The following is a 72089-nucleotide window of genomic DNA, read 5'->3' as shown; positions in this document are numbered from 1 at the left end:
CGTACAGAAACCTTGTGGTGATTCCTTTCATAAACCACAGGCTCATGGGCTCTTGTGACAAACTGGGCATGTGACAATGAGGGCAGCAGGTGTGTTGTGGTTTTTTGTTTTTTATTTTATTTCAGCAGGGTAGAATGAGAGGTGAGGTTAGTTGCAATGTTGGCTGATGTCTGAGCCACATGCAGCAGCTCTGGAAAGAGTTAGCTTGTCTACAGAGATCAACCAAGGGCTGAGAAATCTTCCATCAGCTCCCTCCCATGGGGACTGCAGAAGGTGGAGTATGGGTCATGTGGGGAATAAGGTCAAAGACAGGCTCAAGAGAACCACAAAAGATGCTCCAAATATCCCGTGGGAAAGAGACAAGATGGCTTACCAAAGGTCTCATGGTGTCTATTATACCGGCTCTCTGCCGTGGACGAGTGTCATGGTCATTTTACTACTCGGCCCTGGGGAGGAGAGATAGGGTGGGGTCCTCGTGACAGGATTTTTGGGGCAGCTCACAGAACTCAAAACAGGCCCTTCAGCCACTTAGCAGAAGCTCCAGTTATAAGCTTTTTAGGACCAGGGACTTGACTGGTTAAACTGAGTTTTTAGTGTCTGTGTGAAGCAGCATGGCCAGAAGACTCCTTGGAGGCCAGGATGTTGAGACTTTGTCTGACATGCTTTGGCCATGAGATCAGGAGAGACCAGTCCCTGAAGAAGGACCTTGTGTTTGGTAAAGTGGAGGGGCAGCAAAAAAGAGAAAGGTGCTCAAGGAGATGCACTGACACGTGGCTGCAACAATGGGTGCCGGCACAGGAACACTTGTAAGGGTGACTCGGGGTTTCTTCTGTTGTGTCTAAGGCCGCTATAGATGGGAACCAACCCAATGGTCCCTTAGCAATAACCTGAGAACTTACAGGTTTGAAGGATGTCTAAGGGCAAGAGTCTGTATCAGAACAGTGAGCCTGGTCTTTTGAACTTTGTTCTACCTTTATCTGCATTCTAACCAGGACCTTCTGTGGTCTTGATCAGAGCAGTCTGTACCGATTAGCGGGCCACCATCTAGTTCTTCTGGTCTCAGGGTAGTAGAAGCTGTGGCTTGCATGGTCCAATGATCCTTTAAACTGTTTCCTTGAGTCTTTGAGTTTCTTCACATTTCTTTCCTCCAAATGTGAGGGACCAATATGTGTACCTTAGATTGCTATTTGTTGAGATCCCAGTTGCTACTCACCACAGTAGCGTGTACGACCTTGTCTTTGTAGACTATGTTATGGAATTGACTGAGCTGTCCCCGGAGACTGTGGTCCCAGGGATCCAAGCCCAGTGGCCCATTCCCACAAGTGTTGTTGTTGTTTTCGTTAGGTGCCATTGAGTCAGTTCTGACCCATCGCGACCCAGTGCACAACAGAACAAAGCACTGCCCGGGCCTGTGCCAGCCTCACAACTGTTCCTGTGCTGGAACCCATTGTCGCAGCCACGATGTCCATCCAGCTCCTTGAGGGCCTTCTTCTTTTCAGCTGCCCCTCTGCTCGACCAAGCTCGATGTCCTTCTCCAGGGACTGGTCTCTCCTGACAACATGTCCAAAGCATGTAAGATGAAGCCTGGCCCTCCTTGCCTCTAAAGAACACGTTAGTGTAGTTCTTCCAAGATCGATGTGTCTGTCTTTTTGGCAGTCCAGGGTACTTTCAACATTCTTCCCCAGCATCACAATTCAAATGCATCTATTTTTCTAAATAAAACTAAACAGAACTTAAGAAAAAATATCTATTGCCTAAAATATCACATACTTGAAATAGATTTAGACCTGTTTCCAATCCTATTCTCAAGTCACACACAACAGCCTTTAAGACAACTGCAGTGCTAAAGACAATCAAACCTCATTGAGCACATTTTGTGCCTCAAGGGTATGATCTCCCACCACGGAGCAGGTGGAGAATATAAACACCAGCTGAATACCATCCCAGCCCTGGTGAGTGTGAACTAAGAGCTACAAACCAGGGGATAACTGTTAAACAAAAGCAGGATTTCTCAACTTTGGCATTATGGACATATTGGGCCAGAAGTTGGCTTTTATTGTGGGACTATCAATGCTCACAGAAGCAGTGATCAAGAGATCAAAAGAACCATTGCCTTGGGTAAATCTGCTCTTTAGAGTCTTGGAAGAAGTACGGCCAGAGTGCTCCTTAGATGCAAGGAGGACAGACTTTGTCTCACATACTGTGGGCATGTTGTCAGGGGAGACCAGGCCCAAGAGACAGGCATCATGCTTGGTAAAGTGGAGGGGCAGTGAAAGAGAGAAAGGCCCTAAATCATATAAATTGACTGCAACAATGGGCTCAAGCATAAGAACAATTGAGAGCATGGCAGTGTTTTGTTCAGTTGTGCCAACTCAATGACTTGCATAGGGTCACTATGGGTTGGCACTGACTCAATAGTACCTAACACCAAACAACAACAACAACATCCTATTTGCCGAATGGTCCTGAATAGTGCAAATGGTTTGTACTCGATTCAAACCAACAGGGTCTGTGTTAGTCTAGGTAGACTAGAGAAACAAATCTAGAGAGACTCATGCATATACGAAAGAGCTTTATATACAAGAGCAATTGAATATTGAGAAAACATCCTGGCCCATTCCAGATCAAGTCCATAAGTCCAATATTAGCCCATTTGTCCGATACCAATCTATAAATTCCTTTTCAGACCCGTGAAACACATGCAATGACACCAAGTGCAGGGAGATCACAGGCCAGTGGATAGGAAGCCTTGTGGATCCAGTGGCATTGTAAGCATCTCAGTGCTGGCAGAGGTCTCCACGTGGCTTCTCCAGCTCCAAAGCTCACCTCCATGTGGCTTGTCAACAAGAATGTCTTGCAGGGACTGAACATTGTCCCACCTCCAGCGAGCTATTTATCTCTGTTGTGTCTCCAAATGAGGTCATCAAACTATGACCTGATTGACAGGCTAGACTCCACCCCTTCACTCTTAATACTCTCAAATTGATAACAGATTATGTAACCACCGCAGGGTCAGAATCAACTTGACAGTGACAGATTGGTTTCGGTTCAGGTCCTCGGCATTGTAGGATGTTCAGCAACATTCCTAGCATCTACTAACAAATGCCAAAAGCACTCGGCTCCTCCCTCAGAACAGGCCCCAAGTAGTTGAAGACATTGCCAGATGCCCCCTGGAGTGACAAGGGCCCTAGTTGAGAATGGTCTCTAGGCACATGCATGATGCAAACGGCTCGGGCTCAGGATTGGCTGGTGGCATAACTGAGTGCAGGAGAAACTCAAAAAGACATTTTTCTTAAAGTACTTTCATGTTTAGAATAGAATTCAGTGAATTATTCATTAATGGTTCTTTCCTACACAGGCTGTTGTGTGAAGGTGTCTGAGACAAAAGGGCCTCATGAAGCTCCCAGGTTGGAAACAAACCACTGTCTCCCTGTGCCTGGGGTTGCTAGGATGGCGCTCCTGAAGGGAAACACCTAGTCTTACAAAGATTAGCCAGCCTGTGAAGGATCTCCGACTTCTTATCAACCATCTATAAGGAGAGCAATGATGTTCCAGGACATTGTCTTCCTCTGTTCTTTATCCAACCTTGGCTACTTAAATCCACTGCTCTTTAGGGTCTGATTTGGGCTCTAATGCCTGCCTTGTGTTTGGTCCTGGAGACACTGTGTACTTGCCACAAGTTAGACCTTGCTGTATAACCTGAGTAACTCAGGACTTTGGAAATCACTCCCTGACGCTACTGCGAGACACCATTCCTAAGACTGAAATGGATTCTGGGAGGCCGGTCTATTCTGCCATTCTCCACCAAAATCACCAAGCTGACATGATACCAACATTCAATCCATTCTGAGAAAGACAGAAGATGACTCAAAAGACAGTAAGATGACGGGAAACAACGGGTAGAAGACCTGAGGTGGGGGACAGAGAACAAGGATGAATGGCAATGCACCTGTTAAGATTCAGCACCCACTCTGAAACAAACTACTCTGATAGTAGGTGTGACCTCAAATGTTTGCACCCATCAGTGTTCAAAAACACAGGCTCTAAGGCTCAATATTCTACTCAACAACTCCCTCCATGCCCTCTAGCCAAAGAGCCTGCAGAGGTTTATCTTGAGTTCTACAAAGACTTCACTCCTTGATCCCTAAACACCTTTCTCTCAGAGTTCTTAAAACATGCTTCTAGTTTGGGGAGCCCCTTACTCTCAGATGGGCGCACTATAGCTGTCTTGTGGGAAAACAGGGAAGGAGGCAGGAGGACTTGGGAGCAAACCCCTAGACCCTGAGGATTAGCTGACAGGCCAACCAGCAACTGTCTACACACGGTGCCAAAGTGCCTGGGGACATGCAGCATGGAAACCCTAGGGACAGACTTGACAATGCCAGCAAATGTCATGGTGATGTCTTATCCCTTATTCCCCATAAGGAACAAGGTCATGAGTGTGTGTTTGTTTTGTCCCAAGAAAACCCTGATCAGTACCATGAAGAAACATGACTTAAGACCAAGTTAAGGAAATGTGCATGCCAGACATGCAAAGGTGACTGTGATAGATAGGTTTATTGTGTCAACCTGGCCAATGAACACATGTGGGATTAATTGAAGGGCAGTTTAATTAAAAGATGGAGAGATAAATGACTTGGTAAGCCTCGCCTTCCTGTCTCTTGCTCTTTGATGATCAGACCAGTGTGTGGCTGCCTTAGCTGGTTCTCTGCCTCAACTTGTGAGTTACACTACCTGTGGGACACCCAACCCGGGGACTGTGTCACTGTAGTTTGAGGTTCCTTCAAGATGTTTCGCCATGCTACTGGAGTATACATCGCTTGAGCTGGGGACTGTCAGACCCTGTCATCTGGCTGATTATTGGTGACCTGTCTTGCTATTTGCTGTCTGTGGCTAGGTTGCCTGAATTGTTCTACAGAGGACTCAGCTGTCTGCTTCCTTGACTTGCACCTGGTGGCCCTCAACACTTGAAGGACTACCATTGTATTAGCTGTCTCACGGAAATGAGTTGCATTGAGCCATTTGTACTACTCTTTAGACTAATTAGCTGTTTATTTTGTATGTTTTATCTATCTATCTATCTATCTATAAAATCAGTGAGTTTGACCGGACCATGTTGTTGTTGTTATTGTTGCTAGGTGCTAGCCAGTAGATTCTGACCCATAGTGACCCCATGCACAACAGAACAAAACACTTCCCAGTCCTGCTCCATCCTCAGTTGTTCCCACGCTTGAGCCCATAATTGCAGCCACTGTGTCAATCCATCTTGGTGAGGGCCCCTTCTTTTTGGCTGCCCCTCCAGTTTATCAAACATGATGTCTTTCTCCAAGCAGGGCCATACTCCTTCCGAAGTCCTAGGTGTATTAGATTAGAACAATTTTCCGTAGGGTTTCTATGGCTGTTTTTGTTTGTTTGTTTGTTTGTTTGTTTGTTTTTCAGAAGCTCTCCAGCCCTCCAGGTGAACAGCCTGTTCACCTGGGTGAACTGAAATCTCCACTCTTCTCGTTAGCAGCCTAGCCTGTTAACTGTTTTCATGACCCAGGGATGCCCCAAAGTCTCAAGGGTGGGGGTGCGTTTGTCCTTGTCTCCTCCAGTTTCTGACAGCCCTGGGCTTAGAGCAGCAGAGAGAAGTCCCAGTCTCTATCTTCACGTGGCCATCTTTCCCCTGGGTCTGAGTCTCTTCTGAAAAGGATACCAGTCATGTGAGCCCATCTTCGTCCATTATGGCCTCATCTTACCTTGATTCCCCCTGCAAATACCCTATTTCTGAACAACAGTCACATTCAGGAGTTAAGCCTTCAACACATCACCTCAGGGGACACCATTCAATCCATTATCACCCTGCTACCTAGCAAGGAAATCTTACGAAAATCGTGTCTAGTCATTGGCCATTCCAAAATAATGCCATCAATTGTCGCATGAAATAGGGTCAATATGAATGATCTTCTATAATATCAAAGGAGTGATGGTGTAGGGCACTGTCCCTTGTCAATCTCCTTAGGCTCTAGCTCTGCACCAGCTTGAATGTCAAAGGCAGTGTCACCACTTATGTTCCCTCTGCTCTGGAAAGTCTACTTTGGTACTAGTCTGGATTCAGCTTTGCATATGTGGGATGGCGAAGGAGTGAGCTGTGTGCAATATCATCTGACGAATTGGTACCAAGCCCTAGTAGAGTTCCTACACCCGACACTCAGAGGAACGTTCCTCAACCACTCCAGTACTGCTTCCTTCCTTAGGAATAGGCAGATTTTCTACCACCTCACAAGTCACAGTACACCCATCGGCTTGGCATTTCATGCCCCCTCTTTAATTTCCTCCAGTCCTCTGCTTCAGTCGGATCACTGTACTGCGCTTCCCTCTACACCAGCGGTTCTCAACCTGTGGGCCAAGACCCCTTTGGGGGTGGAACAACACTTTCACAGGGGTTGCCAGATTCATAACAGTAGCAAAATGACAGTGATGAAGTAGCAACGAAAATGATTTTATGGTTGAGGGAGTCACCACCACATGAGGAACTGTAATACAGGGTCGCAGCATTGGGAAGGTTGAGAATCACTGCTCTACATGCATTTCTGATCACCTCCATGTGCCTTCGCTCTTGACATCTGTAGCAATCCCTCTGTCTAGCGCTTCTCTTAGGACTCCCCTCAAGAATTCTCTCGTAATGTCCTAAATCGCATTCATCCAGAGCCTGCCTCTCTTAGGACTCCCCTCAAGAATTCTCTCGTAATGTCCTAAATCGCATTCATCCAGAGCCTGCCAGCTATCTCACATGCTGTGATACTGGCAGCTTGACTAGGTTCTAAGTACCAGTTATTTAGTCAAATGCTAATTTGGGCTCATTTTTTGCTGCAAAGGTCTTTTTCGAGATTTGGTCTATTGCCATTTGACGTTAAAGGCGGCAGAGACTGAAGGGACACAGCCACTAGTTAAGCAATGTTCAGAGAGGAGTGCTCAGTATCATTGCTCAGAGGCGAGGCGAGGATCCCCGCTTCCCCCCACTGCAGGAGGATCCAACCCTACCAACACCTTGATTGCAGTCCAGTGATACTAGTTTGGCCCACTAGCTTTCAGAACCACGGGGGATAAGTGTGTTGTTTTAAACCACCAAGTTTGTAGTCATTTGCGACAGCAGCCACAGGAAACCAGTACAGGTGGCCTCGGAATCATTTGGAAATTATTCGATTAAATAGCTTTTGAACTCATTACTCATCATTCTCTCAACCATCCCAACTCACTTTCAACTCAAGGAAGTGTCCACAGCCTTACACCAAACTATCTCATCCCCAAATGGCTTCTCCAGACTCAGACCAAACTCCCCGCCATCAGGCCTGACTCATAGTGGCCCTGCTTGTGGCAAATAGCATAGCACTTCTCCTGTAACAGGAGGCCTATACTTTACAAGCAAAATGTCTTCATTGTGACTTAGGGGTGGGGGTGGGGGACGTTACATTTCCTATGATCAATTTGGATTCAACAGTTTGAAATAACTTATCAAAGCCACTCCACCCTCAGTCTACCCGACCCCCTCCCACTTCTTTTCTCCCTCTTCTCTTCCCCTTTGCCCAAGCGAGTATCTGTCCACCCTCTACTCTATTACTGCTTTTCTGCCCTTGGCCTTCAACCTTGGGGACCTCCAAAGTTGGTTCCCTTTGGTATGAAAGTCATTGTCTTGGCTTTTCACATATTGGGTTGCTGACTGAAAGGTCAGGAGTTCGAAACTACCAGCGGCTCTTTGGGAGAAAGATGAGGCTTTCTACTCCTAAAAACAATTACAATTAGTCTATGAACTGATTGTGGTAGCAATTGTACAATACTGCTTGATGTGACTGAACCATGGAATGATATATGTATTAATTCCCAATTAATAATAAATTTTAAAAACAACTAGTCTTGGAAACCGACAGAGGCAGTTCTACCCTGTTCGCTTACGAGTTGGAATCCACTTGATGGCTGCGAGTTTAGTTTTTTGGTTTTGGAGGTTTTTAAAATAAGGGCACCCCGGAGGGCAGAGATTCTGATGTAGGTCAGTTTTAGCTCTTTCTTGAGTCCACCAAGGAGCATGAGGGAAACACCCTACCTTCCTCTTAGACAAAACTCATTTACTGATGGAACCACAGAAACGTTAGGAAACAGATTGTGAGCGATTATTGTGGCTTCCAATTTCTGGTTTCCAATTTCAATCGTAGCCATCTTCTCTACCAAGACGCTAAATACGGGTTGGGAATTTTGTTTTGTTTTACAGTTGTTACTTTTCACTGTAAAAGTACTGGGCAGTGTTTCGTTCTGCTGTGCACAGGTCACTTGGGTTGGAACCGACTTGATGGCACCTAAAGACAACTTTCTGATCGTCTTGGTCGGTGCTCATTAGGAACTCTGAAATCAGTGCAAAACGAGTACCTCCGCTCCATGAACAAAGAAACCAACACTCAGGGAGTCTGGTGATTTCCTAGCACAATCCCACCGTGAGAAGTTGAACTAGATCTTAAACTCAAGTTTCCTGGCACCAAAGCCCAAGCTCTGTCCACCCCATGAGGCTGCCTTTGGAGGAAACAAAACTTTTTCAGGAACCAAGGTCTCCTCTGTCTTGTTCTAACTTCATAACAAAGCAGAGAAACAACACTCGTGTAACTTCCCTGCTTGTACAGGATGCTACCACACGGGCAGTCTCGTGTGTGTGTCAGGTCCCCCAGGCCCTAGGCAGATAAATGAACAACACGTTTCAGTTACATGTAAAGCATTTCTCAAAAACTGGGTCCATTTACCCGATGAAAACTAAAGGGGAGGGGAGGCCAAACATTACAATGAGTCATTCTTTGTATTTCTAGAAAAATTAAGCCTAATTAGTAGTCCTGTGTGGGTAGCAATATAGCCCCATTGGTAAAGAAGAATTGAGATTTACTTCAAAAATGAAGAGACAGTTCTGAAAATGTAAGGGGATCTCCAAGGGATCTCATTTAACAACCGCAAGCAGCAGCTTCTCTAAAATTCCATCAAAACATGGTTTCACAACAACAGTCACCCGAAGCAAGGCTTCTCTAATTTCGATTTTACTCTCTGCTCTGCTACTTATGACTCTGTCCAGATGGGTAAGAAATGCTACCGCTGAGGTTACAATGTTTTATGATGAGTGGAAAGCACAGAAATGAAATATATATTTCAATAACCAAAGAACAACACGATGTATGTAAAAACATTCCTTAAAGTGGAATTTCCCAGCCTATCTCAATTTTCTCTACCCTTGACTATTTCTGATCAAAATCCTTGAAAATTCAACTGGTAAGGGAGATTAACATGGAACTTTATAGCAAAATGATAATAGGCAAATTCAGTCTCAAAATAATGGTCTTTTTTCCTGCTTTTGAATTAAAAATATATCTGGGTACCTACAGACAGCTTAAGTTTTTTGGGGGGATGAGATGAGTTGTTGGCACCTGGATTGAAGCATTAACCTAAGACCTAGTAAAGTAAAACACAATGTGAATAACTATCGAATCCAGAGAGATGTACATGGTGTTCATCAGATGTATATTTTCCAGTATTTCTAAGCATGCATGAAATTTTTCACATTAAAAAGCTGAAAAAATTTTAAAACTCTGTTCATCCACGATCTACAGTAGAAAAGTGGGCTGGGGGAGCCACAAAGATGTTTGTATCATCTAATATTAAAACCAGATCAGTATTCACAACCTATTTAAAACAAAAACTCCGTAAAGAAAACTGCAAGGAAAAGATAACTGATATAAATTGTAAAAAAGGACATGAATCAAACTCTTCATCAGACTATTACATCTGTGGACAGAGACGATGGAGATCAATATAATCAGACCATCAACTACTCACATGCAAGTTCGGGTTGAAGCATGAAAAAATTAAAACAAGTCCAGGAGACTCAAACTAGAACCTTAAGCGTGTCCCACCTGGAATTAGAGATTCCTTGAAGAACAGCTCTAACACACGAAACACTATGACAGAGGCCTGACAAGCTGTGGGGTCGCATCATTAAAAAGGTGAGAAAGAAAGAACTCATCAAAGTTGGTGTCGGAAGAGACTCTGAAACTGCTCTTGAAAACAGAGTAACCAAAGCAAATGGACAAAACGATGGCATGAAAGAGCTGAACAGAGAATTCAAAGGACAGCTAGAGAAGACCAAGTATTATAATAACATCTGCAAAGACCTGGAGTTAGAAAGCCAAAAGGGGGAAACATGCTTGGCATATCTCAAATTGAAAGAACTAAGGAAAAAACTCAAGCCTCAAGTTGAAATGTTGAAGGATTCTATGAGGGGAAATATTGATGCAGGAAGCCCCAAAAGAAGCTGGAATGGATCAACAGAATCACGACCAAAAAGAACTGGTAGACATACAACCATTTCAAGAAGTATACGACCAAGAACTCATAGTACTGAAGGAAGAAGTCCAAGCTGCACTGAAGGTTTTAGCCAAAATATAAGGTTCTAAGAATTGACAGGAAACCAAATGAAGTATTTCAACCATCAAAGGAAGCATTGGAAGCACTCACTCCTCTCTGCCAAGAAATTTAGAAGACAGCTACCTGGCCACCCAACTGGAAGAGATCTGTATGTGTGCCCATTACAAACAAAAATGACCCAACTGAATGCACACACTACTGAACACTATCATTGACATCACGTACAAGTAAAATGCTGCTGAAAATAATGTTTACATGATCACAGCAGCACATCAACAAGGAGCTTCCAGAAATGCAACCAGATTCAGAAAACGATGTAGAATAAGGTTTATCATCTGATGTCAGATGGATCTTGACTGAAAGCAAGAAAATACCAGAAAGATGTTTACTTGGGTTTTATTGGTTGTGCAAAGGCAGACATGCAAACAGAACAAGGAAATCATGCCTGGCTTAAAATCATGAAGTATGTGTCTCCAGGTTGTATACTTTACCATACTTAATCAATCTGTTTGCTGAGCAGATATAAAAGCTGCTGTAATAGATGAAGAACACAACATCAGGATTGGCAGGCTTTTCCCCCTGCAGTATCCAGAGGACAAAATGTGGCTTGTTGAAAGCATGGAAGACTTGGAACCCTTGCTGATGAAGATCACAGACTACAGCTTTCAGTACTGAGTATATATAATTCCATTTTAAAAGACCCAACTCCTCACAACTGGACCAGTAAATATCATGATAAGCAAAGAAAGATTTACATAAGTTGTCAAGGATTTAATTTGCTTAGATCCACAATCAAAGTTAATGGGAGCTGCAGTCAAGAAATTAAAAGATATCTTATATTGGACAACTTTTCTGCCTAAGACCTCATTAAAGTGTTGAAGAGCAGTGCACTAAGCGGGTCCTGACTCTAGACTTAGTATTTTCAATCAACTCATAAGCATGTGAAAGCTGAACAATGAAGAAAGATGAAAGGATATTTGATGCATTTGAATTATGGTGTTGGCAAAGAATATTGAGTATATCAGGGCGTGCCAGAAGAACAGATCTGGACTGGAAACAACTACAGCCAGGATGCTCCTTGGAAGCAAGATGGCAAGACTTTGTCTCACACATTTTGGACATGTTATCTGGAAAAGGGCACCATGCTTGGTAAAATATAAGGTCAGCTGAGGAGAAGAAGACCCTTAACCACAGGGACTGACACAGGGGCTGCAGCAATGGGCATGTGACAACAGTGGTGATGATGGCACGGGACCAGTCAGTGGTTTGTTCTATTGTACATAAGGTTGATATGACTCCGAATCAAGTGGATAGCACCTAGCAACCAACATTCAATATCGTGCTGGAAATCTTAACCAAAGCTATAAACTAAGAAAGGGAAATTTAAAGTATGCAAATTAGCAAGGAAGAAGTTAAATTACTTTTGCAGTTGATAAGATCCTATACGGAGAAAATTCCAAAGACTCCGCAAAAAAAAAAAAAATTGCTGGAACTAATACATTCAACACAGTGACAAATACAAGATCAAGATACAATAGTTAGTCAGATTCATTTACACCAACAAAGAGAACTCTGAATTCAGGAAGGTGGTATCATTTACAGCAGCCACGCAAAATGTGAAATACTTAAAGATAAACCTAGCCAGAGAAACAAAAGATCTGTACAAAGAAAACTACAAAGCACTACAAGAAAATGAGACCTACATACTTACCGACATCAAATCAATAGGAAGACAACATTGTGAAACTGTCAACAGTGATACACACAGAATGCAACTGATAGAGCTTCTAACATCATTCTCTAATGAGATGAAAAACCTAATCACCATCACTGAAAAACAAAGGAGGCCTCATATTTCCTGATCGTAAAGCCTACTTTCCAGTCACCATAGTCCAAACAGCCTGGTACGAGTATAATGACAAGACACAGAAAAGTAGAACAAAATTGATAACTTAGAAGTAAAACCGCCGCCTATGTGCAGCTGATCAAAGGATTAAAACACATTTGACAAAGGGTCAAAACACACTAAATGGGTAACAGATAAGTTTTCTTTAACAAGTGGTACTGGAAAAACCGGACACCCACTTCCAGAAAAATGAAACAGAACCCCTAACGCACACCATACACAAAAACTACCTCCAAACGGATCAGAAACCTAAATGTAAAGTCTAAAAATATAAGACCATCAATGAGAAAAGAGGGGAAAACTTATTGTTAGATGCTGTAAAGTCAGTTTTAATTCACAACGACTAAGTATACAACAGAACGAAACGCTTCTTGGTCTTGTACCACCCTTGCAATTGCTGTTGTTTTAGCCCATTGTTACACCTTAAGGTCTTCCTCTTTTTCATTGACCCTCTACTTTACCAAGCATGCCATCTTTCTCCAGGGATTGGTCTCTCCTAATAACATGTCCAAAGTACATGTGACGTCTTGTGACTGTCACTTCTGAGAATTGTCTGTTCTTCCAAGTCAGATTTGCTTGTTCTTCTGGCAGCCTAAGGGCTTAATGCGTGGCATAAATAAACATAACTGAAAACACACCATAGAAGACCAACTAGGTAACTGAACCTCCTAAAATTAGACAATTATGTGCATCCAAATATATCATCAAGAGTAGAAAGAGAAATAACAAATAGGAAAAATAAATTTTAGCACTGACTAATCAGACAAGAGATTACTCTCTGAAATATATAGAAAACTCCAATACATCAACAAGAAACAAGTAACCCAATTAAGAAATGGGCAGAGGACCTGGAGAGGCATTTCACCATTTAGGCAGCCAATAAGCTTATAAAGAAATGCTAGCGGTTAGTAGTCATTATACATGCAAATCAAAACGATGAGGTCATGGCCTTGCCCTAGTATTAATAGCAAAGTTCAAACAGAAAACAAATGTTGGTGAGGAAAGACTAGGGCGCTGACATTGCTGGAAGGACTGTAAAATGGTGCCACCACAATGGAAAGCAGTATGGCGCTTCCTTTAAAAATTGGAAATAGAAATACAGTACGACTCAGTAACCCCTCTATTTAGCATCTACCATATATACTCGTGTATAAGCCAAGTTTTTCATCACATTAAAAAAAATTATTGGGGGCACTTACATCTCATCACAATCCATACATTCATCCAGTGTCAAGCACATTTGTCACCATGACTTTCAAAGCATTCTCTTCCCTCTTGAGCCGGATATCAGCACCCCATTTCTTCCCCCTTCCTCCCCATGAACAGATTTATTTCCATATCTTACATCGTCCTCCGTCGCCCCTCACCTACATTTCCATTATTTGTCCCCCTAGGAGGGGATTATAGGTTGATCCTTTTGATCGATTCTCCCTTTCTGCCCCCACCCTCCCCTAATCCTCCTGGTATCTCTACTTATTGTTGGCCCTGAGGGGTTTATCTATCCTGGATTCCCTCTTCTGCAGGCTCCTGTCCATAGCAGTGTGCATCCTCTGGTCTAATCTAATTTGTAAGGTAGAATTGAGGTCGATATTGGGGTAAAGGAAGCACCAACGAACTAGAGGAAAGTGTGTTTCATCGGTGCTATACTGCACCCTGACTGGCTCATCTCTTCCCTGTGACCCCTCTGTGATATATCCAATTGTCTACAGATGGGCATTGAATCTCCACTCCATTCTCCCCAAACCCCCTCACATTGGGTATGATTTTGATCTTAGATGCCTGACACCTGATCCCATCATGACCTCATGATCACACAGACTGGTGTGCTTCTTCCATGTGTGCTTCGTTGCTTCTGAGCCAGATAGCCACTTGTTTATCTTCAAGCCTTTAAGAGCCCAGACGCTGTATCTTTGATAGCCAGACACCATCAGCTTTCTTCACATTTGCTTACGGTGCACCCATTTTGTCTTCAGTGATCAGATTAGAAAGGTGAGCATCACAGAATGCTGGATTGTTAGAACAAAGTGTTCTTGTGTTGAGGGAGCACTTGAGTTGAGGCCCAATGTCCATCTGCAACCTTAATTCTCAATATATAGATGAGTACATAGTTCTATTCCCCTTGTTATATATTTACATATGTACATGCCTCTATTTAGACCTCTATAAATGCCTTTTGTCTCCTAGTTCTTTCCTCTATTTCCTTTTACTTTCCTCATGTCTCACCATCATGTTCGTCCTTCATTTGGCTTTAGTAATTCCTCACTGCTACATTGCCCTTGATTAAGCCCCACTGAGCATCCTACAACCTTCCTTCCATTGATTTTAGTTCACTTGTTTCCTTTCAGCACATTTTTAATGCAGTTTATGTGGTAAAATTAGGTGCCTAAGCTGATAATCTGGTCGGCTTATACTCAAATATATACGAGTAATAAGAGCTGCCACAAGGATATAGATATGTACCTCCATATTGACCACAATATTCATAATAGGAAAAAGATGGAAACCAAGATGCTCTTCAATGAAAGAATGGATAAACTATGGCACATACACACAATTGAATATTACATAACACTGAAGAATAGCAATGAATCTGAAATGACTAATAGCATGGGTGAACTTGGAGGACATTGTGCTGAATGAAATAGTCAATCAGAGAATGATAAATATTGCATAAGAACACTATTATAGACTCAAAAGAAAGTTTTCACACCAAAAAAAACTTTGAGTTACAGGGGTAGGAGGAAGAGAAGGTAAGTCACTGACTAAAGGGTTAACTTGGGGTGGGAGGGGTAGAAGGCAAAAAGAGACATAAAAGGACTAAGACTGTACCCATCCAAGGCGAAAATTTTGTGAGACCCAGAAAAATCACATAGTTCTGTCAAGTTATCTAACAAGGTCTGAGAGTATCGTCTGAGTGTGAATATGATGTGCTTTTATGTACTTTTCAAATTTATACAATAACTTACACGTCTCCTCTCCTCTATTATTGTTATTTAATATGGAAATGTTTCATTAAAAAAAATCAGTGCAGTGGACAATTTAAGTGGCCAAATGAGTGGGAATAATAGTGTATGCTAACACCAAGGGTAGGGGTTCAAATCCGTCAGTCATTTTGCAGAATAGTGAGGCTATCTGCTCTCATAGATATTTTTAAAGTCCTGGAAACTCAAAAGGGACAGTTCTACTCTGTCCTATAAGGCTATGAGTAGAAATCAATTCAATAGCAGTGAGTGTACGGGAAGGATTTAAGAAAGGATATGGAGGGAAGAAAAAAAGCTAATTGAAAAATAATGACCCCAAATCTCTAAAAAACTATAAATTTGAAAATCCAACAATCTCCCAATCAGAAGAAAATTGAAAAAATAAAATTACACCAAAAGGATCATAATAAATTGCTTCAATCAGTAACAAACAGAAACCTTAAGAGCAGCCAGATAACAGTGACACATTACACAAGAGAACAAAGAATACAGGTGTCTTCTTGTTGAAAACATAATAAAATACAACATCCACTACACTGGTAAAAATTTGTAATAGAAAATTAACATGTGTTAAAGATGATGTGAAACAAAGGTAATTCACATAGTGCTGGGAGGAGTGTAAACTGGTACATTCAGTTTTCAGAATTTGGCATCATCTTGTAAAGATGAAGACACCCAGACATGACCAAGTAATTTAATTCACAGACATAAAATATTTAAAGCAACATGATTTGCAATAGCAAAAAAAAAAAAACCCAAAATGTTCAGCACCAGATAAATGATTAAAGAAATAGTGTCACACGATGAAACAACAAAATAAATGACTCACAAAAAATACTAAATTGAAAAACAGCAGGCTCCAGAAGTAACATACATCATGATGCCATTTATATAAACATTCAAAAACATACAGAACAATGTTTCACTTATGGATACATATGTATGTTGTAAAAGTATAAAAACCAGCAAGGAATAACAAACAAAAAATTCAGAATAATGACTTGCGTGAGAAAATACATCAGAGATTTCCAAAATGCAGGTTAAGACCCCAGTTCTTAAACTGGCTGATGGATACACAGGTATTTATTCTTCTTTATACCTTATATATTCATGCTTATTATTTCTTACAGGTGTGAAATATTTCATAAAAAAAAAACAGAAAATGTGGCTTTAAAAGTGAAGGCTACCATTTATATGTAACAATAAATGTAAAAAAATATACAAAGAAAATGTTAAATTCTTTGTCTTTCAGTGCCCTACATTATCAACATTAATGGGCCTCATCCCGCATATGAAAATAATAATAGTAACAGAGCCTTGAACTGCTTTGACACACAATCAGAACCCCTGCCTTCTTGATACTCTAAATTAGATGAGTAAATACACGAGCCACTCAATTGTGATTCTTTATCTTTCATCTGTACTTAGATTTTTCTTTATCTTTGGATTTCTTTGGACTTCTGCTTCGGTCTCTCTTTTTACTCCTTTCTCTTTCATAGGCATCTGTGGGGTATTTGGATTTGTGGCTGGTACCATAGTGGCCATCCCTCTCCCGAGACCGGCTCCGACTCCGGTTTTGATGGCGCTCTCTCTTTTCGTTCTTCTGTTTCTCCCAACAGCTCTCTTCTTCTTCATAGTGACCAAAGCCCATTTCCCTATAGATATCCTACCAAAGGGACAGAGAGAAGAGCATTAAACATGAACCTGTAAAAAAAGAACAATTTTGTGGGCATTCGATGACAAGTCTACCATTAATAAGTTGTAACAGTTCAAATTTGGACATTCTCATTCATAACAAGAATCTCCCAAATTAAAAAGGAAAAAAACAATTCAGAAAAAAGCTTTCTTTTTTCTTTTTTCAGTCATCTCATCTATTATTTCAACTGAAATCAAGAATCACATTTAAAATAAAAAAAAAATAACCCAATTAAAATGAGGATAAGTAGGTTTTAGCATAAATGGCAAGGCTGGTTAAAAAATAAAATAAATAATTTAAAATGCTGGTTGTGTCTCAGGGAGGAGACGAGCCAGTCAGGGTGCAGTACAGCACTGATGAAACATACAACTTTCCTTTAGTTCTTTAATGCTTCCTCCTCCCCCCCACCCCCCGCCCCCACCATCATGGCCCCAATTCTACCTTACAAATCTGGCTGGACCAGAGCATGTACACAGGTACAGATAAGAGCTGGAAACACAGGGAATCCAGGACAGATAAACCCTCAGGACCAAGACTGAGAGTAGCAATTCCAGGAGGGAAAGGGAAAGAAGTGGGGAGTAAGAAGGAACCGATCACAATGATCTACATATAACCCTCTCCCAGGGGGAAAGACAACAGAAAAGTGGGTGAAGGGAGACATCGGTCAGTGTAAGACATGAAAAAATAATAATAATTTATAAATTATCAAGGATTCCTGAGGGAGGGAAGGGAGGAGAAAAAAATGAGAAGCTGATACCAAGGGCTCTTCGTAGAAGGAAAATGTTTTGAAAATGATAATGGCAACAAATGTACAAATGTGCTTGACACAATGAATGGACGTATTGATTGTGATCAGAGTTGTATGAACTCCCAATAAAATGATTAAATGCTGGCTGTGGTGGTCATCTCTCCCCATTCTCTGACTCCTTGCAACAGCAATGGAATGACTAAAGTTCCCAAAATGACAGCATGAGATAAATAACATAATAGGAAAGAGGTCTTCAGAGATAGAGTCGATTAGTCTAAAAAGAAAAGAGATTGTACATACTTTAGCCTGTAAGATTAAATTTTAAAATGCTTTCTTCCATAATAGATCCTTATCCTATCTTCAAATAAATAATCTATGTTTTTAGACTGGGTTTATATAAGCTTTTGTCAACTATTTATTAAAAATAAATTAAGAAGAAGGAAAAAGTTATTGCCCCAAAGACATAAGTACAATTAATTCTATTCTCAATAATTAAATAATCATGGTAATTTTCCCAGAGAGAAGAGAACTAGTTACAAGAGAGCTAGTTACAAGTTTCTTTTCCTGTCCAAAGAAAACAAGTACCTCAGCAGCTGGCTCAAATCTAAGGAGACCAGAGTCATTGCTTTTTCATGAGATTGTTCATAAAAGTCACCTTTCCTAAGAAATAAACCCACATGTTCTCTAATTCTGATGCTTGAATTCTCAAGGATGCCAACTCTACCAGCACAGATGTTATCATCATAGATGGAGATGTCAAGACTTTATGATGGACACATATTGCACATCCTAAACAAATGATTCATTCTTTTTATGCTGTCTACATACTATGATATATACTTGGCTTACTGTTTGCAGTATGTGGAAAAATATCTAACATGATTGCTATAATCATAATCACACTGTTGAATACAGCATTATAAAATGATGATCTTCTACAAGGCCCCAATTGTTTTTGGCATTCTATAAGTCTTTAAGGTTGAAAAACAAACAGGTATTTTGATTTGACCCTTTATCAGCTATTCTCTGGTAAAAGATGACATTCTTATAAAAAATTATTGTTCATGCTTCTTGTAAAATATTTCAAAATGTAAATATTTCTATTCTGTCTGCACAAATCCATTACTCAGTCAATTCCAACTCACAGCAATCCTATAGGGCAATGTACAACTCCCTCAAAGCCATAATCTTTATAGAAGCGGACTGCCATATCTTTCTCCAGAAGGGCTGGTGGGTTTGAACCACTTATCTCTCCATTAATAGCCACACATTTAACCATCAGGGGTCCTCTGTCTGTATACATAGTGATTATTTATCAGTTGAGTAAATAAATTTTTAAAATTCAAGATACTTTGTATATAACAATTCCATAAAATCCTCAACACATTACTATACAAACAGGCATTTAAACACTTTGAATGTTTACAATTAAAAATAATAATAAAGGTACTTGATTCTTTGAAAATGTTGAGGAAGCTGTAAATCTGGAATGAACCAAAACCTCAATGCTATTGCTATTTGGCGGGGTTGGGAGGAAGAGGGAGAACAGCTTACCAGGTAAACAATACAAGGTTTGATATTAGGATGATTTGGGTGGAAATGGTCTTGGCCATTTAGGAAATGTGTCAGATATAAAATGCTCTTGACTAGATTTATAAGGGAAGGTTTTGTGAAGGCATTAGGACTTGAGATGAACCTTAAAGGATGAGTGGGTTTGGGTTTGAACTGGCTACAAGGCTGATGTAACATACGTGAAAACTGAAAAATAAAGGGAAATTATGTATGTAGGTGAAAAGATTAGGTAACTGGATGAAGTCCCATCAGAATGATGCTCTCGGAGTGCAGCAGATGCAATACAGAAATGGAAGCTCAAGGGATCTATATAGGCTGGATACACCGGAGTGCTAACCTGACGTACAAAACTGAAGGGGAGCACCTGACTGAATCAACAACAGTCTAAATGGGCTAGCTCTCCCACCAACTAGGACAATTAAGGACTTTTGTGGTCAATATTGTCTTATCTAAGAGAAGGAATTAAATTCAATAAACTCTACATCCTTTGTAAAATGGATTTTCAGATTGTATATATTTAATACATAGGAAAAGATGGACAAACTAGTTTGTGACCCAAAAGACAAATAATACAAAGTAGCCAATTAAAAGCAACCAATTTATCCTAGCAAATGACCTGATGTAAAGCAGCCAAAAAAGTCCACTCTTAATTAAAAATTATTCTTGCTCAGGTCTCTGACACAAAAAGCAAGATTTCATCTAAAGACTTACAATATCAAAGATTTCCTTAAATCTAAACCAAAAAATTGATATTGATTTGTTAAAATAACACCAAAACTTAAGTCTCACGTTATGTGAAAACTGAACACTGGCAAAGACAAAGCAGAGGAATCACAAACAACCAGAATGCTCTCTGTCAGTCCTATCAGCCAGGCTGCCTCCAGCTGAACACTATTTCCTGCAGTCCCTGCAGCCCCTGCAAACCTCACACAAGACAAGAACCATCTTTGGAAATAAGACACAAGGTGGAAAACTTAAATTTTCAAATTGAACAGTGAGGCTGTAATTTATGAAAAAAAAAAAAGAGTTGAAAGACATGACTTAAACATTAATAGGAAACAAGACAGACTAACCAATAGGAAATTTTGAATTACTGCCTTGTACTGAAATTTCTCTTTAATGATATTTTTTAGATTAAAATCAAAAGGGAAATAAATAATCAGAATTTTTTAAAATTGGGGCCTGCTAAAATCTTGAGTTCTGGAGCTGACTTTTCTTGGTAGGAAAAAAGTATGGGAAATTGCATAGCCATATTATTAAATCAAAGTATAAATAAAAAGCATGTACCTTAACACACTTAGAAGGGAGAAAATAAATCTATGAGATAATTATTAATCATAATTTAATAATTTCCTAATTGTCAGCTGCCTTGAAATTACTTTAAAATACTAGCGAGCATTCTTCCCACAACTACTGGTCTTCACTCTGCACAAATAAGAATGGTAGTGACCACGTTAATGTGGTTTTCAATGACTTCACATGGCAGGGTCAGAGTCCCAGGGTGGTGAGGCCAGACATGTAAAATACAGCCCATCTTTGAATTTGTATGGATTTCTGATTATCTCAAAAACACTAATGTTTATTCTCAGACCTAAATTCAGTGAAGATTCCATTCCACGTACAAGTACACGGTAAGGTGTCTCTAAAATCACTAAAAGCAGCACCCAATCCATTGCCAACAAGTTACTAGCACAAGGAGGGTGGGAGGAGACAGTAACTGAAGGTTATTAGTGGAAAACATGCTAAGCACTAGGAGACATGGAGCATAGTCACCATATGAAAGATTGAGATGATTTTAGGCAAAATTAATAGGAGGGAATCTTCTTGGTAAAGACCCTAATAAGATAGGGTGACACAGTGGCTGTGATAATGAATGGGCTTAAACATAGCAAGAACTTAGAAGGTGGTTCAGAACTGAGCAGTGTTTCCTTCTGTTGTATACAGGGTCACTATGGCGTAGTCACTATGGATCGGAACTGGCTCAATGGCACCTCACAACAATAAACAGAATTCAAAAAGGAGGTGGTGTTCCAATTAATTGGACCATACTAGAATATGATATTATTCAAATTACATTGGAACAATGGAATCTAGGAAGGAAAACAGACAGAACCATTTTAGGACTATCAGCTACTATCAGCTATTAGCCATGTAGCACTACAGGCGAGCCACCACACCCTTTAGTTGATCCTTTTCTTCAGCTGTAAGAAATTAAGAGATCTTCGCTATTACTGACAGTACTGCCATGGACTCAGGTGAAACTGCCTCATGTGTCTTCCACTTACAAACTGGAGAGTGGCACAAGAATGTTGAAACCAAACTCACAGCATCAAGTCAATTCTGACTTATGGCGACATATAGGGCAGGGCAGAACTGCCCCTGTGGGTGTCTGAGACTGTCACTCTTTTTTTTTTCCTTCCCTTTTTGAGACTGTAGCTCTTTATGGGAATAGAAAGCCTCAATTTTCTCCCTCGGAATGGCTGGTCTTGAACTACTGACCTCCCAGTTAACAGCTCAATGTATAACCATCACTATACCACCAGGACGCCTACAAGAATGACAGAAACCTTCAAAAAGTTAAAGGGCCGTGGGAGGAAGAGTATCATTATCTGCTGCATGGCACAATATACTTTCTCAAAGATACAGGAGTATATGTATATAAAATATGTCCTGGTTTAATTTTATTTAATGAAAAATAAATCATAAAACACCTAAAATGGCAGGGAGAGAGGGAATGGAAGACTTGGGGACAGAGCTAGTTTTCTGTATGTGCCATTTTCTAGATTTTACTTTAGAACCCTAAAAATAATTGACAAAACTACCACACACGCACAAAAATAATGATAACACAATCCTTAAACATGAAAAGGAAAATTACACAAATTAACCAGAATATGAACCCAGTTGGAAGCATAACACACAAGAAACTATCCCAGATGACTTTAAAACCAAGTATTTTGATTGTATATCCTAGGGGGTCTATACCTCAAGTACAAAACAAACAAAACCAAATTCACTGTCATCAAGTCAATGCTGACCCACAGCACCCCTAAAGAACATGGTAGAACTGCCCTCTGTGAGTTTCCAAGAGTGTTAACTCCAAAGTCCAGTCTTTCTCCCACAGAGCCGCTAGTCGGTTCAAACTGCTGACCTTGCAGTTAACATATAACCACTACGCCACAAGGGCTCCTCAAGTACAAAAAGATCTTAAAAGAGTCATAAACTATAGTCAGCAATACTACTGGTGGCAATGTTGATATTGATTTTGGTAAAAAAAAAAAAATTAAAATAATGTGGTTCACAGGTCCATACACACCCTCCTCAGCCTCCAGGGCCCACTCCAGATGATTTCTATGAAGTAGAGCAAAAGTGAGGGGCCTACCTTGCAGGTGGGAGATGATTTCTTCCCTTTAAAATCAGTTTTCTTTGGGAAATGTTTTATTGTTGTTTTAAGAAAGTCTATTAATCAGGAAAGTTTTAGGAATAATAAAGTTAATTATTAACGCTGTTTTTATCCCATAGATACAATATAAAAGAGCAGGAATGTTTCACAGGACCTAACACACTCACACACACATATATAAAATTAAATTATACATAAGAACTTTTTTGGCATAACCACGCTTGCTCTCAATGGGAATAAATGAGTGTCCACAAATAGAAAAATCACTTTGGCTTCAGTGGGGAAGTAGATGACCGATTCAGTTGCTATAAAGCAATCTTCTATGCTTTCTGATATATACTAGTATTGAAGATTAAAGTTCATTACCCCAGTAAAACGAGTCTCCATTTCAGAATTAGGAATATACTCATACCCATGTTCAGAATGATTACACTTGCATTCTAAATAGCATCATCAGGGTATAACTTACAAAAGGAAAAACTATTTCTCTGCAGCTCAGTGTAGAGAGATGACAAGTACCTGGTTAGGGTTTTTGATTGGCATGTAGTCCTCATCTTCTTTTTCTTCTGAGCAGTGACGAGTTTTCTTTTTGTGTTTTTTACTTGTGTGTGAGTGACTTGCTTTTGAGTCTTCCGCCTCTTCATCTAATACAAGATCATATTTTGCACTACAGTAGTTAGTTAAGGGCAAGTGTGAGTAGTGGCACTAACAATACTTCAAAGTTCAAGTAATTGGTAAACAAAGAGGCCATTAAGTACAAGAAACTTATTTAAACCAAAAAATTTAAGTTTTATAATTTCACATTGTAGCCCCTAATAAAATGTTAAAAAAGAAAAAAAAAAATTTCACATTGTATGTTTCGTATTTTCAAATGTGTATTTCACATATTCTTTCTGTATATACTCAGATACTCAGGAGAAACGGAAAGAACTGATCAACTCGGTAAAACTTTACAAAAACACACAAGGGGAAAAAACCCTAACACTCTATCCACAAATGAAAATACAAGTGCTATGTGAAAGGAAAAAACATTTCTAAGTAATGAAAAAAATTTAACTTACAAAATGTAGCACTAGCTAGAAAAAATAAACTTTTATAATCCCCAATGCCAAAGATGCAAGGTAAGAACAGAGGAAGAACCATTGGATTCTTTAAGAAATGGAGATTAGTTTAGCAATGTATATCAACAATTAAAAGATTTTATAAAATTCTCCATGAAGAATATATAAGAATATATACCATATATAAGAATATATGGTAGTAAGATAAATGAACAAAGGTATGCATATTAGCTGACTGCCACTGAGTGGATTCTGACCCACAGTGACCCTATAGGGCAGAGCAGACATGCTCCACAGGGATTCTGAGGCTGTCAATCTTCCCAGGAGCCAGCAGCTGCAGCTTTCTTCAGTGATGCTGGGGGATTTGGATAGCCAACCTTGCAATTAGCAGCCCAATGAGGAATCCACTGTGGCACCAGAACTTCAATCCATAATAGGATTACTTTTCATAACACAAACTGGGAATAACAAAATGCTTCGTGATAAGGATATACTTAAATACATTATAGTATTTCAACTATGATATAATAAAGGAACTTACCAACAATAATAAATGAGTGCTATGAAAAGACAAGAAAAGTATTTGTGGAAAAATTTAAGTGCAAACAGCTTGAACTCTATCTCATAATGGTTAGTTACAACTCTGTAGAACTTTACATAAAATAAAGGCTCCAAGAGAACAGAAAAAATAAAAAGTTTCATCTTTCTAGATGGTAGAACTAGGAGTGAATCATTTTTCATTATTTCATATGTGTATCATAAAATTTTTATTAATATATTTTAAGTTCTCTAATAATTCCTTAGAAAAAGAGGAAATATACAATTATTCTAACCCCTGCTGAAAAGAATCACTACTAGTAAGAGGGGCTCTGCGTAGGCTGGCAGGGGCTATCACAGTGGTTTCAAAACAAAGCTTCTGAAGAAGTCTACCCACAGAGCTACGGTGGAAATGGACCACGTGCACACTCATTTCCCCTCCCCAGCTGTCTTCACCATGCCAGGGCCCTCCGCTTTCCTCAGGGGTGTCTCATGTCATGTCTCTGTGAAATCAAATCGGAAGACACTGTCCCCTCTAGCTTTCCACAAGATGGCCATCCTACAGTGCTGCTGTTAGGTGCTGTGGAGACATTAGCACCCAGAACCACACGACAGACAACAGGGCAAATCAGTCCTCCATTACTCCGACTTCTTCGCTCCTTTGGCATGTCATGCTATCTCAGAGCACCTTCCAGATCTCCTGTTACTCATACACGTCAGCAGCCCTACTTGCACCTTCCTGTGTGCCTTGCACATGCTGCTCCCTTGGCCCAGGATGCTTCAGAGCAGTGCTTTCCAACTGTGGGCTGTAATCCATCCATGGGGCACCAAATCCACAGGCTGGATCACAACTAGCCTTTCAGGTCTGAGATTTAGTGCCACTTCTTCTAGTGCACCTTGAGTCTTCCGGTGACTCCATCCCTATTATAACCAATGACATCACCACACACTTCTTTGTAACACTTGGCAGATTTAATTATGTGATCCTTTAGTATCTTTTCCTCATTCCCTCAAGTCCTGAAATATAATGTAAGCTCCACAAGACATGAGGCTGCTTGTCCTCACTGCTAACTGGGTAACAGAAGCTGTGTCTGTCTGTTGATCATGTCTTGTATCACCCAAACGCTGTACATTCTGTGCTTACCTATCACTATCTTCTCACCATGACAGCACATTTTTAAAAGAAAAATGCCAAATTCCTTCAAACTAAAACAAACTTCTGATCTGACTGACCTCTTTCCCCCAGCATCTTCTCTGAGCTCTAGTCCGGCTATAGTTGTCTTTTGTTCCATTTTTGCATCTCGTTACTAATAATCTACATTTACAGTAATTTCTCCTTCTCTCAAGACCCACACAGTAGATCTGTGATGTACTTTTAAATGTCTTTTTTAATTCCTTAAGATAATGTATCCACCTATTAGATTGTCCTCTGAATCCTCTTCCCTAGCCATAATTAAAAATTATATTGATAATATGTGATGTTCCACATTATAAATACTTGTTGGTACTCTATTACTCTATTTGAGATGATAAATTCCTCACAAAAAGCAACTTGTCAATTATCAAAAACATAACGATTACTCTACTGGTTCAGACTCATAGATTTTCTCTTTCTTCTTGAGTATTTTGTTGGAGAGCGATTAAAAGTGGTCTGCAGCAGGAAACATTTGTTTTCTACATCAATTTCAAGAGGCTATGCAGCTCAATTCAGCTGCTACGAGTCACATGTGACTATGTAACTGCAAACTAGGTCAAATTTAATATTCAGTTCCTCGTTCCAGTTCCCATGCTCAAGAACCACATGTGGTTAGTAGCCACATGCACAGAAGTAGCTCAGACCAAATCTTAGCTTGTCTGCACGTGAAGCCCTCTCCCACCTGCTGATTACATCAGGACACACCAGATTTTATCCAGTTCCAGTACCTCATCGTGTTTTATGAACTGTAAGGCAGTCAACACATTTTTCTAAAATGAGTATACAACAGGTCAACCTGATAGTCATCTTTCCTTGAATCCTTAGAAATGTCTCCACAGTATGGGAAAAGGGAATCCCTGAAACACCAACAGAAACTAGGAAACAAAGAAATCCTTGATCAGGAAGAATCACAAAAGAAATGACCTCGGCAATGTGTGGAGTGATAAATTTATAATGAGAATATCAATGAATAAACTTATAATTACATAACATGAACAGTATGTTTTATTGCTTCTTACTTGTCTCAAACTAAAACTTGGAAGGGCCTGAATCACCTTGTCAAATCAATGGACTTCATTCTAGTGCCCTCAGAGTCTATTCTTGCATGCAATAGCAGCCCAGGAAATGTTTGCTGATAGACCACTGACTGCATTTACGATGTAGCAGCAAGTAGCCTAGTCTTGTAAGAACTACAGGATTTTGTGGTCTAGATAGCCACGATTTCCAAGGAAGTTAAAACTATCTGAAGAGAGTTAGCACAAGAATTACTTCATCAAAAGAGAAATGTCTTGGCTTTGAGAATTTTAAAACATTATTATATATAGAAAATACAAATCCTATCTGAAGATGTTGTCTTTTTTTTAGAATAACGTTAAGTGTCCACTTATTTTAACCGATGAATAAGAAGATAAGAGAATTAAGCTAATTTTTTCCTTTCAGCTCTTTCTCCATACAATAGAAAATAAAATGAAAAACCAAAGTTTAATAAAATGGTGAAAAGAGTAACAGAACAGACAGTCCCAGGTTAGACTTACTGACACCGCCTACATGGCCTTTAATCTTATGCAAATCTATCCGCACTGTGAGATGACTGAACCACCCATACAATTCTTCCTTAGTCACTGCCACTTGCTACACATGCAACTTTTAAGCCTTTTCTTGCACTAGCTCACTGCCACCGAGTGGATTAGAAAGCCTCACCTTTCTCCTAAGGAGCAGCTGGTAGTTTCAAACTGCAGTCCATGTAGTTTAGCAGTTCCACAAGTAGCTAACTACACCACCAGGGCTCCTTTTTCTGGGAAGGTTTCCCAGACTGAAATCTTTATGGGAGCAGACAGCTTCATCTTCTCCCTGTAGAGCAACTTGTGGGGTAAGACACTGACCTTGTGGTTAGCAGCCCAACACTTAACCTTTCTTGAACTAAAGTCAGGCTAAATAAGAACCGTATGCAACTGCTCTGAGTTACCAATCCTTAAATACAGTTAGAAACCATCTGGAATTGGGAACCTTGCCCTCTGTAACTTGCCTTCCTGACTTTGAAATGAGTCAGACAATATATAGGGATGGCTGCCATCGAGCTGACTGACTGACTTTGAAATGAGTCAGACAATATATAGGGATGGCTGCCATCTGCTGACTGACTGACTTTGAAATGAGTCAGACAATATATAGGGATGGCTGCCATCTGCTGACTGACTGACTTTGGGAAAGGATACTCTTGTTTGGGCTTTACTTTATCTTTCAGAACCAAATTAGGTGGTTTATTCTGCTCCTTTTCATACTCCTTAAAATCACTCTTGGTGTATTTTCCACCTATTAGGAAAAGAAAAAAGAACTTAGAAAAAAAATCACCTCATTAATCAAGATCAATTATTTTATAAAAAGTACAATTCAAGAGTTATTTTTAAAATTTCACATATATGAGAGGGCTTCAAAAAGTTCATGCATAAACTGAATTAAAAGATAAGTCAAATATGTCAGGCGATAGGAAAGGCTGAGAAAACAAAATAACCACAGCAATTCACTCTCCATTATTAAATAAAATCAGATATCCATTTTACTAGATGGCCATATGCTGCCACCTAATGACATAACATGAATATTACAATACCATACTTTCAAATTCCAAGTTACAGGATGAACACATTCCCTCAAACACAACGCAGTGTTCAGTTGAGAACATTACATTTTAGAAAGCTGAGGTGTCGATCTCTGAATTAAAAGGCTTGAAAGACCTATAATTTTGGAAGAACTGGGGCTTTAAAGACTCAGCTCCCAAATCTCAAAAAGAGACCAAGCAGACAGGAGGTAGCAGAACATGGCTGAAAGTTCACTAAACAGATGTAAGAGGGAGGGCTGGTGACAGCACCTTAGAAAAACTGTCTCTGCTTTACAATTCTGGCTTGGGAGCACTTTTATTTCTCCCCAAAGCCAACAATGAATGGACAAGGCCTTGAAAAACAATAGGGTCCAAAGACACAGCCTGGCTAGTCTACCAAGGCACACACCCAAGAAGGGGAGAGCTTTCCCTGCAGTTTCTCCATCTCCAGTCTAACCTCCAGACTGCTGACTGACCTGCCGTGCCTCAGCCCTCACCAACTTTGGGGGGAAAGCTTCCAATAGATAGAAGAGCCCATGATGAAACACAAAAATAAAATACACTGAGGTATACAAAGAAATACTTTGATTGTGAATCCTACAGACACCTTTATTGTAAGGGAGAGGAAGACAGAAACAAACAAACAAACGCATCAAAGACGAGGAGAACCACATGAAAACTCCAGAGGCCCTGGAAACATAGCGCAGTCCATCGCCAATGTGTCCTAAGGACGTGCAACGGGCCTCTGAGACAGTTAAAACAGCACAGACAAGCATCAACACCGAACACCATGTCTGCCATGTGCTGTCACGAGGCTTCTCGCTACTACGAAGGAGGCAGCTATGGCTATCATAGAAAGGGAAAGGCTCTGGTCTCAAATCCTCTTGTATCAGAAAGTCAATTTCTTCATTTATAAACTACAAATAGTACCAACATTTCAGAGCTGTTAATCATTTAGACTTAATACCGTGACTGACACAAAGCATACAATTTTCTAAAAATATGAATCCATATTTTTAAATAATCCCAAAATAAACTGAGAGTAACAATCAACAATGTGCGTGTAATGGCATATATGAAACAAAGCAACTCTCTCCTACTTGGCTTTTTACTCTAAACAAAAACATGAAAAAACTGGCTTAAAAGTTTCCTTCTAAATCCACGACATTGAAACTACTTAGGGAGGCATTACCATTTCTTTAGTGGGTGGGTGGATAGGCTGCAAATACAGGACTGAAAGGAAGAAAACACACATACACGCATACAAAGCATAACAGAAATAAAGGAAAATAAACTGATGTACCTTTTCCTTTCCATTTAACCTTTGCAACAGACTGGCTAAAATCCACATGTATTCGTCTGTCATCTATAAGCACATTGTCCATTTTGAAAAAGGCTTTCTCACAATCTTCTTCCTGATTAAGAAAAAAATCTGTTGGGAGTCAATTCCAACTCATACAGGCCCTACAGCAGAGGGTGCAACAGCCTCCTAGGGTTTTTAAGGCTGCTGTCTTGACAGAAGCAGAGCACCAGCCTTTCCACAGCAGCTGATCACTTGAGCACAGTTCCACCAGGGCTCCTTCAGGAGCATGACTCTTCATGGAAGATCCCTCTAGCAAGAACAAATACTGACAACAGAGACATGCTATTGTCATAAAAAAAGCAGTATCTGAATATATATGCTGTGTATTGTTACATACTTTGTCTCAATTAATTCAGATAGCAACTCTTTGAGGTACTACTTTTTATTATCTCTATTTTCCTGAGGAGAAAATCCGTTTACAAGATGTAAGCTGCCAAAGATCATGCATGGTGACAGTCAATTACTTGACTGGAATGGAGGCAGTCTGTTCACAGAGAACATATATATGAGGGCTCCTTATTTAGTGTACAGTAACTCTCATTTCTGGCCCCCTCTTAAAGATAAAAATTGGAATCACCTGCTATTCAGTTCCTAATAAAGGTGAAGTGATACTTGGGGAAAATTCCAAATTCATGCAATTTGCACTGTTCAAATATATCTCTGGATCAAAAGATACCATGAAATGTATAACCCGACCTAAATATTTAGTACAACACACACTACTTTAAACAAAGCCAACACCACTTCCCTCTATCATAGGCTAGCTAACACTACATTAAAATATCCTGATTTGTTTATGGGACAGTAAGAGTAAAGGATGGTATATGGCATGTTCTATATCTCAAAAACTAGAGCTGATTGGGAAAAACAAGTGCCATTTTTTAGAATCAGCAGTTCAAATATACCCAGAAACAAGTCTAACATTTAAGACACCAAAATGTGTGTTAGCCAGTGTTATGGAATGCTGGCCTAGGCCCTACTGAGGGGGCCACCGAATGTACTGTGTGTGGTTGTGTGTACACAGGCACAGTATGACCTTGCTAAATTCTTAGTTCAGAAACAGCTATTGTCAAGGGTTTTAAATAATGGATTGTGGTGTTGTGGTACCAAGGTCTGTGTACACAAATATCCCCAGTTCTGATCTCTAATGATGAAAAGGAATACATTTCAACCAGGCACGGTCAGACTCACCAGCCTCTGACAATCGTGGGTGTCCGTAAGCGCAATTGTACGGCGATGCTATATAAAGATGACAGTAAAGTCATAGAGAATAGGGAAGGTAGGAGAGAAGATCAAATAAGGGAGTCAAACACATTTTATGGTAGCATGCTCACTTCAGCCCCTCTTGATGGTCCACGTGGAGGTGGGAGGCAGGAGGAGAGAGTATGTATTTCTAACCAAGGCTTATATATACTTAGGGGTGTGCAAGCCCCCCTGATTAAAGGTAACCACATATGTCACAGGAAGGGCTTGCACCATAAGCAATACAGCAATGTGAAGGGGACGATCTAGAGGTATACACGCAATAGGAAGAGAAGGGATCAGGGGGACACATGTGACAAGATGAGCAGAACCTAGATTCAAGACGGCAGCCTAACCCTGGGTCATCCTTGAGCTGACTTGGCTTAATCCGAGCTCTCCTTCAGGAAAGCTATCCACTCCCCTAAACAGCAGGGAGTGAGCCCTGCCTACGGTGGGTCAGACAACAGTCTGATTGCTCTGGATGGCTGATAACTTCTCAAGGAGATAACTTCTAAACAGCTTGCTTCCCAGTGTGCTACAACCATTTACCGTGTGTTGCAAGCAGTGTCCTAGGCTGGGCACAGAGTAAATATGGGGAACCACCTGGGGAGAAACCTTTTTGTATCCCACATGGCACCTTTCAATTTTCTTCTTTATTCCTTCATTCCTAGAAAGTTACTGTTCAAAGTCTGTTCACAACTCACTAGAGCCAACCCAAGGAGCAGATAAAAGAATTAATTACAATCATATTTACCATGGGTGTCACAACTAAATGGATTATAAACTCCATGATGATACAGACAAAGTGCTACTCATCTTGGTATCAACACCACTTATAATGAAACTTGATCACCAGAACTCGATAGGGCTGCCTTGTTGGACCGGCTCTTGCCAGTTTTCCATTTGCCTGGGTGCAGCCTTACCACTTTTCACTGCTCTCCATCATTTTCCATGTGAGAGGTTTCTGCCTTACACGGGTCCTAGTTTTCATAGATTTCACTACAGAGCATCACTTGGCAGATGGGAGGCAACTGCTGTGCCTCTGAACTGGACTTTGGCAGGTATCACTGAGCCACTTCCTCAGGGAGATAGTTCTCAGATAAAAGTTTCAGGGGGATAACATTAGCAAGCACGCCATTTACTTATACCTAAACTTATGCAGAAATCTCTCCAAAATTGGTAAGCTGATGAAATATTTACACAGAAATACAGAGAGCAAGAGCAGTTAAGGCGATCTTTAACAGCAATAACAGTTGGAGGCCTGACCCCACCGGACAGCAAGACATTACAAAGCTTTACAAGCAGACCCAGAGAGCACCACAGCCTCCAGAAAGAGTGTACACACCGGCGGGGGGCAGGGGTTGCAGAGCAGAGAGTAGGGATAGAACAATCTCTGAGGTAAATAGCGCTGGGTCACTTGACTATCCAATAAAAATGAAACTTCCTACAATGCCTAATCCTCAAAAATCAAACTATAGATTGAAATATGAAAGGTAAAATCAATAAAGTTTCTAAAAAAAGCATAGGAGAATATTTTCATGGCCTTGGGATAGGGCAAAGATTTTGTAAGAGGCCCTAAGAAGGGAGAAAAAATAGTCAAAAACTGGACTAAATTAGAAAATCTCAAGATACCATTAAGAAAGCAAAAGGCACAGAGCAGAAGATAGCCACAACACATAGCCATTAAAGAACTTGCATCCATAATGATAAAGAATTCCTAAAAATAGCACAGAAAAAACCACTACCACCACCACACACACACACACAATATATATATATATATATATATATATTTATATTGTAAGTGGATGTATTAGTCTAGGTACTTTGGAGAAACAAATCCACAGCAACTCATGTATAAGAGAGAGTTTTATGTAAAGAAAAGGTGCATCACGAAAACATCCCAACCCAATGCTGCCCAAGCCCACAAGTCCAACATTAACCCATTAACCCAACACCAGTCCACAAAGTCCTCCACCTCACAAAACAGAAGCAATGACGCCGACTGCAGGAGGAAAGCTGGGTCAGTAAATAAATAAGCATCTCAGCACTAGCAGGGGTCTCCACACGGCTGCTCCAGCACCCAGGGCTGCATCGGGATAGGTCCATGTGGCTTCTCCTTGGGGATGTCTTGTAGAAAGTCAATCTTGCAAGCTGAAGCAGGAAGCTGCTAAGGCAGCTGCACCCTGGTGCAACCATCACAAAGCAAGAGACCCGAGAACTAGAAAGGCGAGGCTCACCACCCATTTATCCCTCTGCCTTTCAATTAGCCCCACATGTGATTATCGGCCAGATTGGCACAATTAACTAACTCAGTGGGCAAGTCTTCAACAGGTACTTCAGAGAAAAGAACATTCAAGTGGCAGTAAACACAGTAGAGGGGCCAAAAAAATTCATGGAAAAATGGAATGAAAAGATAAGGGAAACAAAAACTCTGTGAAACAAAACTCAAAACCATAAGGGAGACCAAGCTTACTGGTCAGGTAGACTAGTGGGACCCCCCAACACCAGTGCCCTAGGTCACCCTTCAGATCTGGAAATGAACTCCCCCTTATGATAGAAAAATCAGCCATTTAAGATAAAAAAGAAAACCTTTACTCAAAAACAAAGTTTGGAGGCAGAAGGAGAATGGAAACAGGAAAGGCAAGAGAAAGATGGACAATCGATGGGTAATCACTGAGAGCATTGCAATGGATGAGTTGAAACAAAATATGTACGTAAGTCTGATGATCTGCACTAACTCACAATAAAATAAATTAATAACAAATAATGGAATTTTTCCACAAAATTTTTGATGCTCCCTCATAGGAAAGGAGCTCAGCCTGGGCAATACAAAACAAAACCACAAGATACTACTACGAGAATGGATCCAATGAAAGTGACTGGCCATCCCCAAAGCTGGTAGAGATGGAATGGGAGAGTCCCACATGCTGCTGTTCCGAGTGTACTGTTCAGTCGAGTCCAACTCAAAGCAACACTATAGGACTCAGAAGCTAAGGGATTTGAACCACCCACCTTTCTTTCAGTTAACAGCAAAATACTGAACTACCACACCACCAGGGCTCTACCACATGCTACTAATCAAGTGAAATTAGTATAACCACTTGGGGAAACTGATAGGAATTCACTACTAGAACCACATCCATCCCAGGACCCAGGAATGACTACTAGTTTACATACTCAACAGAAATGCATAGTAGTGGCTTCAAAAAGTGTGTGGGGAAATTCCATTATGTATTTATTTTAATCATTTTGTTAGGAGCTCTTACATATATAATAACATTCCATAATTCAACTAGATCAAAAATAGTTGTATAAGTACTACTACAATCAATTTCAAAACATTTTCTTACCTCTTGAACTCTTGGATATCAGCTCCCTCTTACCTCCTCCCCACCATTCCTTTCCCCCAAGGAACCCTTATTATTATTGTTATATAGTTGTTATTATTATTCTATTATAATATATGTATGTATATATATTTTAGCCATCTCCCATCAATATATCCATTCACCTACAATCCTGTTATTTGCTCCTCTCAAGTGGGGTTTATATAGTCATCACTGCTCTCAGCCCTGCCCCCTCCCCCACATCCTTGGGGATTCCTCACTCTAGTTTCTGAAGGGTTATCCATCCTGGCTTTCCTGCATCAAACGATCTTAATTATACAAATGAACACACATAAGTCTAACAATATTCATGAGGTAAGACATCGGCAACCTTAATAGTAGGAGGGAGGAAATAGTAAAGAACCAGAGGATAGTTATGTGCCACATCAGGGCCACACCACACCCTGAATTCATCATCCCTTTTGTGGGCCCTTCTGTGAGGGAATGACCAACTGTTCTACAAATTCCATTATCTTTTAATTCCATTTATCCAACAAACTTTCTGAATCCCTATCATGTATACATACATTGGTATACATGTATACAACATATGTATACCAAAAGACATACAAAAATTGTTTACAGTAGGTAATAGTACCATACCAGTCAAATATTGGAAGCTATTCACATGTCCACTTACAGTAGATACATCTAAATTGTCTCTCACACAAACACACACAATAACATATTATAGGTCAGTGAATATTAACAAAAAATAAATAAAAACTATAAAACTATAAATACTATAAAACATTATATCCAATAACATGGATAAACCTTACACATGTTAAGACTGAGGAAAAAAAGCTATATACAAAAGAACACTCTGTGCTTGAATTTTTTTGTTATTTTATTTTCCCACACATATCTCGTGGTTTTTTTCTTACTGTAGTTCTTTAAAGCAAATCTTAAGACGTTATATGATTGCACATGGATACTTCAGAAGATGATCTCTAATAAAACATTCCTTGGGTTTTATATATATTTGTAATTGTGCTTGAATTTTTATCAAATTTAAAAGAGGCCAAATGACTCTAATGCTACAAGGGATTGGTACACAGGAACGGCCTCCAGGGTACTGGTAATTATGGGGAGAAGGGAGTGTAGTAATGGACACAAGCATATTAACTTTGTGATAAGTAATCAAGCTGCTCAGTTATGCCTTGAATAGTTTCTTTATATATTTTATTTAACTGTGCTTGTCTCTGTTTTTGTTTTAATTTGGATCGCAAGAGTCAATGATAAAAATTTACAAAGAGGCTGGTACTAACACCTATCAGAATTATGAAGCAGAATAATATAGCTTGATCTAAATTTCAAGAGATGAAAAAGACTACAAAAGATCTAGCTCAGCAACTTAAATATTGAAACATTATAAAGAATTTATAAATTCTATAATCCCCCTCTGCTCTACAGTTGAACTGAGCTATATACTTTGCTGTAGAACATTGATTCTCAACCTGTGTCGTGACTTCTTTGGAGGTTGAACAACCCTTTCACGGGTCGCCTAAGACCATCAGAAAAAACGTATGTCCATGGTCTTAGGGCTCCAGATGTCGCTCCTCTATGCGTCTCCAGGAGGGTCTGCCCACATGCACATACACGCACAGACGAGTACCTGGCATGATGACATCATCGCTCCAAACCCATCACATACACCCTGTACAAATACAGGGTTGGCAACCATAATGTACTGTGCAGACCAGTCACACATGTGTAGAGAGCAGCTACTGTGTAGAAAGCAGCTGCTGTGTTGAAAGAAGTAGTATTGGAGGTAAAATGACACCTCATGAATTATAATTACTGGGTAAATGCTTTAATTAATGCTTTAATCACTATGCTTTAATTATGTTCAATGTGTAACAATGAAAATACATCAGCTATTTACATTATGATTCATAACAGTAGCAAAATTATAGTTATGAAGTAGCAACGAAAATAATTTTAAGGTTGGGTCACTACATGAGGAACTGTATGAAAGGGTTGCGGCATTAGGAAGGTTGAGAACCACTGCTGTAGAAGATGGAGAAACATGGGCAGTTGTTAATCTAGATGCTAAAAATGAAATGAAACCATACCCTGAGCAAGTAAAGTTTCAAAGATGGAATGACCATGTGAAGTCCACAAAAAGTTTTTATAGAAAACCAAAAATAAGGATTTTCTTCTGTTGGCACCAATGTAGTATGTAATATTATCACTGTGCATCTGACATTGCATCTAGGTATAATTTGCTATGTCTGCCTTCTTCAAACCTGCCCTATTAATTTTGTATTCCTAAGACTTATCTCACTGCCTTAAATACAGAAGTTATTCAATAAATGCTTTAAAGTAACAACTTGCAATAAGCTACTATTGGACACATACCAGTCCATAGCACAACAGAGTGAGCATAATAAATATCAGTCAGACCCTAGCTATGATACTCACTGGCTGAATGATTATGAACAAGTCACATTATCAATTTGTCAGTTTGCTTTTTCAGAAAAGGACGATAGTATCATCTCATAGAATTGTTAAGATTAACTGTAAGGAAGCACAATAATGCTTGGCTTTGAGTCTGTATATGAGCAGCATTACTGCTATCATTATTCTCTACGGTTGCTGCAAGTCAAGCACTCACTAGTTATCTTTATTACAGAGATGAGAAGAACTGATTAATCTAATGCTCATGCTTTATATATAAGGCAAGCCTAGAAAGAAGATCCATGCCAATCATCATACAGCAGCCAGTCAGTGACAGAGTTCAGCTTACTATCTCGATCTTAACATGCAGCCTGGCTCTCTATTACTTCCCTACAACTCTACCCAAATAATATGAAAATCTTTACTAGAATGTGAAGGACTTTATCTAAAACTTGAGAGTTAAAAGATACATTCCTGCAGCCTGCTTCTAAACCTGGAGCAAAGGCTCATACATTAACATCGAGAGGTACTGAATGCTGTCTGGTGTATTGTGACTCATGCCACCCATGTGCTACCAAGAAGAGCTGGCTCCAGAGGGTTTTCTTAGCTGTAATCTTTATGAAAGTCGTGGACCATTTTCCCCACCCAGAAATGGCAAGCTAATCTTCCAATCTTAGAGGCTGGGGGTTTTTATTTAATTTCCCACATTTTAATGTGATATATGAACAAAATTAATACAAAACTTCATCCACCTATGGCATGACATACCTTTTCAAATTCAATAAACGCGTAACAGAGAGATTCTCCTGTCTTCCAATCCCGGATAACTTCACAACTGCAAGAGTTTTTTTCAAAAAAGTGACTTTTAAAAAGTGAAAGCATTTATTCTCACTCTTCGCAAGTGGATAACAATATAAGGTAATTATTAAAAAGCAAAGTTAAACTCAAAACTATTTCTTCCAGAACAATGTGTTTCTTGAGAAAAAGATCATTATTAATCATCTAGTTTCTATTCTACATGTCCTATCTAAAGTTACAGTCCTTCATTCCTAAGCATTGAAGAGAATAAAATTAAAATCTGAAAGTCTTCAAAAGTTCATAGAAAAATGGAATTAGATAAGAGATAATGGAATTTCTCCATGAGCACTTTGAAACCCCCTTATACTTAATTGTCCTTTAGCAAAAGTAAATTTGCTTCAAAAACCAAAACCTTACCTTTGTCAAGTTGATTCCAACTCATAGTGAAACTTACTTTAAAAAATTTTTAAATCATATTCTATTTCTAATGAAAATAAATTATAGAATATCTAATATTACTACAGAACAATTTATGCACATTCATACATATATAACTCGTAGTAAGTTTATGCTTTAGAAATTTTTAATTTTAGTGTAAACCAAACTAAAATTAAACCCTGTATGTAAAGTTATTAAGCCTATTGCTGCCAAGTCAATTCAAGCTAATAGCGACCTCATGAGATAGAACAGAACTGTCTCATAGTGCTCCCAGGTTTGTCATCTCTATAGAAGCAGATTGCCACATCTTTCCCCCAGGGAGCAGCTGGTACATCCCAACCACCAACCTTCCAGGACCAGCCAAGCACTTAACCATGGTGCCATCAAGGCTTTTGAAGTTTCTGTAACACAGAACCAAACTACCATATATACTCGAGTACAAGCTGTTTTTCAGCACTTTTTTAATGCAGTTTTTGTGGTAAAATTAGGTGCCTTGGCTGATTTTCAGGTTGGCTTATACTCGTGTATATACAGTAGTTTAATAACCAAGTGACAGGGCCAATAGGCTAGAGTTGAAAGCATTTGGCTTATCCCTTCCTCAATGTATCATAAGTCTCATTTTAAAAACATGAAAGAAAATTCTAAAAACAAAATAATACTGTTCCACCAATTACACAATATTCCTTTTCTCACAGAACCATTACCTTTGTGAATTTTTGCATTAATAATACAAGAAAAATAGGCCAAAAGAAAAATTTTATAAAACTGATCTTCTAATTAATTTTCATATAGATTGATCATTCTAGGAAGATGCTAAATGTGATAAACATTTTAAATATTACAAAAGTTTACTAAGACTATGATAAAACTATGCTGAAATTGATCCTTTCATTTCTTGTTTTCTAGGGAAATTTTTTCAGTGGATGTGGTAGAATCACTTATAAGCAGTCACACATAGACTCACTAAACTCATTGCATCAAGGCGATTCCGACTCACAGCGACACTATAGAACAGGACAGAACTGCCCCTATGGGTTTCTAAGACTGTAACTCTTTACAGGAATAGAAATCTTTATCTTTCGCTTAAGGAGTGGCTGGTGGTTTCGAACTGTTGACCTTGACCTTGAACTTAGCAGCCCAATGCATAATCTCTATACCATCAGGCTCCTATAGTCACACAAAGAAATATACAAACATATACACACACACAGATTTTTCTTCCAATGGTCCAAAGGCTCACATATAGAAAATTCACCAACACAAAACCCACCTAGCATTCACAAGCTGATCAAAAATGTTACACAAGGACCAATTTGTACTTATTTTTCTAAGCTTTTCACTAATTCTAGGGAGTAATTACCTTCTGATGGGTCCAAATCTTGAGAATATTATCTCCAGGTCCTCATCTGTGGTCACTGGATTCAATTTACATACAAATAACACATTTTCTGGAGGTTTAATATCAGCATCAGGTAGGTCTCCCACCTAGATTACAAATAAGAACATAAAACATTCTGTTTCCATTCTAAATACCTTATCGAAGCCCACAATGCCAATGTCCCTAAAAATATCTAAATTGACACTATGTAAACCGCAGGTTCAGGAAGATAAATCTGAGTAAGATTTCAAAACTTAAAACTATATACTGTTCCTGGTAATAGCATGAAAATAGCTGATCTTCATCTAACATTTGCTCTGTGTGAACACTGCTTGGCACTTGAAATACATTACAGCTAACATTTAGAACCTTGCTGTTTGTAATTTAAAAATAAAGAAAGTGAAATTCAAAAAGGTAAATAAAGTAACGACCTGGAAGGCCACACAGTGGGTAAAGCAGTGGAACTGGGGTTTGAACCCAGACCTAACTGGCTTCAAAGTCCCCCATTTTATCCCTATTTTCTTTTTATGTTTATGCGTTGGGCTGAAATCTACAGGTCGACAATTCAAATTCACCAGCATCTCCATGGGGAAAAGACTGGGCTTTCTACTCCCATAAAGTTATATTATCAAAAACCCATAAGAGGTTGCTATGAATCAGCACTGACTCAATAGCAGAAAGTTGTTTTTTGGTCTTTTTATGATTTGACATATTATAATAAAGGAGAAGAATTTATGTAAAGTGAATCTAAGTGATGAAGTATGAGTATAAACACTTTTGTAATGCACCACCTAGTTTAAACATGGAAATATCCCCTCACCCCATCATCCCTCTGATTCTATCAGCAGAGATGATGAATACCTTGTTTTCTTGCTTTCCTCTTGCTCAGCCCTATATAACTAAATCTACTATTACCTAACCGAATGTAATCTTTTGGAACTAATAAAGCCCAGTTCTTTCCACATTTTTATTCAGACGAAACAGCAACAATTACTATATATTGGTTCTAACTTTGTTTTCTCTCCCTTGACATCACTGTCTACTTCAACCAAAGTTAAATCAACTTCAGTTAATAACAACATTGAGGAAAGCATACTAGTGAGGTAACGTAACAGTGAAACAGAACAATGACGATGGTCCTGATTGTATGAGAAGTGTATTTTCTCATGAACCTTTAGCTGGATCAGCAATATTCTTTTCTACAGACTGTACTGTACATATATATTCAAAAACTCTAAGAGATAGTTTCTGATAAGATTATCATTGTCTCCTTTTGTATAAACATGTTAAAAAAAAAAACGTGAAAATCAAATACGGTTAAAAGCAAACAATAACAAAATCAGCATGATTTCAGCCTTTCAAAAGTCTATCAAAAGGTAACAATAATCAATGTCCAAAAGTAAGTATAAGAACACATAAGGTAAGTAAATCAGTAAAAATCCCCAAAAGACACCTACAGGGAGAGAAATATCAAATTTAAGAGGCATGAGAAAAAGTCAATGAATTAAATAACTTACTGTAGTCAAATCTAACTTTAAAATAGGTGCAACAACTATGAAAAGCTAACACTGCAAAATACCAGTTGAATTATCATATTACACACAAAGTAAGAGAAGCATGTTCTTAGAAAACAAAAGATAAAATCTGTTAATTAATGAGACTTAAAAGAACACAGGATCCAGCTTGGAAGCATTTCTACTGGCCAAATCTTGGACATTTGAGCACACAAACAAAGACAGTCAAGTATTATGTAACCCTTTACTTGAAGGGAAAATCCAGGAATCCATTCTAATCATGAACAAACCGAAGAAAGGAGAGGGGCTCTGCAAAGGAGAATGGGCTGATGAATATGGTAGAGTTGGAAAATCACCACTTTGTACGAATCAAAGTCAAGATTTGATCAGGCAAGAGGAAATGAATGAATGAGAAATCTAGAGTGAACGTTTACTAAAAATAAGCTATCTGCACAGGTTTTAAAACGCTTTTAGCTTGCTTATAAGCTGCCAGGGAAAACAGAAACTCTGCAATGGAGACAGCAGTCAGTGGATCACCTTGACCAAGTAAGTGATTAAAATGAGCGTCTTGCCATGAGGGCAGATGGTTACTGCACACCTCCAGCTGTAACATGTGAGAAGGACACAACATCCCTGAAGTGGTATCCTGGGTAGGGATGGAAACCTTGAATTTAATCAAGAGGCAATAGTAGACCAACTCAAACTGAGGAATACTTTATAAAATAAATGACTTGAATTCTTCAAGTTGTCATGAAAGATAAACATAAGTTAAGGAACTTTTCCGGATTAAAGACTACTAAAGAGACATGACAACTAAATGCAATATATGTGACAGAAAATGGGCTGGGTTTAAAACTGAAGGAAGCAAAAGTTATAATATTATTTGGGTGTAACATACAGCAAAATAATAATAATAATATATAATATAGTAATAAGACTTCATTGGGGGAGGGGAGAGCAGGGAAGGGAGGGGAGGGAGGGGATAAAGGGGAACCGATATCAGATATCAGAGTTCAAGAAAAAAATGTTTTGAAAATGATGGTGGCAGCAATTGTACAATGATGCTTGATCTATTGAAGTATGGATTGTTGTGATATATGTTAAGAGCTCCCAATAAAAAAGATTTCAAAAAGAATATTATTCAAACTGATAAAATGGAATATGTACTGTAATTTCTGGCAATGTTAAATTTCCTGATTTTGATGACTATTGTGTGAAAATGTAAGATAATATTGTTGCTCTTAGGAAATACACATTGATGTAGAAGGTAAATACACACTGATATACATACATACTGAATATATGTAACTTAGTTTCAAATGACCCAGAAAAAATGACATGTGTGTATGTGTGCATATATTGTGCACATATAGTGTGCATTTTGAGCAAAATGTTCAAAATTAGTGACTCTGGGTAAAAGGTATATAGAAGTCTATACTTTATTTTTTAATTAAGTTGGAAATTATCTGAAGCAAAAAGTTTTAAAAATGTTAGCTCACTTTCTTCTGGTATAAAGCGTTTGTGTCAAAGTCTGATGTTCTTATAAGTTACTTATTCTTTCTACCCAAAGCATTTTTTTACATCAATTACTCTTAATAGAATTTGTCTTAATGTAAGTCATTCTGGGTCAATGACCTCAGGTCTAGAACATGCTCCTTGAAATGAGCATTTTCAAGGATTTCTTTCCCCAGCAAGTATTCAAGAAATAAGTACTATTGAGTCAGCTTTGACTCATGGTGACCCTATGTACAACAGAGCAAAACATCGCTCAATCCTGTGCCATCCTGACAACTGTTAGGCTTGCGCCCATTGTTTCATTATGTCATCCATCCTTCCATTGTGTCAATCTACCCTTCCATCCTTCCATTGTGTCAATCTATCTCCATAAGGATCTTCCTCTTTCTAGCTGTCATCATACTTTACCAAGCATGACGTCCTTGTCCAGAGACTGATCACTCCAGATAACATATACAAAGAACAAGGGGCAGAGTTCTACCATCCTCCTTTCTAAAGAACAATCTGGCTGTATTTATTCCAAAACAGATTGGCTTGTTCTTCTGAAAGTCATGATATAGTCAATATTCTTCACTAGGACCATAATTCAAAATTAATATTCCTCCAGTCTTCTTACTCACTGTCCAGATTTCATATACAAGTTGATTAAAAAGACCATGACTTGAGTCTGTCACACCTTAGTCCTCAAAGTAACATCTTTGTTCTCTAACACTTTAAAGAGGTACAACAGATTTTCCCAATGTAATACGTTGTTTGACTTCTTGACTGCTGCTTTCATGGGCACTGATTATGAATCAAAGTCAAATGAGACCCTTGACAGCACCACTCTTTCCTCCTCTTATCATGATGCTATTGGTCTACTTGTGAGGATTTGAATTTTCTTTATATTGAGTTGTAATCCATATCAAAGGAATCTAAGTAACACCAAGAACTCACTGCCATCAAAGTCGATGCAACTCATAGCAACCCTACAGGACAAGGTAGAACTAACTGCCCTTGTGAGTTTCTGAGACTGTAACTCCTTAAGAAGTAAAAGCCTAGTCTTTCTCCCATCAAGTGGCTGATGGTTCTGAACTGCTGACTTTGCAGTTAGCATAAGGTGACCAGATGTCCATATCCCGCTTTTGGCGGGACAGTTCCGATTTTTAACAATTTTTCCCCGCATCCCACAGCGTTTTTTAAAAGTCCTGATTTTTTGAAAAAATGCACTACACGCTAGGGTATATGGGTTTTCGGCTGCCATGTGGCTATTTTGCCAGGATATGAGCTTTATCAATGGTGTCCCGCTTTTGTCCCACTTTACCAATGTTAAAATCTGGTCACCGTAACTTAGCAGCCCACTGTGTAACCACTGCACCACCAGGGCTCCCATTTGGGTCGCAACCCCTTTGGGGGTGGAATGACCCTTTCACAGGAATTGCCCGATTCACAGCAGTAGCAAAATTACAGTTATGAAGTAGCAACGAAAATAATTTTATGGTTGGGGGGTTATCACAACATGAGGAATTGTATTAAAGGGTCAGGTTTTAATATCTATTCATTCAGAGTGGTAATACTAACATGTTTTTAAAAGAGATTACAGTTCTGAAAGTTCTACCATATAAAATAAAGATAATAAAAATTTTATTTGTTATCCATTTATTCAAATAGTTTTTGAAAATCTAATATATGATTTTTGTTAGTTGTCATCAAGTAGATTCCAACTCATGGTGACTAAGTGTGTACAGAGTAAAACTGCTCCTTTAGTTTCTAAAGGTGTGATCTTTCAGAAGACCATCAGGCCTGGCTTCCAAGGTCTCCTAGGTGGGTTCAAACTGAACTTTTTGACTAGTAGCTGACTACTTGATAATTTGCACCACCCAAAGACTACTATGCACTGTTGTGTCATCAAGCCAGTTCTAATTCAGAGTGGTCCGGGTACAACAGAACAAATTACTGGCCAGTTCTGCACCACCATCTCAATCAGTTCTATGTTTGAGGCCATCAGTATATCACTGTATCGATGTGATTGGTATGCACACTCCACAAAAATAATAGGAAAACTGCATGGAATAATGTACTGAATCCCCAAATGACTTCATACTGTTAGGAATATAGAATAAGAATATAATTTTAGAGTTTCTACCCATGTTTATTTTATTCTATGACTACTATCCTACTAATTAATCCCAATACCTTAGTAGTAGAATGAACAATTATTTCTTAGTATATGCAAAACTCAATCTAATAAACACTCTCTAAAAGCAAACTGAAATAAATGATTGACATTTCACTAACATTTTATTTTTTAAGATGGAAACCCAGTTTTACTATAATGTGACATCAGCGAGGCACCCAACAGCAATGCAGGGTATCTTGACAGAGTTCCATGTGAAAGCAGAACAGAGATGTTAGTTCCTTTTTTTAAGATTCACTAACATTCTTAAGTTAAATATTCACTTCTCATTTTTTAAAAAGGTACTTAACACAATACTGACAGTAAAACCAAATGTACTTATTTGACATGCATTTAATTTAATCCAGGAAATAATTCTAAAATTTTAATACATTAAGACTAGAAAGGGTTTGGCCAGAAACAGACAAATCCATCACGGTACATATTAGCTATAATGCATAACAACTATTTGAGCAAAGGTAATGATCTTACCATTTCTAAAAGAATAGCTTGAGTTTTGGCCTCTTTTTCTGCTTTTATTTCTTCTACTTCTTCAGCTGACCTTCCTTTGAAATCATCAATTTCTTCATCTGCTCCTATTCGACCACTCTGTAAGGTAAAAAGTATGTATATATTCATACACACACACACACATACACACACATATATGGAATAAAAAAATCTGAAAACCATGGAAGGCATTATGCTTTATTCTTAGTTCCATCAAAAATGTTAAAATATTAACTGAAAGAAATTTACGAATGTGTGAAAACTGATTAAAATTAATTCTATAATATTAGCCAGATAGAACTTCTAGTTTGCTACATAATAAAAATGAACATGTATACAAATTGGTTGGTGTATAATTAAGTGCTGAATGCAGAAGACAAAAAACTTAAAATTTAAACCTGACATAAAAACTGATTCAGCTTTGGGAATGCCTCATAGCAATAATTCATACCTTCAAATATCTGGGGGATGGCAATTGTACAATATTGCTTGATGTGATTGAATGATGTAATGATATATCTGTACTAACTCCCAATAAAATGGTTTTGAAAAAAATTTTTTAATTAATTGTGTGTGTGTGTGTGTGTGTGTGTGTATTTAGAGAGAGAGACTGCCTTGTTTCACAAAAAGTGCTTTGTTTTAGACTAGCTCCAGATTATCCCCAGGTAAAAAAATCCCCCTACAAGAGAACAGTTTAATTCAACCTTGAAAGTACAAAAAAGACATTTCTCCCCGGGTGTTCACATAAGCTTATAGAGCTAAGGCTGTTCTGGTAAAATGAAAACTGAAGAATGTAAATCAGTGTGCTGAAAAGATGGCTACAAAAATTAATATCACTGAAAAAAAATTTAATATCTCTGTGGATAAGATAAAAGAACTCGTTTTTTCTATAGCAACTAATAGAGCAAGGAAACAGTCTTAAGAAGTAAATTTTAATAAACTAAAGAGATAAATCCATGCAAAGCATTAATATGCATGTATATTTAATCCCAAGAGGGTTCTACTTACATCTAGTTGTTCCCTTGTGGGTTCCGGTGATCGATCAGGAATCAATAAATCAGGGGGGTCATCAAATGGATCATCCAAAATCACTGTATGATTTATCCTTACAAAATAAACCCAAATGTTATATTTATGTTACTTCAGAGTTTATATTGTAGTTTTATGGATAATACAGTTAATGGTTTAAGTATCTCTAATGCCAAAAAAGAGCTATAAGCACTTAAATTTTATTTTACAAGGATATTATCACAGTACACCTGCAGTTAGTGTTAGTTTTTCATTTTATTGCTTTGTATTTATTATTCTGCATTACTATAAGATATATAGTATTATGAATGTCTAAATAATCGTATATTTGTCCTATTTTTAATAATCTGCATTTTAAACCTAAATTAATGTATCCAACAGATGCAATTATAAATAATTATAGTACAAGTATAAAATTATAAAATGTCCTTTTTAAAAAAAAAAGTCCTTTTTATGAAATAGATTCTAGTGTTTTATGGTCTACATTTTAAAGTGATCCAAAAGCTAGTCCTACCTTTGTAATGCTCGTTACATGTAAAACATCACTGTACTAAATATTCTAATACTTTAGATAGTAAATTATAAACTCACCTGATATCTTGATAAGGTACGAAGTCCTTGTCAACAAAGGTCTCATTAATTTTTTTAATTATGTCCATGCCTTCTGTTACCTCACCAAACACTGTATGAACACCATCTAGGTAATCTAGATTTTCTCCTGTAGTAATAAGAAACTACAAAGACAGACACAAAAATAGGTCAACATCATTCCAACTGAAATCAGGTACAGAATAGCAAAGACAAACTAAGGTACTATACTTAAACACTTGTTTCTAGTATTAAGTTAAAAGTACAAAGCTTATTATGAAAAAGCGAAGGAATTTCACAGAACCTAAGATGAAACACCTGAGAAAGTTTGCCCAAAAGATGCTTCAAAAGGCAAGGAGGAAGCTTATCTACGAGAAAGCAAAGCACCATTACAAGGAATACAGGCAGATGTACAGAACTGAAATCCGAATGGCTCAGATGGCAAGAAAAGCTGGTAACTTCTATGTGCCCAAAGAGCCCAAGCTGGCATTTGTTATCAGAATCAGAGGTATCAATGGTGTGAGCCCAAAGGTTCAAAAAGTATTGCAGCTCTTCCACCTTCGCCAGATTTTCAGGGGCACCTTTGTTAAGCTGAACAAGGCTTTAATGAACATGCTGAGGATTGTAGAACCATACATTGCATGGGGGTACCTAAACTAAAGTCAGCGAATGAACTCATCTACAAGCGTGGTTGTGCCAAAATCAATAAGAAGTGTATTGCACTGACAGATTGCTCTGATTGCATGGACTCTTGGTAAATATCGCATCATCTGCATGGAGGATCGGATTCATGAGATCTATACTGTTGGGAAATGCTTCAAAGAAGCAAATAACTTCCTGTGGCCCTTCAAATTATCTTCTGCACAAGGCGGGATGAAGAAAAAGACTACCCATTTCATAAAAGGTGGAGAGGCAGGCAACAAGGAAGACCAGATCCACGACTTAGAAGGAAGAACTAAGGTGTTGGCCAGGGTTATTTTTGTAGTCTGGTCTCTTAATAGAAAAAGAAAAGTACAAGGCTTATATATAAAATATCAGCAAACACAGGGATATTCTACTCACTGCTCAAAATACTTGGGACAAACCAAGGCTCAGTCTCTTCAGATGTAATTTGGAAAATAAAAGAACCTACCCTAGTGGAGTTCACATACAGAAGAGACAAGACAATGGATGAAATGTGACTGACTCAACATGACTGATTACAAAATCTGTAATAAATGCTGAAAGGAAGCAGGCCTCGGTATGCATATGATGATCTCTGGGTAGTGGGACGGCAGGGAACTTTATTTTCTTCTGATTTTTCTGTATTTTCTAAATGCCTCAAATTGGCATGCATTACATTTGAAAAAGCAAATAATATAGTTTGTGGGGTTTTGTTTTTTCAATTTAGAAAAAAACAGTGCAATTCTTTCTTTTAGCAAATATCTTTGGTTGAAATGCTCTCCTTGTTGGATAGTTTAAAATGAGAGTTGTGTGAGGTTCTTTCAGCCCTTCATTTTTAATGTACACATTATCTTCTCAAGTATTTCCTAACCTGAGATCCATGCTGATCACTGCCATTGTTCACCATGGACACAGTGCCTCTCTTCTTGTGCTTAATTCTTGGCACCTTTTCGACCTCAAAAAAACTTGCTTGGTCACCATACAGCTGACTGAAAAATACATAGAATAACATTATAAAACATAAGTACAACTCTCATAATGAAATACAGAAGTATTAGCAGTCTATAGGATTACCAAATAGCTCTTTATAAAGAAACGTCACTATAATTCAAAATAGTCCTCTTTTTTGTTACAGACCAGTGTTTCCCAAAATGGATGATACCACCCTCTGGGATACACTGGGCTGATCCAAGGAAGCTGCAAAAGCAGATACCTACATTTTATCCGGGATTATGTGCGGGCTATAGTACAAAAATTTTAAATTGCCAGCAGGGTGTTGAATAACTTTTTCTATAAAGGAGAGTAGACCAAATAAGTTGGGAACCTATGTTACAGCCATTTAGGGAATCTGGAAAAAGAATCTACATTTGAACTGTATTTAAAAATGCAGAGTGAAGTAGGCTAGTTAATGCTGTAAGAGGCAATTTTCTTTCTACTTGCTTAGAAATAAAAGACCTTACCCAAAAACAGACTCTCCTCCACGGCCAGTTCCGGTAGGATCACCCGTTTGTATAATAAAATCCCTCTAGAATAACACAGAGTATTCTGTTAATATACAAATTATGATAGATGGTTTTAATAATAAAGAACATAATATGCAACTAACCTGTACATTGTGAATAAGGCAATAATTGTAATATTTTATTTTGCACAACTTCAGGAAATTCAAGCATGCTGAAAAAAAAAATTAAAGTTACCACAGTAGTTCGTTGACAAATGAAATTTTATGCAAGTAAAATCACAGTTCTAAAAAGTCCACTGTCAGGTGAAGGGAGACATCAAACAGGGCTAGATATGACAAAATAATAATGTATAAGTTAACAAGGGTTCATGAGGGAAGGGGGAGTGGGGAGGGAGGGGAAAAACAAGGAGCTGATGCCAGGGGCTTAAGTGGAGAGCAAGCGTTTTGAGAATGATGAGGGCAATGAATGTACAAATGTGCTTTACACAATTGATGTATGTATGGAGTGTGATAAGAGTTGTATGAGCCCCTAATAAAATGATTCAAAAAAATAAAAATAAAAAGTCCACTGTCATCCAGTTGATTTCAGCTCATAATGCCCTTACGGAACAGAGCAGAATTGCACTGTAGGTTTCTGAGGTTACAAATCTCTGCAGGAGCAGAAAGCCTCATCTTTCTCCCTCAGGATGGGTGGTATTTTCAAACTACTGACCTTTCAGCTAGCAGCCCAACTATTAACCCACTACATCACCAGGCAGTTAGTATAATTTAATTTCTAAATTGCCACAAAACAAACAAAAATGATCAAATGTCCAAAGCCAAGAAAAAAGATAGTAAGCCTAGAAAGAGACAACAAATTTTAAATGATCTTCATTTTTTTCTTAGGATTTCTTGGGCATTGAGAGCTAATATGAGAAATCACTACTTATTAGAAACAATCATTTACAGATAAAATTTTTAAAGGAAGATACTCTGATGGGGAAAAGAGCAAACTATATTAAAATGGGCGTATATTATTTAAATTAGGGGAAATAAAATATTCTAGAAAGCATTTTTTTAAATAATTAAAAAGCCCTACACAAAAATCCACATTTACCATATACCAGCTTTCTCATAAAATCAACTGTTTTTCTAATGCAATTTTTGACATACCTTCTAGGTGCTGGGTATTGCTGGGTGTTACTAGTAGGTGCGGTCATGTCAGTTCCCACTCATAGCAACCCTATGTACAACAGAGAGAAGGACTGCCAGGTCCTGGGCCAGCTTCACAACTGTCGTTATGTTTGAGCTCATTGTTACAGTCACTGTGTCAATCATCCTGTGGAGTCTTCCTCTTTTTCCGCTGTCCCTCCACTAACCCAGCATGATGGCCCGTTTCAGGGACTGAACTCTCCTGATGTGATGTTCAAACAACATGACACAAAGTCTTACCATCTTCACTTCTAAATAGTACACTGGCTGTATTTCTTCCAAGACCAATTTGCTTGGAGTTTTTCTGGTAGTCCATGGTACTTTTTTTTTCAGCTGTTTAAAAAAATTTTAGGTGTGGCTGAGTCAACTGTGACCCCTATCTACAAAACTAAGTACTGCCTGCTCCTCACAATTGTTATGTTAGAGCCCAATATTCTTCTCTAGCACCTTAATTCAAATATTCAAATGCGCATTCTTCTCTGGTCTTTTTGATTCCAAGTCCAACTTTCACATGCATGAGGTGACTGAAAATACTATGGCTTAGGTCAGATGAGCCTTAGTCCTCTCAAAGCAGCATCTTTGCTCTTTTATAAGATCATATGCAGATTTACTCAGTGCAATGCATCTTTTGCTCTCTTGCCCACTGCCTACATGAGGATTGTAGATACAAGCAAGCCAAAATCCTTGACAACCTCAATCTTTTCTCCATTTGTGAAGGGCTCCGATTATCATGATGCTACCTATTGGTCCAGTTGTGAAGACTTCAGTTTTCTTTATATTGAATTGTAATCAATACTGAAGGTTGCAGTCCCTGATCTTCATCAGCAAGTGTTTCAAATGCTCCTCACTTTCAGCAAGCAAGTCTGTATCATTTGCATATTCCAGGTTGTTAAAAAAGCCTTCCTCCCATCCTGCCATGTTCTTTCTCATGTAGCTTCTCTGATGATTTGCTCTGTATAGATTGAATATGGTAAAAAGTTACAACCCTAACACACACCTTACTTCAAACCTTACTTTATTTTAATTAATGTAATATTCTCTTGTTCCATTCAAACAATTGCTTCTTGGTCCAAGAGTCCCCATGAGCACAATGTTCTGGAATTCTCATTGTTCTCAATGCTGCCCATATCTTGTTAAGATCCACATAGGCAATGATGCCTTTGCACTGTCAATAAAACCCAAGTAAACATCTTTGTAGTAGTCTCTACTTTCAGTAATATTCTTTTTTTCCATGTCCTCTTCTGAATCTTGCTTGAATTTTTGGCAGCTTCCTGTAGATGTACTGCTCTGTTGCTGAACTGTTGTAACTGTGTTGAACTGTGGTTGAATCTTAAGCAAAAAATCATCTGCCTGTGCTATTAATGATATTATTCTATTATTTCCGCCTTTTGTTGGGTAACCTTTCTTTGAAATGGGTATAAACATGGCTCTCTTTCAGTTGGTTGGCCAGGTTGGCTCTTTTCCAAATTTCTTGACATAAAACAAGTCAGTGCTTCTTCCAGTGCTTCATCAGATTGTTGAAATGTTTCAAGTCCAGGAGCCTTGTTTTTGCCTAGTGCCTTCAGTGCAATTTGAGCTTTGTCCTTCAGTACCAGAAGACCTTGAACACATGTTACCTCTTGAAATTGTTGAATGTCAACTAGTTTTTTGATACTCTGTATGCCTTCCATTTTCATTTCATGCCTCTTGCATCATTCAGTATGTTGCCCCGAGAAACTTTTAATATTGCAACTAGAGGCTTGAATTATTTTTCTTCAGTTCTTTTACCTTAAGATATACTGAGCATAGCCACACAGTTACTATGCAAGGGTTTTTGCTTTCTTCAAGAACTGTGGTGGGGTTGGGCTGTTAACCACAAGGCCAACAGTTCAAAACCACCAGCTGCTACTCAAACAACAGGGCTTTCTACTCCCATAAAGAACATTCATTTTTTGTTTTATAACTCCGGGTCTTTGCAAATGTCATTATAGTACTTAGTCTTCTTGAGTTACCTTTTGTTCAGCTTTATTTCATCATTACTTCCATCTGCTTTCACTACTCTATGATCAGGACCAAATCTCAGGGTCTCTTCTGACATCCACTTTGATCTTCTCTTTCTTTCACGTCGTTTTATTAGTCTTTTGCCTTAAGGATCCCTGGTGACATAGTGATTACAAATTAGATTGACTGCAAGATGAGCTGTTCAAAACCACCAGCTGCTCCTCAGGAGAAAGATGAGGCTTTCTACTCCAGTACAGTGTTAGTCTTGGAAACCTACAGGGGCAGTTCTACCTGTCCTTTAGGGTCACTGAGTCAGCATCAACTCAATGGCAATGAGTTTGGTTTTTTGCTGTTTTCAGGAGCCCTGGTGGTGTTGTACTGCAAGCCACAAGGTTAACAATTCAAAACCATCAGTGAAGTCTGGTTTTTTGGGTTTTTTTTTGCTTTCCTCATATATGATGTCATCCCACAGCTCACTAGGTATTTTGTCCTTAGTATTCAATGGGTCACATATGTTCTTGAGATATTCTAGAAAACTGGCCTTGATCCACCACAGTAAACCTGAGTTGTGCATACCCCATGGACATGCAGATGGATTCTGGGCACCCACTTAACTCTAGCCCCAATCCAAGAACAGTTAGTTTTGATAACATGCCCTGCTCGATACTTACCTTCATGAAATGATCACTGAAGATAAATGGGTGCTACAGCAAAGTGTGGTGAATAAAGCAGATGGGGCCCAGCTATCAATCAGAATAGTATCTGGGGTCTCAAAGGATTATATTCATACAAGCAGCCATCTAAATAAGTCAACTAAGTCCACATTACACCAGCTTGTGTAATCTAACAATGACAACAACAAAATTCAAATATGACAAAGGGAAAAATATCAGAGCTAAAATTAGGAACACGTAGAAGGCTATGGAGTGCAGTGGGAGCCCAAAACTCATCTGAAGAGTAACTAGTCAGATTAAGCCACTGGCAGAGGTAGCCACAGACAAGGGTCTTAACCAGTCTTACTATCCAACATCTTACTATCATTATTATCTTGATTGTGCTGAACCAAACGTGATACTTGGTCAGGTGACCTCCCTATTGGCCCAACCTGAATACTTGTTCTAGGTCCAAGTATCTCTTGCGTGTTTTATGACAAAAATTTTTCCCCTGGATTTTTAAATATTGAGGATTTTTTTTTCCTTTCTCATTATTTGTACTTTTATCTTTTTACTATTATTATTTTAGCCTTACCACTTTATTTCAATTTTGTTTTTTATTGTTTCCCAGTTTCTGAAGCAAAGGAGTGGATGCATACAGATGATAGCTGATTCAAGGGTTTGTAGGGAATATAGGGGTGGGATGGGAGGTATGGAGGGTGAGGGGATTGCAGGAGTAAACAATGAAGGGGGGAGAGGGGAAGGAGTACTAGAACTGATTGTGATTACACAACTCATCTTAAAGGTGATTTAACTGTGTGTGTGTAGGGGATGTTCTACATTTGACTGTGGTAATGATTGTACAATTCTTGATATGATTGAACTATTGAATTGCAAGATACGTGGATCAGGTGCCAATAAAAAGTTTAAAAAGTCATGCAACCATTAAAAAAAAGATTGGCCTTGATAGACTTGTTTTCATTTTCTTCGACTTCAACTTGAACTTACATAAAGAGAAATTGATGGTCTGTTCCAGTCAGCCCCTGGCCTCATTCTAGGTGCTGATATTGAGCTTCTCCATCATCTTTTCCCACAGATGTAGTCAATCTGATCCTTGTGCATTTCATCTGGAGAAGTCTACATGTATTGTTGTCATTTATGTTGCCAAAAAAGGTATTTGAGATGAAAAAATCATTTGTCTTGCAAAATTCTAATATGTAATCTCGTTTTTTTTCTATCACTAAGACTATATTTTCCGACTATTTCTTTTTGTCTCTGACCTTCACATTCCAATCATTTATAATTGTCAATTCAATCTTGATTGCATGTTTGATCAATTTCATATCGAACACATTCATGGAATTCTTCAATTCCTGCATCACTAGCTTTAGTGATTGATCCATCAACTGGAATAATAATTGTATTGACTGGATTTCCTTGTGTGCAGATAGATATTATGTGATCACAGGTAGCATTATACTTCAAGATGGATCCTGAAATGTCCTTTTGACAATGAATGTGAATCTATTCCTCTTGAATTTGTCATTACTAACATAGTAAATTATATGATTATCTAATCAAAATGTTCAACAACAGTCTATTTTATGGATCTTTGTTACATTTTTAATGACTTCCAATTTTCCTAGATTCATACTTCATACATTCCAAGTTCCAATTATTAATAAATGTTTACAACTTTCCTTCTCAATCTGAATTGTGTCCCACCAGCAAATGAATGTCCCCAAAGCTTTACTCCATCCACATCATTTATAGGCAACTCTACTTTGAGAAGGCAGTTCTTCCTCAGTGATATTTTGAGTACCTTTCACTCTAGGGAGCCCATCTTCTGGCACTATCTCTGACAATGTTCCACTGCTATTCATAAGGTTTCTAATATATGACATGTTCCACTACTATTCATAAAGTGTTCAGTAACTAATTCCTCAGAAGTGAACAACCTACTTCCTTCTTCATAGTCTTTTCTTACTCTGGAAGGTCTGCTGAAACCTGTTCACCCTGGAGTGATCCTACTGGCATTTAAAATACCAGTGCCATAGCTTTCAGCACCATGCAAGCCATCACAGTACAACCAACAAACAGACAAGTGGTGGCATAAACGGCTGTGCACAAGACCATTAAACCACAGACCTTGCTCTCAAAAATTAATAGCCTAGTTGTAAAGAGAATGTTAACAAGCTCTCAAGGCACTAAGATAGAGACTAGACAGTAAGAGATATGAGGCAGTCCATGCCCTGAGGAGCTTACACCAAACCAGGATGCTTTAACATGAACACACATATTGTTCTAAAATGTTCCTAATCTGTTGTGAACCATGTCACATTTTTCATTTTATCAAAGATCCTGCTTGCATGGCTGACATCTCTCTCTCTCCCAACCCCACAGCACCTTCCTACAGAATCAAAGCCTCTTTTCCAATTTACAATTCCTGATAGGCACAGAGTACCCATTAAGCAAGATAAGCTCCCTTGCAGTCACATTCTTAAGAGAAGACAAGACTTGCAAGACAACAGGTAAATGTTATTATAAACATGAATTATGTACTACAAAAAATCTGAGACAGACCCGGGAGGTGGGGTTGGGGATGAGTAGGAACTGCTTAAGACCAGGAAGAATGCCACAAGATATCTTTCTTAATCTGAAATCTGTTCAAGGAAGAATTCATTGGGACAAGAGTGAGGAGAAACGGGAGACAGGAAGAATGCCACAAGATATCTTTCTTAATCTGAAATCTGTTCAAGGAAGAATTCATTGGGACAAGAGTGAGGAGAAACGGGAGACAGAGGCAAGAGTATGACAAAGGCATTGTGATGTGAGAGAATAAAGCTTCTCACCCATTGCCATCAAGTCAATGCTGACTCATAGAGGCGTCCTGTGGGTTTCAAAGACCTAACTGTTTACAGAAATAGAAAGTCCAGTCTTTCTTCCTGAGGCCCTGCTAGTGGTTTCGAACTGCCAACCCATTATTATTGCAGCTCAACATGTAACCACTACAATACCAGGCCTCCTAAGTAATGCTTAAGAGGCATAATTTAGAATGGAAGAAAGTACAGGATGTCAGAGGCTTTTATTGTACAGCACTGTAACTAGTGGTATCTTCTTGGATAAGACTCTGCTTCAACTAGGTTCAGAATCCTGATTGTAACTACTATATTTTTAAACCTGTGTAATACTTCCATAAGGAATTAGTTTCCTTTATGTGTGCTATGCATGTTATATGAATATGCATGTTAAAAATATGGTGCTCTCTCTTGGTCTCCAGTTTCTTCTCTAAAGTAATGCATTCTCCAAATAGCTGTCTGTTATCTTTCTAAAACAAGTTTTCCCTGCCTCAATCTGCTTCTAAAACCTTCACTCTGCTTCTGTGAAGTGTGACCAAAAAAATTATCTGAAAACAGGGAGGTGTGATGGGTACACAGCATGAAGATAATGTCACTAAATTGTACTTGTAAAAACTGTGTGAGATGACAAGCGCTTCGTGAAAAATGAAGACTTGTATATGTATGTACACAGTATTTAAAAGAAAAAAGCCTTTAAAGACACACATACAAATCTTGACTCTTCACGACGCAGTCATAAGTATAACAATTCATCTCCTGGCCTAACCTAAATGACGAGAGTCTGCTATGCCATTCACGTACCATTCCGTCTGGCAATGCCAAACCACTTGGCTGTTTCCAGAAAATGCTCAGCAAACGGTTTAGAAAGGCCCAGCTCCCACTTGTCTTTGAAAGAGTTCACTCTAGTGCTCTCGGCATTCCTCCAGCCTGCCGCGGCTGGCTCCCCACCCCAACTTGCAAATTACTCGCCTCTGGTTTCCATGGCAACTTACAAGTCCTTCCACTACAACACGAAAGTTGAATGGGTTCCCGCGTCTATTATCCCCGCGGAAAAATCGGAAGACCCGGGAACACAGGGCGCTCAACCTCCGCTTAGAGCTCGATGGACGTCTTGCCCACAACCACCTGCTTCCCATCAACGCGGACACACCAAGTGAGACTTGTCACGGCACACAGCGAGGGCTCTACGGCCTAGATGTGCGACGTGCTCGCCTACGTCGCTCAGGCTCGCGCGCGCACACTCGCCCGCACACACATACGCGTCCCCAAAGGCACTCCAAGACCACAAGCTTCCGTCACCAGACGGGCCAACGCAAAAACAGGAGAGGCGCTCCTAAAACCCAAACGAATTCCCCTCAAACTTTCGCAGGCTCGGCTCGCTTCTCAGCAGCCGTCGTCGCAGGCACCGAAAGCCGAGGCGCGACGATGCTGCGGCCTGGGAAGAGTCGGGGAAGTGGAGGGATAAGATGGGGGAGCCGGCGGGAGGAGCGCGGGCCGGGCCTCACCGCGCGGCCGCTCCTCAGTGTACAAGTCGATGACGACGTCGCCCAGGGTGGTCTCCAGAAGAACCGCCATGGCGCCGGCTCCACCTCAGCCACAAGCCCCGAGGGTGACAGCGGCAGCCCAGAGACGCCGACGGCAACGTCACTCTAGGCGCGACGTCTTTACGTCATCCCCCAGCGACACCGCCCCTTCCGGCGGCTCCTTCGGACCGGCAGGCACGCCGCCGTTTCCCCACCCCGCCGTTGACGTCGGGCCGCCCGGCCCGCCCCCGGCGCCGCCTCTTTAAAGCGGCAGGGCGTCCCGTCGCAGCTTGTGCAGGAATCGATCACTATTTGGGGTATTCCCTTGGGACTTCCTTGCTCCGCTCCCCTTGCTGTTCTGTTGCACGCCCCTAGTGTTTTGCCTCGGTGTGGTGGGGTCAGATCAAGCGCAATTCCCACACTGTGTCTCCAGTGTTGTCCCCTGTAGGGCTGTGGGTCAGTGAGGGATGTCTCACAGTGGGGCCGGCCATGTGGTCTTCTCTGTGCATTGGCTGCTCTGAACAGGGATGTCGTCCTCGAGGCTTGGTGGGCCACATTGTGCTCGACATGGATCTACATAGAACAACAGAAAAGTGGGTGAAGGGAGAGGTCGGACAGCGTAAGACTTGACAAAATAATAATTATAAATTATCAAAGGTTTGTAAGGGAGGGGGCAGGGAGGGAGGGGGAAAACAAGGATCTGATACCAAGGGCCCAAGTAGAAAGCAAATGTTTTGAGAATGATGATGGCAACAAATGTACAAATATTCTTGACCCAATGGATGGTTGTATGGATTTTGATAAGAGTTGTATGAGCCCCCAGTAATATGATTTTTTAAAAGAATTTTTTCCACCTCCTCCCCCCCCCAAAAAGGAAAGAAATAAGTCACTTATATGCTCCTTATGGCAGCCCTCTCCGGAGTTTTTATCCATCATATCGACGTGAGGCCCCAAGCTCACAGTCTTGGGTTAGTTAACAGGGAGTGCTTTCCTAATAAATTGCTCCTAGGAACTATACCACAACAGCAACAGGTGGTGAGGTCCAGAGGTAAGCAGCAAGCTTACCAAAAAATAGACCCAAGTCTCAAACGTCTACTGGTTGATAAACAAACTACTTTTGTTTATCAAGGGCAGGAGCGTTCACAGGGATGGGGAAATCAAATGATTGAGGGTGGGGTTGCTGTCGATAAGTTGTATACCTGTTAAAAGGTGAATTTGCAAAAGTTGTATGATAGCTATAACAACAACAACAAAAGTGTAGCTGCTCTTAGGATTTGGTTCCATGGTTTGGAAATTTACAGTCACAGTTCTGTGGGGCATCTCAGTTAATTGTTGTAATAGCATATTTGATGCTTTTGTTTATACCTCCACGTGGGTTGCACTGTGATACCCGGGGTCTTAAAAGCTTACAGGTGCCATGCAAGACTCAATTGGTCTGTATTCACCTGGAGCAACAGAAATGAGGAGAGTCAAGCGGAGGAGGAGGGTATGGACTGTGTGGCTACTTCCTCCATCAATAACTACCATAAAACCAGAACTGGATGGTGTCTGGCTGCCGTTACTGCACACTTTGATAAGAGATGCCATAGAAGAATCCTGATCAAAAAGAGGAGCATGCAGAACAGAATTCCAAATTGTCATGTACTCTAGACCTTGAAAACATTATTTACTGGTCAAAGATTGTTCTTCTGGATACAGTACTTAAAATCATTAATGACTTTTCATATCTGACCAAAAGTCAAAGTCTTTATAATGGGTTACCGGACCCTATGTGATCCGCTCCCATGCCATCTTGTCATCTCTTACTCTCCTGTAGCCTAGGGGCTTTTGTGTTTGCTGCTCCTTCTGGTCTTACCCCAGTATTTACATAGCTCTTTCATCTCCTTCAAGGAACTCTGGTGGCAGCTTGGGCAGTTCAAAACCACCAGCTACTTCATGACAGAAAGATGAGGCTTTCTCCTCCCTGTAGATTTACAGTCTCAGAAACCCAAAGGAGGAGTTCTCTGAGTCAGAAATAACTCAGTAGCAATTAGTTTGGGTCCATCAAGGCCTCTTCAGCCTTCCCTGATGACCCTGGTGAACATGAACTCCACATGTACGCATCTAATTTTCTCTAAACAGATTTCTTTCTGATCTACTTCTACCCTTTAATATGTGATAAATATATTGTATTTCCCTATTGTTAATCTAAACTCCAAAGGGTAGAAACCATTCTGTCTACTTTCTTAACTGTCATATCTCTGGTACCTGTAATAGCCTTGCACAAAGTAAGTCAATAAATGTATGATGAGTGAAGGAATCAAAGAAATGCCATTCTCACCTTTCACATTGGTGAAGGTCAAACAATATACAGTGTTGATAGCGTGTGAAGGGAAAAAAACTATATATATATTATTGGTGGGAACTGAAATTAATGGAATATCTTTGAAGGGAAATTAGCAATGGTTACCAAAAGGAAAATCAACATACTCATTGTCTCAACCATTTAATTTCTAGGCATTTATTCCGCAGATTTATTTGCAGAAAAATGCATAATTGAACTTATCCATTCCAAGAAACAAGAGTTATCAGATTATCCTACTTATATAAATGGAAAAACATATACGCAAATAATGGACATGTGTCTATGATGCTCACCTTCCCAACACAACCGCTGAAGAAAAAGCGGGTGAATAAGCATATGTGGTGAAGAAAGCTGATGGTGCCCAGCTATCAAAAGATATAGCGTCTGGGGTCTTAAAAGCTTGAAGGTAAACAAGCAGCCATCTAGCTCAGAAGCAACAAAGCCCTCATGGATAAAGCACACCAGCCTGTGCAATCACCAGGGTGTCAAAGGGCTCAGGTATCAAGCATCATCAGAACAAAAAAATCTTAACATAGTGAATGAGGTGGGAGTGCAGAGTGGAGACGCAAAGCCCATTTGTAGGCCACTGGAGATCCCCTTGCAGAGGGGTCTTGGGGAGGAGACAAGCCAGTCAGGGTGCGATGTAGCAACGATGAAAAATACAACTTTCCTCTAGTTCCTAAATCCTTCGCCCCCCATTTCCCCCACCATCAGGATCCGAATTCTACCTTGCAAGTCTGGCTAGACCAGAGGATGTACTGTACACTGGTACGGATAAGAACTGGAGGCGGCAGCGGCGGCAAACCCGCGGGAAGCGCTGGTCTGTGCCGCTCCCCCTCCCGCCCTCCCTCTCTCGCAACCACGACAACAGCCGGAGGCCGGCTCAGGAGCTTGGAACTGAGAACCAAAACAAGATTCGCTGCTTAATACTGAAGACAGCGCGCTAACGGGGCCACGGAAGAAAGGTGTTAAAAGGTGGCTCATGAATAATGAAATCCCGGAGGAAACAATAGCAGATGAAGCGAAGGACTATATGAATCAACTTTCACATGAAGTGCTTTGCCGTATCTTCAGGTACCTCCCTCTGCAGGATATCCTGTGCATGGAATGTCTCTCCCGAAAGCTGAAGGAAGCAGTGACCCTCTATCTGAGAGTTGTGCGAGTTGTGGATCTTTGTGCAGGGCGGTGGTGGGAATACATGTCAAGTGGCTTCACAGATCCTCACAGATTCTTCACAGTTTTCTCACGCTGCTGAAGAAGATGCCAGACGTTGAACAGCTTTATGGCCTTCACCCAAGATACTTTGAGAGGCCCAGAGTGCGGGCCACGAGGCCTTTAGCATTCCAGGCATCCTGGAAGCTTTGCAGGCCTGCCCAAACATAGTGGGTGTAGAGACCTCGCACTTGGAATTGGTAGAATCGATTTGGACATATATGCCGCATGTTCATATTTTGGGGAAATTTCGTAATCGGAATGGAGCATTTCCAATTCCTCCTGAAAATAAATGGAAAATTCCTATAGGCGCCAAAATTCCAACTCTACATTTAGTAGGAGTGAATGTTCCTGAAATTCCTTGCATCCCAATGCTAAGGCATCTTCATATGAAGTGGGTCCAACTTACTAAACCACCGCCATGTAAAGACTTTCTTTGTATCAGCTTGCGAACTTTTGTCATGAACTGTGCAGGACCCACAAATTCCTTGAAATATGTCCCTTTAGTGACAGACTTGGCCTCTGCCCGAAACTTGGAACATTTAGAAATGGTTCAAGTTCCTTTCCTGGGAGGTCTTATCCAACATGTAGTGGAAGACAGTTGGAGATCAGGTGGTTTTAGAAATTTGCACACTATTGTTTTAGGAGGTTGCAAAAATGCTCTTGAAGTAGATCTTGGTTACCTCATAATCACTGCTGCCCGTAGGTTACATGAAGTTCGGATCCAGCCCTCTCTAACCAAAGACGGTGTCTTTTCCGCCCTAAAGATGGCCGAGTTAGAGTTTCCCCAGTTTGAAAGCCTTCAAATGTAGATGAGCTTTTGCTTCAGAGCAGAATGGCAAATGCAGACCTGGTGAAGTACGGCCTGCCGGATGTGGTGGAAAATCCTGGTATCATCACTGACATAGGAATGAAGGCCATCAATGAGGTTTTTTCCTGTCTCAAATATCTGGCAATCTACAATTGCCCTCATCTACATAACCCATACAATTGGATCTCAGACCATTCCAGGTGGACTCGACTGGTTGATCTCAACCTAGTGCGCTGCCATGCGTTGAAGTTGGACTCGTTTGGCCAGTTCATTGAATTGCTGCCCAGCCTGGAGTTTATTTCACTGGATCAGATGTTTCAGGAGCCACCCAAGGGCCGTGCTCGAGTTGGTCTGAGTGCCGGCACGGGAATTGGGGTTTCTTCAGCCCTTGTTAGCAACCACAACTCCAATAATGACAACGATAATAATGCCCCGAATAACAATGGCAACATCCATGACAACAATCACCATCACCCCATGATTCCGGCGAGGAGAACGACTTTCGGAGAGACCTGCAGCCAGGAGAGCAGCAGTTTGCAGCCGACGCTGAATGAGATGGAAGACATGGTGCAAGAAGATGGGGAGGTGGTAGCGGAGAGTGGCAATGAGGCTCCAGCTCACAATCAGGCAGTTATTCCTGTGGATGTTGACGAGGAACAAGCAGGACGCAGTGGTCTTCAGCGTGTAGTAAAACCAACCGCAATTACCGTCCATGACTCAGAGAGTGATGAGGAAGACAGACTAGAACTCCAGGAAGTCTGGGTTCCTAAGAATGGCGCTCGACGTTACTCTGAGCACGAAGAGAAAATCGGAGAGTCAGTGCAGTCCAGGGAGTTGTCAGTAAGTGGAAAAGGCAAGACTCCACTTCGAAAGAGGTACAACTCCCGTCAAATGGGCCAGTCGAAGCAGTTTCCCCTCGAGGAAAGCAGCTGTGAGAAAGGCTGTCGGGTCACCAGTGAGCAGATCAAAGCCGATATGAAAGCAGCTAGGGATATTCCTGAAAAGAAAAAAATCAAGGATGTTTATCCCAGCTGCAGCAGCACCACGGCCAGCACAGTGGGAAACTCCGGCTCCCGCAGCACTGCTGCTCAAAGCCCCGGCTTTGTAAGGACGGTGAACAGCGGCGGCTCTCCCGAGCCTAGCCCTACAGAAGTGGATGTGTCCAGGCAGTGTGTCTGCTCCCCCGGTGGGTCAGAGGACTCTGAGGCCATGGAGGAGGGAGATGCAGAGAGCTCTGTCTGCCCCAGATGCTGCTGTCACAGGCCCCAGGAATCCCAAAGGAGAACTAGCAGGTGTTCTGATGAGGAACATCCTTCAACCAGCCGAGCCTGTGTTGTGAATGGCCCGGATGAGGTTGCCAAAACAAAACCGCGCCATGCCATGAAGCGGAAGCGAGCAGCAGATAAATCCACCAGCACCAGCGATCCCGTGATTGAGGATGACCATGTGCAGGTCCTTGTATTAAAATCCAAAAATCTTGTTGGAGTCACTATGACCAACTGTGGAATCACAGATCTCGTGCTAAAAGACTGTCCCCAGATGATGTTTATACATGCTACCAGGTGCAGGGTACTGAAACATTTAAAAGGAGAAAATGCACCAATTGTAAATCGATTTGACTATGCACAATGCAAAAACTGAATATGGATCAGGTGCTAGACCAGATACTGAGGATGCTTCTGGAGAGAAACCGTATCATATACCTACGCCCGATGCAGCAGGGGGACACGTTGACTCTGGAGCAGAAGCTCTTCAGTGGTCCTTACCCCTATCACATCTGCATTATCCATGAATTCAGTAACCCTCCCAATGTCCGGAACAAGGTGTGCATTCGCAGCTGGATGGACACGATTGCGAACATCAACCAAGAACTTAATAAGTATGAATTCTTTCCTGAAGCCACTCGAACTGAGGAAGACTTAAAAAAGTATCCTAAGTACCCCTGGGGAAGAGAAATCTATACATTAGAAGGAGTGGTGGATGGAGCCCCATATTCCATGATTTCTGACTTCCCTTGGCTCAGGTCACTGCGGGCAGCAGAACCTAACAGCTTCGCACGCTAGCGTTTTGAAGATGATGAAGAAAACACCATCTACGCTCCTCAGAGGAAAGGGCCGTTGTCTGCAGACATCTGTATGGAAACAATAGGGGAGGAGATCGCCGAGATGCGCCAGATAAAGAAGGGTGTGTTTCAGCGAGTCCTGGCAATTTTCATTCACTACTGCGATGTCCACGGAGAGCCAGTTGAAGATGACTACATTTGATTGGCACCTTCCCCTGCCCAGCTGTTCCTGCTGAAAGCTGCTCCACCTGCGAGAGCGGGTCGCAGAGGCTCAGACGTGCACTTTGGCTCACCTTGGTGTAGAGGAAATGTAGAAGGAACGTTGAAATTGTGTACAGAGATTTGTAAATAGAGGAAATATACAAAAAACAAAATAGATGCTTCCTAAAGTACCAACTTTATATCATATGTTTATACAACTTAATTTAAAAATTCACCTAATGAAGGCAGATAATGTGAAAGAGTTCGTTTTGTTTGTTTTTCTTAGTTCATTTCGGCTGACTCCCACTTACTATATTCTTAATAATCACCGTCATCCCCTTGAACCTGTGCCTTTTTCTTGTCCAGTGAAGGTATGTGAGTGAATCTGTTGAGGAGTATGTCTGACGTGCTTTATTTTTTCTGTTACTATTAAAACACCAGCTAAACTTTGTAGTCAGAGGAGCCTATGTGTTTCTGTACAGAATAGTGATTGTTTTTTTAAGTATTAACATTTGCCATGTTTCTCAAAATCAAGTAAAATGTTTCACAAACTAAAAGAAATGAGTATAATTGGGAAATGAAAACGTTTCCAGAGTATTTAGTTATTTATTTCCACATTCAACTGTGTATCTGCTTTAACTTGAGTATAAAAATAAAAGTTTATTAAAAACGTTAAAAAAAAAAAAAAAAGAACTGGAAACAGGGAATCCAGGTTGGATGCTCCCTTCAGGACCAGCAGTGTGAGTGGCGATACTGGGAGTGTAGAAGGAGAGTGGGTTGGAAAGGGGGAACCGATTACAAGGATCTACATGTGACCTCCTCCCTGGGGGATGGACAACAGAAAAGTGGGTGAAGGGAGACGTCGGACAGGGCAAGATATGACAAATAATAATGTATAAATTATCAAGGGCTCCTGAGGGAGGGGGAAAATGAGGAGCTTAAGTGGAGAGCATTGTATGAGCCCCTAATAAAATGTTAAAAAAGAAAAGAAAAAATAAATAAATAAAAATAAAGAACTAGGAAAAAAAAAAAGTGGAGAGCAAATGTTTTGAGAATGATGAGGGCAATGAATGTACAAATGTGCTTTACACAATTGATGTATGTATGGATTGTGATAATAGTTGTATGACCCCCTAATAAAATGATTAAAAGAAATAATGGACATGTGTATACCTGGATGATTGATGATGAATATCCAAAACACTGACCCACCCACTGTCACTGAGTTGATTCCAACTCACAGTAACCCTATATAGACTCTTTAAGGACAAGATAGCCTCATCTTTCTCCCCAAGAGTAGCAGATGGCTTTGTACTACCAACCTTGCAGTTAGTAGCCCAAGCAATGCCTACGCCACGGTGCCATCAGAGCTCCTTATTTGAGATAAGAGAAGCTTCAGCTCTTAACCTCTGCTGTGCAAACAGGGATTTAATCTAAGCACATGGTCCTTTGTACTTAAACAGTCTACTATTTTTTATACTTCTAAATAAATCACATTTTTTTAAAATGAAATTTTATTCATGGCAACCAAGTACTCATATCCATTGCAATATCCTTGTCTCCATGAAGTATAAATGTTCGGCTTTTGCTATCTTAGAAAATGTACAAATGTGTTTTTAAGTGGTGGTAAATTGGTACTCAGCACTTTCAGTAAATGTAAACACAATGCAGGTTTCTTCTGATAAAAGGAGAAGAAACCCAGGAACAGCAAAAGCTGGCTTGACATCAGCTAGGCCTTGGTTTTGCTAGGAGTTCGCCTGGTATGCATAGCTAGTGTTTTGTTTTTTGAGAGTTTTAGATAGATAGATAGATAGATAGATAGATAGATAGATAGATAGATAGATAGTGTTTTGTGTTCTGTTGAACATGTACATTTCTACAGAACATTAGCACAAGACCTCATTGTGACTGTGATGAATTAAGTTATAAATATTACCTCCAAGCAGAATCACAAGAAGCATAAAAAGTTTACGAAGCATTATATCATCTTAGACTAGGGCAGTTCAAAATGGAAAGAACACTAATCCCTCACCTTTCTCGAACCAAATCCTTGCCATCACCATCAAGTCCATTGTGATTCATAGTGATCCTATAGGAAGAGTAGAACTGACCCTGTGGGTTTCTGAGATTGTAATTTTTTATGGGAGTAGAAAGCCAAGTCTTTCTCCTAGCGAGTGACTGGTGAATGGGTTTGAACTGCTGACCTTGTGGTTATCAACATGTAACTACACAAACAAATAGTTGGCGTACTTTTTTATTAAAAAAAGGAGAATATTTCAGAGAGTTGAATCCAAAGCCAAGAGGGCAGAGGCAAGATCTATGGAGCGTAATGGATTATAGAACTTCTCCCAGGAAACAGAAGACTCTGTCTCTAAAAGAGTAGGATCTGGCAATGTAGACCCAGCTGGGCCTTAAAACTGCTATGAAATTTGCTTTGGTGATAGAAACATAGCAGGAGATCACAAGTTAGAATTTAGCAAGGCCAACAACTTCATTGCAAATACCATTTTTCAGCAACATAAACAGCAACTCTACAATTAAAAATTTAAGCAAACTGATGAAGCACTAGAAGCATTCACTCACTTATTCCAAGAGATCTAGAAGGCAGCTATATGGCCAACTGACTGGGAGTGATTCGTATTTGTATCCATTGCAAAGAACGATGACCCAACAGGTTGCAGAAATTATTGAACAAGATCATTAATGTCACATGCATGTAAAATTTTGCTGGAGATAATTCAACAAGGCTCCAGGCATTGAAGGAATACCAATTGAAATGTTTTAACAGGCTGATGTAGGTGCTCATAGAAGTAGCAGTCAAAAAATCAAATGAAAATGAAGGCAGGAGGGGTAGAGGGAGCACTAGAACTGATTGTGATTGCACAACTCATTTTAAAAGCAATTTAACCACGGGAGATGAGTGTTCTAAAAGTGATGCGTTAATGGTTGTACAATTCACCTTGATATGATTGAGCAATTGAACTATTGGATATGTGCCAATAAAAGTGGTTTTAAAAAAACAGAATTAGAATAAGAGAAAAGTAAACTTGGTGCCTCCCTGTTTAAAAAATACCTTTGAACGTAAAATATGAGTTTTTGTAAAAATAAAAGTATTGATAAAACCACCCCAAAACATCAAATGAAATATTTCATCAGGCAAATCTGCTGCATAAAACCTCCTTAAGGTGTTTAACAACAAGAATGTCACTTTGAAGACTAAGGTGCCCCTGATCCTAGCCATGGTATTTCAGTCCCCTTATATGCATCTAATGAGAGGAAGTTGAGGCTTGGATTTACCCTCATAAGGATTTAATCTTGGAATGCCACAGGGGAAATTCTACAGTGTCCTATAGGGTCACGATGAGTAGAAATCAACTCAATGGCAGTTAGTATATGCATGTGAAAGCTGGGACAATAAATAAAGAAGACAAGTAGAATTGATGTATTTAAATTATGGTGTTGGCAAAGAATAGTCAAAGTACTGTGGACTGCCAGAGGAGAAAGCCAACCTATCTTGGAAGAAGTACAGTCAGTATGTTAGGGTTCTCTAGAGAAACAAAACCAGGACACTTAGGATTTTATATATATTTATATAGATATGTATATACAACATACGAAATAAACAGCTATCAGTCTATAGAGCAGTACAAATGTCTCAGTGCAACTCACTACTGTGAGACAGCTAATACACTGGCAGTCCTTCAAGTCTTGAGGGCCTCCGGTACAAGTCAAGGAAGCAGATAGCTGAGTCCTCTGTAGAGCAATTCAGGCAATCTAGCCACAGACAGCAAACAGCAAGGCAGGTCACCAACAGTCAGCCAGATGACAGGGTCTGACAGTCCCCAGCTCAAGCGATGTATACTCCAGTAGCGTGGCGAAGCAGGTCTTGAAGGAACCTCAAACTACAGTGACACAGTCCACGGGTTAAGTGGCCCACAGGTAGTCAACTAGCTTGCAAGTTGAGGCAGCGAACCAGCAAAGACAGCCCCACACTGGTCTGATCATCAGAGAGCAAGAGACAGAAAGGCGAGGACCGCCGAGCCATTTATCTCTCTGCCCTTTAGATAATCCCACATGTGTTCAATGACCAGGATGGCACAATGAACCTACCTATCTATCACAGTCAGAATTCTCCTTACATGCAAGGATAAGGAGATGTCATCTTATGTGCTTAGCTTATCAGGTACCAGACTAAAGTTTTTTCTGACTCCTAGTTCTGACAACCCCAGAAGAAACAGGTCAGGCTACCAGCTTATGAGGCTATAGGAGCTGACCACAAAATGTGCAGGTCAGACTGCAAGCTGGTAGCTCATATCCCAAGAATCAGGATCAGCGGGGTACAGTGGGATGGGAGGGGTAAAGGGGAATTGATATCAAGGAGTTGAGAAAGGAAGAGAGTGTTTTGAAACTGATTGTCTTAGCAATTGTACAATATTGATTGATGTGATTGAACTATGGAATGATATGGTATATGAATTAGCTCCCGATAAAATGGTTTTTTTGGGGGGGAAAAAAGAATCAGGCTCAGAGAAGGATGAGTTGGATGTAGGATCAAGAGAAAACTGGAGTTTTTGCAGAATAATCATATATATTGCATGCAGGGCACACCTCCCAGGAAACCCCCTTCTGAAGTGATTGGCTCCTCACCTAAGGTCACATCAGATCGCCACTGCCACTGAGAACCATGACTCAGTGGCGTTGACATATACCCTAGCCATCACTGCTGGGGAGAGAGGTGCTGCATCTTGGCCCTGAAATCTCTCTGTCCCAATACTGTTGCGAGGGGGCTTAGAATGGGCGAAAAAATCTTCCCTACTTTCGCTTTGGGACATTTCTCTCCACCTTGCTTATGTTTTTATTCTATTTTATTTTTAACTTTTAGTTGTGAGTTAGGTAGATGTGTACAGAGCAGACCATCCATTGGACATTCGATAAGTCCTACTCATTTTGTCTCAGGTCCTCCATTGCCATGCCCGCGGCGCCCATCACTGATCGCACCGTCTCCTGGTGCTTCCTTTTCCTTTCCTCCTTCTCTCCCAACCCTCTGAATGTTGTCCTTGGGTAAATGCTGCTCGTTTGATCTGAAATAGTTCATTGTTCTAAGATGGATGGATTCACTTACCGACCTAAAGGATGACTAAGGACCATAGTCTTGGGGTGGGGGTGGGGTGTTCGGCAGTCTCTATCCAACCAGTAAGAGTGCTCTCTTTGATGATTTTGAGTTTTGTTCCATATTTGCCTCCACTCTATCCAGGACCTTCTAAAGTGATCCTTTTCAGAGCAGTTGGTAATGATAGCTGGGCACCATCTAGTTTTGTAGGTCTTGTGGTCTTGGAGGCTGACATTTACAGGATCCATCAGTTCATTGGACTAAATATTTCCATATGTCTCTTGATTTTCATCATTCTTATTTCCTCAGAGCAGGGAGAGACCAACAGTTGCACCTTACGTGGTTGCTCATAAGCCTTTAAGACCCAATTGCTACTCACCAAAGTAGGATGTAGAGCATTGTCTTTATGAAATAAGTTATGCCAATTGACCTTGGTGTGCCCTGAGACTATGGTTCCTAGCCCCTAGGCCCAACAATTCATCCCTTCAAGTATTTGGTTATGGTTAAAACATTATCATAACTTTACCAACTGTAAACACCATCAGCTTTGTGGATATATTCGCAGCAAATGTAAATATCTTCTGTCATATAAATATCTTCTGTCAAACTTACACATCTTTGTAAATATACTTCCATTTTCCTTCCTAAATCTGTTCACTCTGAGAGCCCATCCAAGATCCTACTGGGATTACCACGACTGCAGGATGTTATATATAACAGTATTTGCCTCTGTTGCCTTTAACTATTTCAAACCTCCCCCTATTTTCCCCCTGCTTCCATCCTTTTTCCTAACTTTTCTCCTATTGTATAGTGCCTTTCCTTTTACCAAGTGAATACTTGTCTCTTCCAGGCCATGACTAGCCCTCACTCCTTCCCTCCCACACTTGATGACAATGTTTCTTTTAGTGTGAAAGCCTCTCCTTAATTGTGTATGATGGTGGTCTCCCACAATATTGACCCCTTGGTGATCGATTTCATTCAACACCATGTCCTCAAGGCTCATCCATGGTATGAGGTGTTTCACAGATTCCTTGTTATTATGTGACATTCCATAGTAGTTTATTAGGTGGATGTACGAAAGTTGATTGATCCGTTATTTCACTGATAGGCATTCAGGTTGTTTCCATCTTTTTGCTATTGTGAATAGTGCTGTGGTGAACCTGAGTTTGCATGCATCTGTTCATATTGACCTTTTACCTATCTAGGGTGTAGACCAAGTAGAAGGATTTCTGAGTCAAAGGTATTTCTGTTTCCAGTTGTTTGAGGACGTACCATACCACTTGACACAGTGGTTGTACCATTTTACGGTCTCACTAATCGTGTTAGAGTGTTGATTCGGTCTTCCATACCCTTGCCAGCATTTGTTTTCTAATTTTGCTATTAATGCAGGAGTGAGGTGATACTCATTGTTGTTGTGATTTGAATCTTTCAAAGGGCAAATGATCACAAGCATTTCTTCATGTTTGTTGGCCATCTGAATGCCTTCTTTGGTGAAGTGTCTATTCATACCCACTGCCCATTTATTAATTGAATTATTTGTCTTTTTCCTGTTGAGATGTTGATTTTTCTATAAATCTTAGCAATTAGCCCCAGTCTTAGCAATTTTTCCCAGTCTGTGAGTTCTCTTTTCACTTTTTCAGTCAAGACTTTTGATGTACACCAAGAGTCTAATTTTTAGGAGGTCTCAGTAGTCTTGTTTGTCTTCTGCTGTTTATATATGTTTTTCACTATGATTGATAGTAGATTTATGGCTTCTATTAGGATCCCTACGTTTTTCCTAATGTTTTCATTGATGATATTTATAGTTCTAAGTTTTACAATTAGGTTTTGATCCATCTTCGGTTCATTTTTGTATATGGTGTGAGATATAGGTCCTGCTCTAATTTTCTGCAAATGAATATGAAACTGTGCCAGCATCATTTATTAAAGAAACTACCTCTTCGCTCATTTAATTTGTCTTGGTCCCCTTTCAAGTTCAGCTGTCTGAAAGTGGACTTATTTCTGACCTCTCAAGTCTGGGTTGTCTTTTTAAAGATCAGATGTCTAGGCGGATTTATTTCTGACCTTTCACTTCTGGGTTGTCTATATATCTATGATTGTACCAATACCAGGCTGTTTTCACTGACACCATAACTGTGCAGCAGATTTTGAGATTGGTAAATAAGAAGCCTCCTACTTTTTTCTTCTTCTTTAGTAATTCTTTGCTCATCTGGGGTATTTTTCTTTCCATATAAATGTTAGTGTTTCGTTTTTCCATCTCTTTAAAGAATGATGTTGGATTCTGGAACCAGATTGTATTGCATCTGTAGATTGCTCTGGGTAGTATTTTCATAATGTTAAGGTTTTCCTAGCCACAAGCATAGTATATTCTGCTATTTATGCACCATATATACTCATGTATAAACCGAGTTTTTCAGCACTTTTTTTATGGTTAGTTTTTTCTTGTTTTTATTTTTATTTTAGCACATTTTTATGCAGTTTTGTGGTGAAATTAGGTGCCTCAGCTGATATTCAGGTCGGCTTATACTTGAGTATGTATGGTAGCTTTCTTTTGATTTTTTTACAGTAGTACTTTATACCTTTCTTTGTTCAGGCCTTTTGTTTACATGACTATATTTATTCCTAAGTATTTCTCTGTTGCGTCAGCTCATATTTTTAGAAAGTCAGCAAATAGGATGTTTTATAATCATCTCCAGAAATGTTTAAGAACACATCAAATTAATTATGCCACCTTTTATTTTTATTACAAACCAGTATGTTGGCTCAGGCTGCTAGGACTCATCACTTAGCCTATAAATCAAGGCAACCGTTTTGTTATGTTTTGTATGCAAAAAAATGGGACTGTGAATTATTCACATATCATTAGGTTGGTGTGATGTTTAGCTCATACTCTTAAAGCTTTCACACAACAAATGCTGGCTGCTATAATGATGGCACATCCGTGGGCTGTTCTTCAAAGTCTTCATCCGTCATCAGGAGTCAGATGAGGTTCATTTTTAAATGCACAGACAAGTTTACAGTAAACCCAGTCTTTAAATATATTATGAAAATTATGTAGGAGTCAAAGAGAAATTGAAAAGTGATGATTGTTTTCTTACTGAACAATAAAATAGCTGAATTGATTCATGACCTTGAAAATACACAAAGGGTATTTTCTTTCTTGCTCTCCCTCTTGCCAGCAACAGGGCTTTCCAAAAGTTCAAAAATACGTAGAAGAATAACTGTGGAAATTCTGGGGTATGCTGTGTTGTAATCAAGTGAAGTGACTCACTCCCTCCGGGAAATTGGAAACAAATACAGATCATGTCCCAGATTTCCATTTGGGGTAAAGCCTGATTTTAATTAAAGATGATTAGGAGTTTCAATGGTGGGATTGATGGAAATAACAATGAAATTAGTTGCTAAAAAAGGAAACAGACTAAAATTTGGAGTCAAAAGAAATTATGTGGGGAGAGAATAAACTTTCTTTTCCAAGGTTTTAAAATAGCTTCCACTGTATGTAAGATTATCAACAGAGAGCATAAAGCATCCAATGTGCGCAGAACCTACACTGGACGACTGGGCAAAT

The 72089-nt window shown here is 39.7% G+C and overlaps 2 protein-coding genes and 1 pseudogene across 2 annotated transcripts; 2 read left to right on the top strand and 1 right to left on the bottom strand.

Moving 5' to 3' along the window:
* Window positions 1-15719: 15719 nt before the first annotated feature.
* On the bottom strand, window positions 15720-56868 carry PPIL4 (peptidylprolyl isomerase like 4). The gene is made up of 13 exons (XM_004701955.2): window positions 56764-56868; window positions 48721-48788; window positions 48575-48639; window positions 47986-48103; window positions 46455-46597; window positions 45843-45939; window positions 44817-44933; window positions 39123-39247; window positions 37295-37361; window positions 29433-29544; window positions 27747-27843; window positions 23257-23404; window positions 15720-16984 (listed from the first exon to the last, which is right to left on the bottom strand). Exons 1-13 carry the CDS (start codon window positions 56831-56833, stop codon window positions 16733-16735), a joined length of 1479 nt encoding a protein of 492 aa, XP_004702012.1. The 5' UTR covers window positions 56834-56868; the 3' UTR covers window positions 15720-16732.
* On the top strand, window positions 46737-47561 carry LOC115871007 (annotated as a pseudogene).
* On the top strand, window positions 56832-63487 carry LOC101657192 (F-box only protein 38-like). Its single transcript, XM_045294567.1, is given in 8 exon segments — window positions 56832-56976; window positions 60061-60359; window positions 60362-60443; window positions 60446-61141; window positions 61144-61623; window positions 61626-61692; window positions 61694-62778; window positions 62781-63487. Coding segments are annotated over 8 exon segments (3486 nt in total). The 3' UTR covers window positions 63413-63487.
* The last annotated feature ends 8602 nt before the right edge of the window (window positions 63488-72089 follow it).

This window comes from Echinops telfairi, unplaced genomic scaffold, assembly GCF_000313985.2.
Source record: "Echinops telfairi isolate 266 unplaced genomic scaffold, ASM31398v2 ScPeMD7_3533;HRSCAF=4204_0, whole genome shotgun sequence".
Classification (NCBI taxonomy): Eukaryota; Metazoa; Chordata; class Mammalia; order Afrosoricida; family Tenrecidae; genus Echinops; species Echinops telfairi.
This window is presented reverse-complemented; position numbering and strand designations above follow the sequence as displayed.

Coding starts and splice junctions, on each gene's coding strand:
- PPIL4 (XM_004701955.2), bottom strand. CDS start 56,833: ATGGCGGTTCTTCTGGAGACCACCCTGGGCGACGTCGTCATCGACTTG. Junction 48,789..56,763: donor CACTGAGGAGCGGCCGCGCG/GTGAGGCCCGGC, acceptor TTTTTTTTTCAG/CATGCTTGAATTTCCTGAAG. Junction 48,104..48,574: donor GGAGGAGAGTCTGTTTTTGG/GTAAGGTCTTTT, acceptor TGTATTTTTCAG/TCAGCTGTATGGTGACCAAG.